Source organism: Poeciliopsis prolifica, unplaced genomic scaffold (assembly GCF_027474105.1).
Source record: "Poeciliopsis prolifica strain line A6 unplaced genomic scaffold, Auburn_PproV2 SCAFFOLD004, whole genome shotgun sequence".
Lineage (NCBI taxonomy): Eukaryota > Metazoa > Chordata > Actinopteri > Cyprinodontiformes > Poeciliidae > Poeciliopsis > Poeciliopsis prolifica.
This window is the reverse complement of record NW_026562379.1, coordinates 10430267-10485916: the sequence shown is the minus strand read 5'-3', so window position 1 is coordinate 10485916 and position 55650 is coordinate 10430267. Positions and strand designations below refer to the sequence as shown.

Here is a 55650-nt window from a genome sequence, read left to right as displayed (position 1 = left end):
TTTTAATGCCTGGAGTAATGACCACCTTATCATGCGGCTTTAGAGTCACGTTTTCAAAAAAATCAACTTTCCATAAATAGATCAAATTTTCTTTGCAGCGAGCTATTTAGATAAGCTTCCTATCTTCCTGTCTACCACTTATCCAAATCAGGACCCAGTGCACTTTCAGGTGATAAGCTGATTACAGAGATGATAACCTCATACAACCTCACAGACAGACACACAGCAGGAGATCTGATGAAGCTGAGCCAAATGCATGTTAAAAATATTGATTGATTTGGCTGCAGGGTGTACGTCTGAGAGTTTGGCTGAAGATTATCGTACTTACAGGTTCACCTCCAAAAGAAAAAAAAAGTTATGTCTGTATTTTGACATGTATTGACATATGGTCAGAATATGGTGGTTCTGTTTGCAAAGCACATCAAACATCTGTTGCATGTATTAAATTCAGACGTGGTTCACTCTGTTTTATACCATAGTGTATCGTTAAGTTTGCTGAACATTTAAAATGGTATAGAATTATTTTTTTACCCCTATGTGACCCAGACAGGCCTTCATAGATTATGCATTATAACAGCTTAAGATGTCTCATCTGTACCTACCTATCACATCCCTCCTCTTAAAAATTCCCAAAATAGACAGCAAGAGGCAGCACAGTCATCTGTCACTGACTGGAAATGACATCAATAACACCCCTGTGAGACAAACCTGTGATGCGGGGTTTTATAAATAACAATGACTTGATTTGTTGGTACACTTCTGCACTGCCTGGAGGGAGCAGTGTGTTTTTATATGGCATACAAACCAGACACTCAACTGTGGAGCATCAAGTGCTGATGCTGACTTTTTGTACAGAATTTATTTAAAATGTTTCATGTATGCATCTGGATTGGGTTTGAGACGATAGCCATTTTAACCAATTCACTAAAGCTGCAGTATATGTAACTTTTTAAAAAAATATCTCGTTTACATGTTTGAATTTTAATTTGCATCATTTGAACATCATTTTGAAGATGCAGGTTGAACAAATACATGCCAGAATTTGAACTCCAGACCTTCTTGCTGTACAGCGGTGGTGCTATATTCTCTCCTGATGATGCTGTATATTTTGTGAAGTGAACCAGTCTACCCTCCATGTAGGGATGTTGTTCTCAAACATGCAACCCACCAATGTCTATTATGAAAAATGCGGTTTGAAATGAGACCTGTTTTGTTTTGTGAGTGTTACGATTCAGAGAAAAGCTGCAGAATATGTGCAGTAATGGAAACTGAAGAAAAATGAGCCAACAGGAAAGCAATCTATTTTTTTTTTACTCTTCAGGAAGTGCTGTGTGTCATTCCTGTGATTCACTGATCCTGTATGTGACAGCTGGAAGAACTCCACACAAATCCTAATGTATCAAAGTAATGGTTTTATATTGTTCCTCATACATCATGGCAGAAGAAACAACTCTGTGCTGCAGCATTACTCATAATGATGATTGTGTGATGCGATTGGCCTCACTGGATACAAATAGGCATGTAAACAAAGCCCACCATACCATCAGCGTTCTCTTTCCCCTTTTGATTCTTCACTACCATTATTTTTCTGTCTTTGTCTTTCAGAGGTCTTCTTTACATCCTTATAGATTTCCTTCCATGTCAAAATGACTCCTAAATGTTTGATTTCACTCTTCATCTGAACATTCACTCATCCATCCTTAAAACTCCACCTTAAGTCATGTGAATCACCCTCCTTTCTTCATCATCACTCAATAAAGCGATTACATCATTAGAACCAGATTCACTTTCAAATTTGCTGATTTTTAACGACCACAACTCTGTCGCAAAAAACAGTCTTCTGCTCTCATGTTTAAAGTCACTATCAGAATACCATTAAGTGCAGCGCTGTCGTTCTCATCTTCATCAGTCAGCTTCCTGCTTCGTCCATCCATACAGTCAGTGCCTCTTTCATCATGTTGAAGTACAGAGGTTGAAAGCTAATTAATGAGGCTCAAACTTAAGGGTTCTGCCATGATTATCATGTCATGCGACCACCAGCCTGTGGTTTCACATTAGAGGAAGCGAATATTACAGCGTAGAGCTTTTCTCATCTCCATCTACTCATCCTCTGCGCCTCATGGTCTTATGTCACCTCCATCTGTCCCTCCTGACTTGTCTTCTCTCATTAGCCCTGTGCATATTTATTCCACTCCATCCATTAGTTAGCATGAAAAGGCTAAATTTGGACCACTCTACAGCAACATATATCAGTCTTAGAAGGGTCTGAAGATGTTGCCTTAAAAATTAATGGCAGTGCTGGAATGTTTGTTTGGTTGGTTGTTTTTAATAAACAGGAAAATGAAAATGTCCAGCAAACGACAAAATGATTCTGAAGCACATGAATGATGCAAACTTCAAAACATGAAAACACAAAACGTAAGCAAAATTAAGGTCAGTGTTTATGATTTAGACATAAGAAAGATGGGCAGGGCAGAGCAGTTTCTGATTGAAAACCTCAGCTGAACAAGTTTGAACACAAGTTATCTGGGGCTGTTTCAGGATCTGAACGACTTGCTGTACCATAGAGTCTTGAAGGAGACTGTGTCACATTAAACTTTATTACTTTTGGATTGTACAGCAAAATAATTATCTAAATCACATCAGCAACCTCTGAATATCTTTCATGCAGCATAAAGCAAAAAACTGCATAAAAGTTGTGGAGTGACCTCCTGAGACAACCACCTTCAGTCCAGGATGTTTGGATTGTCAAAGGGGAAAAGGAAAAAGAAAAGCAACAAGCCCAAAAACAATCTATACATGCAAAGCAAACAAAAAGGCAACAACGTTGCAGAAGTGTATAACCCAGAGCTGTGGCCAGAGGGTGCGGTGGTGCGCCGCTACTATGAGCCACGGAATAAACCTACAACGTCTGAAGGACCTGGGGTGAGCACCTCTAGTGATTCCAGAAGGATCGATGGGATGGCTGCAGTTACTTTCTCATAGACCAATTCATGCGTGTTATTTCTTACAATTGCCGGGGACTGCGTGTCGGTAATACAGCTGGAGATAAAGCACGACGTCTGGTTGTGGATAAACTGTTGCAAGAATGTGACGTTCTTTGTTTACAAGAAACTTTTTTATCAAAACAAGACTTGGGAAGTTTGAACTGTATTAATGATTGTTTCTGTGGAGCTGGTGAATCTACTGTGGATCTTTCTATGGGTATAGTGAGGGGTCGAATCGCAGGAGGAGTAGCCATTCTATGGCACAAAAAGCTGGATCCAGTTTTAAATGTCATCAGAACCGGTGTTGACTGGTGTATTGCTGTTCATTTTAAAATCGAAAACAAAGAATTTATCATTATTAATGTTTATACACCATATGAGTGTCCTCAGAATGAAGACATTTATTTGAATAGACTTGCTTTCTTGAGCTCTTTTATTGATGACCATTGTTTTACCTCTGTGTATGTAGTAGGTGATATGAATGCAGATATATCTGATGAACATTCCTCATTTGCCAAACATATGCATCAGTTTTGTGATGATAATAGTTTATTATTGTCCAGTCAGCTCCTGCTACCTGCAGAAAGCTATACATATATAAGTGAAGCTTGGCATACAACGTCATGGCTTGACCATTGCATTAGCTCTGCTGATGCCCATGCTGTTGTAAAATCATTAGAAATCCTATATGAGTATTCAATGTCGGATCATGTCCCATTTTTAATGATGTTGGATATTAAAAATCTCCCAGAGTTTATACGGGGGGCAAATAGTGCTCCTACATTTAAAATTAACTGGTCCACACTTTCTAAAGATGATTTGCTCGTATATAGTATGAAAACTGATCTTCTTTTGAGTAAAATAAATCTTCCTCTTCCAGCTATTATGTGCTCAGATGTTAATTGCAGTGATATTTCTCACTGTACTGACCTCCATACTATGTATGATGGCATTGTGGATGCTTTGTACCAGAGCACAAGATCATACCTTACATACAGAAGAACTAATAGCATCAGGCCAGGCTGGAATAAACATGTGTCAGGATGCTGTGCAGAAGCTAAACAGGCATATAAAATGTGGGTACAGGCAGGTAAACCAAGACATGGGACTATCTTAGATTATAAAAAACTCACCAGTGCAAAGTTTAAATATGCCATTCGATACATCTTCAAATGTGAACAGAATATGAGAGCAGACTCCATGGCTGAAAAACTGCTTTGTAATAACACCACTGGCTTTTGGAATGATGTTAGAGCCTTAAACAGGTCTGCTGCATTACTCCCCAATACCATAGAGGGCATATCTGGGGCTCATAATATAGTTGATTTATGGAGACAGCACTATTCTGCCTTATTTAACTGTGTACAAAATGAACCCTATGGACTGGGAAACATTGCTAAGAATGATGTGGTTATAATAACCCCTAGTGAAATTCAGCAGGCTATAGTAAATTTGTGTGAGAATAAAGCAACAGGTTCTGATGGCATTCCAGCAGAACATTTGAAATATGCTAGCCAAAAAGTGTCTGTGCTGCTTGCAATGTGTTTTTTGGGTTTATGACCCATGGGCAGTTGCCTGATTCCTTACTATCTGTTACCCTTGTGCCAGTAATTAAGGACAAAACTAATAAGGTTGGCAGCCTTGATAACTACAGACCCATAGCTTTGGCTAGTGTGTTATCTAAAGTATTAGAAAAAAATTTGCTTGGTCGGCTTAATCAGTTTATTAGTACAACAGATAATCAATTTGGTTTTAAAGCCAAGCTGGGAACGGATTTCTGTATTTACGGCCTGAAAGAAGCTGTAAGAACATACTTAAGGAAAAATTCATCTGTGTTACTTGGGTTTATTGATGCCTCTAAGGCCTTTGATCGTGTTAATCACAATAAGTTATTTGACAAATTAAAAAAAAGAGGTGTTTCAGATATTATTATACGAATTTTAGTTTACTGGTACTCTAACCAGAAAATGCATGTAAAATGGGGAGATAACATCTCTGCTTCCTTTGGTGTTAGTAATGGTGTGCGGCAGGGTGGGCTTCTTTCACCTGCCTTGTTTAACTTGTATATGGATGACCTATCAAAAGAAATGAACCTCTGTAAAACCGGGTGTATGATTGGTGATACTTTGGTCAATCACTTTATGTATGCTGATGACCTGGTTGTTCTCTCACCCAGTAGTGCTGGTTTTCAGCAGTTATTGAATATCTGCTCTGATTATGGGTTGAGATTTGATGTGCAGTATAATGCTAAGAAAACTGTTGTACTAGTTTGTAGAACTAAAGCTGACAAACAACTCTGTTTCCCTGATTTTTTTTCTATCAGGGCAAAAGTTAGATGTTTGTTCCAAAACTAAGTATCTGGGTCACTACATCACAGACCAGCTCTCTGATGATGATGACATCTATAGGCAGTGTCGCATGTTATACGCCCAGGCAAACGTTTTGGGGAGGAAATTTCATATGTGCTCTGATGAGGTAAAAATAAGCCTGTTTAAAGCTTACTGTACATCCTTGTATACAGCTCCTTTGTGGTGCAAATTTTAAAAAACTAGTATGCAGAAGCTTAAGGTTGCTTATAATGACTCTTTGAGAATTTTGATCAAGAAACCCAGGTTCAGCAGTGCAAGTCAAATGTTCTGTAACGCACATGTCAGAACATTTCAGGCCCTTTTGAGAAATCTGATATACAAGTTTATGTGTCGTTTGGGTAACTCACCGAACAATCTTCTTGTAATGTTCTCACAGCCTTCTGTTAGTGCGCTAAGATACCAGTCGGCTCTTTGGAAACATTGGTATACAAGTCTTCTATAAGATTTATATTTATATTTTTTATGACTACTTATTGTATTTTATTTTTCATTTTCTCTTGGTTTTTTTTATGTCGTGTTGTTGTGTATCTTGTGGACCATGAGTCTGTTGAATAAAGTAAATTCAATAATTAACCATGAAAGAAAATCATTTTCCCCTGTACAACATGTGTTTATGCCAAATTTCCTTTCCAGTGAAACAGAACACTGGCAGTTCTGTGACCAAGAGTGGCACAGAAAGATAAATAATGAAATTAAAAATTTTATAGTGTTTATGATTATATTTGCATTTACCAATATGTAGCATCCAAAGGTGGAGCACTTTGGATGGAGTAGGTGTCAGCATATTATTCTATTCTATTCTATTCTATTCTATTCTATTCTATTCTATTCTGCTATTAGGAACCTTGTCATCATTTGACAACAAATTTCATATCTATTCAAGATTCAATTGTATTAAAGTTGTAACAAAACAGCTAAATCATGAGAAATATGTAAGAATTCAGGTCCTTTTTCACAGCAATGTGTTTAACATTAAAACTGGCCTCCATTAGGTAAAGCAACAGCTGACGGAAGCTCAATTATTAAGGGGTTGTTAATTTTGTAGCAGTCAGTGGGATGCTGGTGCAACTAATTCAAAACACAGCCAGAAGCTGAATTACCTCTTCCCATCTAAAATAACAGAAAATTTAACACAGAGAGGTTTGTGTTTGGTTTAAGTTGGAGAACATATACATGATTTATTTACGTCGTTTCTATCTTTTTTTAAATTTTGCCGCCGTTTCATGCAGATGTGAATTTATAAAGCAATGTATCCATTGCTTTACAAATGGGAAACTCTTAACAGTTTCCCATTTAGTTATGTTATAAACTGACACATCAACATTTTTCATTGGGATTTTATGTGATAAACCAATGTAAAGAAAATATAGCATAAGCATGAATTGTTTATGATGTTTGCTTAAAAATGGAGAAAGCTATGTCACAAACAACAGAATTAATAGTAGCTTCCTTAATTTTAGCATTAACAGAGCGCTTAGCTTTCCGATTATCAGCAAGGTCCATTGCTGGAGAGTTTCTGTTCTGCAACTTATAGTTGCAACCTTTCTTCAACACGGCTGAGTCAAATTAATGGCTCGTTCCCTGGCCTGCAGAGCTGCATGATGACAATGAGGGACTTCCGGTGAACTACATATAGCAAACATTGTATTGCTTTCTAAATTATGAGTTATGCAGTGTACAGACCAATAGATCAAGATAAATATAAACTGAGCTGACTAACTGGATCATTTCTTTTTACTTTTTTAATTGTTGTATATTATCAAACACCGTAATTTAAAAAAAATATTCATTCAAATGCTGTTTTTCAAAACCCTGCGAACTTGGAATATGTGATCAATAATTACTGGAAACATGTGCAGCCTCGGACAGCCGGCTGCAGTCTGTTTTATCCATTTGTTCCCACAACTTTCCACATAACTGATCACACAACAGGAGGATTGTTTAAGCTGCGAGGATGATCTGATTTATTTATCCTGTGTTAATTCTCCCTAAAGGTTAAACACAAACCAGATATGTCCGCAGAGCACCACAAACTACTTCATTTTGTTAAACTGTCCTTTAATTCACCCCACTCTGCACCTCCTCACATTTCTTTCCCACGTTTCTTCTGCAGCCACCTTCACTGTGAGGCTGCATTGGTCCACTGTGCACTTTCACTTCCTTTGCATCATCCATTCAACCTTAAAGGAAAGATTTATAATAATAAAACTGTGGATGTAAAAAGTAATTTGGAGAACATGGAGTAGGCTTACAGTAAATTATTCTTGTTGTTTTCCACAGTGGCTATTAGGAAAGTCATTACAGCAAGCAGAAACGACTAATGTGTGACTGGAGAGAGATGGAAAAATGAAATTAAATCACCATGCTAATTCAAAACTGGGCTTTGAAATTCATTTTGGTTTGAAATAAATTGACATATTTTCTCAAAGGCAGCTCATTCTTTTGAGGCTGCACTGCTTTCACCATCTGTGTTGAGTAATAGAGTCCTTCTTTAATTAGATTCAGCATTTTTAGACATTAAAAATAATGTGAGTTCAGAATTTTTTTTAGCCAATGGACATGTTTGTACTCATGTTCCTTTCCTGGAATTTTTTATTCATGTCAGCTGCTGCAAAGGAAATATTTTGTATCAGTCACATCTATTTGTTTTGTGAATGGTAGAAAATACTAAATATAGCAGAGAAGTTTCCTTGTGCAAATATGAATCATACAGTCTACGCAAAAAAAAAAAAGATCTGGGCTGCCAAATGATACTATTCATTTACGCTCCCTGCTGGGTTCTTATATAAAAGAGGCATAAGTTTAGGTTCAGGGTCTAAAAATAATGGCTGGACATTTCCTATCAGTATTTTCCAGGAGAAGACAAAACCCATAGCTCACTGTTTACAGCAAAGATTCAAATTTTGGAAACTGAATTTATTTTGCTTTTACTCAGGTTGTATTTGTCTGAAATTATAATCTGAGGTTTGCAAATAAATCTGGTCAATTAAGTTCTCATATCTCTCTATTGGGAAATCATGCATATTGTAAGGAAACAATAAGCTACATGTCAATACTTGTAGTGGCATCATTATGAGAGGGTGGCTGAGAAAGCAGTAGGAAAACAATCTCCCAGGCAAATAGAGTATGGAAACATCAATTGCCCTTTCAGTGTATTCACTTATTTTGTGGAATGTTTTTACAAGTTATTTGCAGATATTTTCAAGATCATATCTAAAACATTCCAAAGAAAATGCAGCTTCACTGAAATTCCTAAGCACAGTGTTACTTGACAAGCTACTGGCTGGCATTACAAACAAGGTGTGACCTGTTTTTCTTTGCATTGATTGATTGTACCCCAAGGAGTAGAGGAAACTGTATTAGCTCTTTTGGTAGAGCTAAGCTGCTTTCCACAGTACATATCATTCTATATTAATGTATATTTGGTGTTTGAACTATTATAACAGAATGTTGGAGGCATTTTTAGATTGGTTTTCAAGTATTTGCTGATTTCAGATATTCTACAGCTGTGGTCCCTAACTTCTGCAAATTGCACACTAAAGTGAGGTTTTCAAAACATGCCATATTTTGAAAATACAATCACGTTTCGATGTGTCAGTCAATCACAGTATTGGAGGTTTTAAAGACAGTAGGCAGTCTTATTTCAGTGTCCTAGCTGCTAAGTAAAATAACTAAAAACAGCAAGGTATTGATATCTTTTAGAAGCATCCATGCACATAAATGAATTATCTATCCAGATTATCACTAGTGGGGTCAGACTGTGGTGCCTCCAGCTGGGGATTTCCTCTCTGATACAGAGGAGACTGGAAGGCTTTCATATGTTCAGTAAAACCTAGAAAAAGTCATCTGCAGAGGGAAATTTAAAACCTGCATATTGTTTTTTTGGCCTTCTTGATAACAGCGTTGCTCAATGTTGTGGTCTGTGCTCTGTAAATGAGCCATATTAATTCCCCCCTGAGCACAGGTCAATAACATGTAAATCTCCTAAATATTTATTGCAGTTCTTCCTGATGGTTAGTTTTTCATTTTTCCTCCAGCTGACTCATCTGTTCGCATGTCCACAGATCCAACGTCTGTCACCCTGAAGGAGAAGAATTATTGATGGCACTTTGGCTCATGGCTCCATCCAGTCAGATGACTATCTGCTGATGCTGACAGAGTTACTGTGACATAACAGAGAGGAAAAGTGACAGCAAAAACTTACACCACCCTGGAAGCTTCAACAATTTCAGCAAAATCTTTATCCTTATTGATCCAAACATTGACATTGACAGTAACAAAGACTAGAGTTTTATGCTCCACTCATAAAATACAAAAGTATTTTATGAACTTCCATAAAATACCTCATCTTGGAACTTTCATCTTCCAAGAAGATCCCATTATCTTATCCCTTACCCCATTGGGGTTGGGAGGGGCGCTGGTACCTAGAGGCAGGGTACAGCCTGGACAGGTTGCCAGTCCGTCATAGTAGCGGCATCACCCCACACGCGTGTTTTTACAGGTACGAAGAAGTTAGACTGGACCACATTTCAGCTGAAACTTGGTGGCATGCTACTTGTCAAATCAGGGCTCTGACAGTAAAGAAACATTTTCAGAGGAAAAAGTCATATAGTTAAAACCTTCTGCTGAAGAGCAATGAAGCGCTGCTAACCAAGTAGTTCTGGTCTGGTTTCTAGGACAGAAGCAACATACAAGTAACTTTTCAGCAAGGTGTAGGAGCTTGTTTTAAGTCAATAATTCCTTAATATTCACATATTGTTTCACTTAGAACATGTAAAAACATGTCTTGGTAATGATCCACAGGAACTGAGGTTATTTTTTTTTTAATTCTGATGAATGACTTTAAACCATGGATGGACAATTTACAGAAAAGATGACAACATACATCAAAATTTAAATTGTCAAGGAGTTTGAACTGTACATTATTTTAATAATTACAATAAAACAACCAAATAGAAACTTCTTTGGACATATTTTTTTTTATATTTTTCTACAGTATGTTTGTAAAGTGGGGCTTTGTTTTCACCCTCGTATGGAGGAAAACCTGGGATGTAATAATGGACTCTATCTGAACTGACTCCTGGATAAGGTTCATATAGTGAAAACAAACTTTTTGATGAAACTGAGAGTATTTTTCCACGTGACTGTTACTCTGAATGGACCAGAGAAAAGCAGACATGTTTACATACGGTGTTTAAAAAAGTAAAAGAAATTCCAGCACAAATGCTATTAAAAAAAGAAAAAAAAAATTTAACCACAATCTTGTTTGGATTAACTGGCTATTTTAAAATACTGTAAGAGCACTGAACTTGTATATAGAGCAGCCAGAGTGACTTATTAAAAGCTGCATATTCAACACACACACACATTTCTGCATCGACCTCAGATTACCTATCGTTACAAAGACCGGTGGTTTGGCTTGGCAGGTAGCAGAAATATCTGACATGCAGCAAAAGAATCTGACTGATTCATGACAGTCAGATGAGAACTGTCCAATCTGTCACATAGCTAAAGTCATGCGACACAAAAACAATCCCTGATTGTTCCGGTGTGATGCTGCCTGAATGTTCCACTCACATGTGATAAACCATCAGGCTTTAGTACCTTTGTTCCTGCACTGGATCAACGTCCACACAATGGCACCATAATAATAACACTACGACAAGTCGTCTCCTGGCATCAGTCACAGCACCAGCTTCCAAGTTTCTTCCTTTCCTGGTGCTGCATCCATCAGGTTGTCCCAAACAAAGTACCCATGCTTGGAGAGGCAGTTAAAGTGAGTGATTTCTTTCCGAAAGCACCGGTAATGATCTTCAATGGTGGATATTACAGAGAAGGCGCTTTCCAGACAGATGGATGGTGTCCTCTGGTTTCTGTATACAGGTAGGTACAAACAGATTATGTTCAACGAGAACAAGTAAGCATGTATGAAACTTTAATTTGTACTTGTCTTAACAGTATATCAACACATTAAAGATAATATAAATATGCATAAAGTAGCAGTCACAAGATTGGAAAAACACTTTCGACTTCATCATCCAATCTCCTGTCATTTTAGCTTTTGCCCATAATTGTGTATTAGACTAAACATAAAATCCAAAGCTATTAAATGGAGAGGAAAATATAGTTTCAATGTTGCTGTATTTCAGTTGCTTCTATGCTTCTCCACCACTTTAAAAGGTGCCTGGCAATTACTTTAATGACTTCGCCCATTTTGGACTTAAACGCTGGGGGAAACATCGGCACAATCTCTGACTTAATCAGATTTTAAAAGTATGTAGAAATTATGCCTTTTGATGTCATTTAAAAACAGCTTTAAAGGGCAGCCTGGGTGAACAGGGCATTTACACTTTGTCCCTCAAATCCTACTTAACAGCAACATCCATGATACACATGAACATGAATAATAATTGATCAGTTACTACTGATTTAAATATATGAACTTAAGTCTATGTTTAAAAAATGGAGGCATGATTCTTTTTGTTCACATCTGGAGGAAGTTTGTTTCCCTGTGTGCAGCTCTGCTCACATTAATGAACTGTTTGCTTAATCCTGGAAGACACCAATATGTGTTTTTTTTTGCATATTTGCAGAGTAGATCCTTCTTTGTGTTATTTTTGCCACATGTTTTGTCTTCGTATTTTGTCAAAAATACAAGACAAAAAAAAAAAAAAAAAAACGGTATCCAATAGTAGGCCATCCCACTTCTGTCACCAAATGTAAAAGACCAAGACATAAATGAACAATTTCCAGCCATTATTATGAAAATGTTCCACTGTAAGATAGAGCTCCTCACTTCAGGACCTCGCTGGGCTTCACTACATTCTGCTGATCATACTCTCCTGTTTCTCATGTCATTCAGTCACCTCCCCTGCAGTGAAAAGGTGGTCAAGGTTAGTACTTTGTCACATCCTGTCACACCCTTCATGCAGGTTCGCCTGTCCTCCTTCTGGCATTTGTTAGTTCCCGTCAGACGCACCTCAGTTCCTCTTGTGCCAGTTCCTCACACTCTCTCAAACAAGCCTTCATCCCAACATTCAGCATCTGCTTTTGGATTCAGTTCCTCCTCAAGAAATGACAGTAATTTGTGTTTACTTGGCAGCAAATGTCAGCACTTGGCTGAGCTGATAAAAGGTTGAGAGCAGTGGGACTACAAATTGGCTTTTGCAACCAGATACTGTTTGTTAAATAATCACACTGTCCCCTCATCCCGTATACACCCAATTCTTCGTACTCCTATGTCACACCCTTATGTTGCTAGTTTCTCCAAACCCACTTCTATTTTGTTTCCATGAACAAATTATTTTATACCCATCATGTACCCATTGCATTTCAGTTTATTTTCTTTAATAGTAAGGACTTCAGTGATTTATGGAGATAAATGTTCATAAAGATGTTCAGATCTCACAAAAATTTTTAAATAATATTAATTTATTATTTAAATATTTTTGTTAAACCAACCACTCATGGAAACAACACAAACATTTCTAAACAAGACATTGAACGCAACTATTCTGTCTTTGGCAGAGCCATTTCTCCCACATTTGTTTTTGTTGTATTTATCCAGAATGCTCTGCTCTGCACTACAGTCCTCTTCCTGCTTTTGGAGCGGTCTCAGGCCCGCTTGGGGTTCACATTTGCATTTGAACCACACCAGAGTTCACGTCAGCTGAACCGAGACCATGTTTGCAGGCAAACCAGATTTCACTATTTTGGTTCGTAGCAAAATGCAATGACCGTACACATTCACACCTTCCCAAACAAACCAGACTTTTTAGGTTAATGAACTAGAATTCAAATAAAGTGGACTAAACAGGGCTGATGTAAATGTATCCTAAATCCTCATCTCCACAACATTTCACCTGCTTTTCTAATTTGGTGGCTGGGTTGTCATTTAAATTGACATTTAAGTTTCAGATGTGTCAGATGACAGGAAACGTGCTTCGGGAAACAGACAAGATCTTGACTCTGTGTTAAATCAGTAATCTTTCTGTCTGACCAATGGATATTTGTGTGTGTGAGTGCATGGCCTCTTCATTTAATGAACTTAGATGTTCTTCTTCTTCCAGTTCTTAATTCATGTCAGTTTAATTGGCAAAGTGCATCCCCTCCAAACCTTTTTAATGAGTATGAGTTTCTGTGTGTGTTCCCATGCCGGTAGTATCTTTGCGTTCATGCTGGCGGTCAAGAAGGGCGCCTGGGAGAACCGGACTGGTGTTTGATTGGCGCATGCCGCTGAGATCTGCTCCTTCCTGTTAGAGTACGCATCACTTCCTCTCACCCTGCCCAAAGCTACTGCCTTGCCATCTCACAATCACTCTGACACCATTCCATCCCTTCTCCTTATTTCTTCTTCTCCCCTCTTTTCTCGTGACTTAGTGTCCCTCTTACCCACAGTCTCAATGTTCAACTTTTCTTCAGATTCCTCCTGATTCCGCTCACATTTTACTGTATTTTCTCCTTTTTTAAAACTCCTTTTTGGTTTTATTTGGTTCATTCAAATGGTTATTTCACCCACATCTTTCTCAATTTGTCCATCTCTAAGGTCCGTTCCAGGTTTCCTAAGGCCACTTTTGTTTTAACAACATGACAGCCAGTTCTTCATCCGCATTGAAGCATCACTTTGCCTTTTACTCCATTTCTTTCCCCTTATCTACCATCCAATTTCTCCCTCTCCTCTTCTGACCTCTTTCTCTCCCTCCATTTCTGCTCTGCATTCAAACTTCCTACTCCTCATCTTCCTCGCTCCTTCCTCTCCCCCTCCTCCTCAGCTGCTCTCCCTGAAGACAGAGCAGAGTCAGCCAGGCAGAACAGCCAGCATGTTCCCCTATTCTCTTACTCCATCTCTGCTGCAGAGCGCTCTGTTTCTCACACATACATCCTTTCCTCAGCCTCAGCACACATTATGTTAACATGCACTTTCAATGTTTTTGCTACTTTTTAATTTATCTCCTTACTGTCCATTCATCGTTTGCTGCTTCATCTGTCATCTCTTCTCTCCCTCCTTTCTTTTCCCTTTAAGGCATTTCTGTTTTCCCACTTTGCTAAAGGATCCTTCAGGGATTGTTCAGAATTTTAAAGAGAGGTTCTGTTAAAGGTTTTTAAGAAGTAAATATCTTTCTTTGAGCGGTTAACTCTTTCGCCGTTTTCCTCTCGATCATCTTTAAGGTGGCTGAACTAAGACTGAAAATCAATTAAACTCATGCAACATGTGGTGAACCCTCTACAAAATAAAATGTCAGAAATCATTTTTCTCTAACAAAATTGTTTTGTTTTGATAAAATTAACTAAATACTGGCATGTGGTTCAGAGGTTTCATAGAAGGTGTTATTTTATAGAACAAAGTAATAGTGAATATATTAAATTTGACTTAAAAGAAATCTAACTTCATAATTTGATGACTTGTAATTGGCCTTTGTCTCTTTAAGAAGCTCCTGCTTTTTCTGACACTTAGCCTTAAAGATGTCACCACAACAATGCTTCTTCATGTCATTTACTTCTGTTCTTAGGAGCACTGGACTGAGAAGTAGTTTGTATGATGAGCTCAGCAAACGTGCCGTTCCACCAGGTGTTTACTAATTGCTGCTGGCTAGTCTGGAGGAACTGGATTGGGAAGGCATGGGGTGGGGCTGCTTTGTAAGGCAGAAGCTCCTCTTTGGTGAGAGAATAACATTATAACATGATAAGTAGAGCTAGAAATGTTGATTTAATATAATGCCTCCTTTCCTGTCATGAGTATGACTGTAACTACTTTACTGGTCATATTAATCAGGAGTCACCAGCAGAACAGAGCACTTAGAACATAAAGTAATCAAATGAAAACCATCAAATTGGAATATGAATAGATTTCCTTTCAGTTCTGAAAACATTCATTGTCCTTTTCCCCTTCATGACCATGTGACTGTCTTTTGTGGCTCATCAGAGAAGCATTGTATGTTTCTGGTCCAAACATACAATGCTAAACTCTTTACAGCATGAATGCTTCCTCTGTTGTTTTACTGGGAAAGTTTGGAGCCCTGCAGGAGAAGTTGCCCATATGACTAGTCTTAACTAAAGCCATGAAATCAGTCTACTACCAGACCTTATGACCCACTTTAACGACAAGTGACCCAAATGTTCTATATGCAGAAAATCTAGGTTTCTTCAGTGTGCTTTTTTAAAAGTTTGATTGGAATTTCATAATTTTGTGTCCTGTTGCGATGTCCATTATAAATTTATGCTTGAAATGTAACTCTCCAGATTTACTTAATGCAACTCCAACCTCAAAAACTTCTGTTCTATTTATGGGAATGCTATTTTAAACCACAGATGTCAAACACCAACCCTCAAGGGCCACTGTCCTTCAACGTTTTGATGCTTCAGCTTTAACTTACCTGAATCAAATATTTAAATCAGCATTTGGGTTATGTAGAACACAGTTATATGAGGAGGTAATTCACCTTTTTAGTTCATCTATGTTGCACCCCAGTCCACTTCTATAAGTAGTTACAAACTCTTAACCAGTATGAACTGCAAGGCCTAATCCTGGATGTAGTGGGATACGATGCATAATGATGCAAACATAATAAGAGTCGCAACTGTGATCTGGGAAATATGTTTCCCCCATCTGATGAAGAAAAATGTGCCTTCAGCCAGCTTTCATCATCAGCTTCTTTCTTAGATAACTACAGGCAAAAGCTGGCATATTAATTCCCGTGCATCTAATCCTCTTTGATGAGATGGCTAATACCGCTGTTTTGCAGTAGAGCCGTGAAAAAAGAGAATTAGACATGAGTGGTTAAATGAAATATGATAAGAGATATATTTATTCATGTCAAACATGCAACATTTTTGCTTGCTGGAACTTTCAAAGTTTTTTGAGGGGCTTAGACGTCGCCCTTAGACACTGCATTTATAGTGTAGTTCACTACACGTCTAAGCAGGGAGGCTGCAATCTGATGTTGTATATACCTTTGGGTTAAATTTATTATACTGGGTTATGAAATTAAAATTTATCTCATTATCAAATCAAGAAAAATTTAACTAAAGCCTAGATAAAAGGAAAATATCTTCTTTTTAGAAACTGCAATTTTCCTGTCTAAAGAGTCAAATTTCAGCTGAGGTCTTTCTCTTTACGATATGATTGTCTGTACATCAGTGTCTTTAATCTCCTATTTTCCAGTAGAGATGATACTGTTTCTTTCCGTTTTGCTGGTATTTAGCTGCACATCTTTTGTCATTTTGTCTGCTAGCAGCAGAAGTGGCCACAATGTTCTCTTGTGACCCTGAATAGGACGAAGATCAATCAAATGAGATGCACAAAAGTGGCATAAAAAAAGTTTTAACAGTTCAGTGTTAAGATGTTAGAAATGTTGATACTACTTTATTTGGCGGGTTGTGAATAAGACTATCATGACACCATGACATGATACCTAGTCATGAATATTTATAACAGTTGTCATAAAGTGTCATTCGGTAAATCATGACACTTTTTATGCAAAGTGGACATTATTCAAAATGTCTTTGTTATGACAACTTGTCATTAACCAAGAAACCACGATCTCACATAAAAAATTTTTATGAAAGTATTACTGATTTAACTTTAACTTAAATTTCATAAAGCTACATAATTTTTAAAATTTAATCAGAATACGATTATGAATATGAATAAGTCTTCATGAAAACTTACTCATAGCAGGTGTTATGTCATGTTTATGACGATGTCATGACAGTTTTATCCATCAAATAAAGTGTTGCTGAAATTTTTAACCAAGATCTCAAACTTCACAAAAAAAAAAACCTTCAGAAACGTCCCCTCTTCACAATCATTTGACTTCTCTAAACTGTTTATCTTAGTTTAGCTTAATTAGGTTCTACATGTAGCTTTAGCTTACCTCTTGACTGTTTCTCCCATGAATGCTCTTCTTCTTCCAGTTCGTCAGTTTAGGTCGGTGGCCATGTTTTGTTGGGATTATAGCCGTACTGTATTTTTCCATTTCCAGATAATGAACTGAACATTGTTGCATTAGATGATCAAAACTGTTGGGTTAGGGTTTAACCTGCTCAGCAACTTTATCTGTAAAACTATCTAATGTGTTGCTTGGTGTTTATGACACTGTTTGTTCCTTAATGTTCTCTAATAAACCTCTGAAGCCTTCACGGGATTATAGATTAGATGAAATTACTCACAGATACTCTGTTTACTTTCTTCTTTCCAATTAAGTGACTTTTGAAGGCAATTGGTTGCACTGGATGTTATTTAGGGGTTATAGATTAAAGGTGTGTGACTACACATTTTTCTGATTTTTATTTGTGAAATATTTTGAAGATGTTGAAAATCACATACCCATCATCCTTAGCTGACATTTCTAAATGTTTTGCAGCTGCAACGTGACAAAACAAAAATACATTTAAGAGATATCAATGCTGGAAATGCACTTTGCATTAAAAAGATAGTTGCATTATTTGTTCTAATGTAGAAAAGTAAAGACTGTCTCCTCAAAAACAAGCTTGCAGCCGGTTAAGCAGGATTCTGCTAAAATCTCTGCATTCTGTTCTACTTTTAGAAACTCTTGGAACCACAAGTAAGCCTGCACTCTCAGAGCAAAGCACTCTGTTAGGATTATATGTCAATATAAGGTCTTTAAGATACAATACAGTTTGGTCATTAAGAGCTTTATATCTAGTCCTGGATTTTACAGGGAACTAGGAACATCCTGAATTACAATAAAACAACATTCGCATGAACTACTTTTTGCTGCTCTGCTCTCAGACAGAAAGCCCATTGGTGTTCACTCTATGCTAGTCAGGTTTCCTTAAGGTTATAAGAAGGCAAAATGATGTAAATTTATTGTGGCATTGTGGATTTCAATTTGTCTAAAATCAAAATGAGAAAGCTTTATGCCAATAATTTTTAAAACTGTACCAAACGACATGGCCTGTGGAGATACGAAGGAAACTCAAACCAAAAGTATTCATTATGTTAAATAACAGTGAAAGACATTCTGTGACCACTTTACACCTGTTTAAAAATGTCTTCTGTATCTTGATCAATTCTTGCAGTTACAATAGAGAAGATGAGAATCACAGTGGCAACAATTTAGAACACCATAAAGTACATTTATGAGCCACAATAGGAAGAATGGTTCTAATGTACACGCACTAAAATATCAATCTTATCTCTCTGAATTTCTGCACAAGTGAAGTGCCCTGGTTGACAGAAACATGGAGGTGACTGTGAAATCAGCATAAGAAAATAATTACTGCATGTGTGATGCATAGGTATATGGAAATATAAACCTACTACCAAGTTGAAAAAGTTGTATCACTTCTTTCTATTCCTACAACTTAAGACATGACATAAAGTCAGATGTTGTAATAATTTGTGATATGGGATGGTTTCTAACCCGCATCATAAACTCAGGATGTTTGATGATAGTTTGGTCTACAGTTATTAAGATCCAAGTTTTTCTTTAAGAAGCTTTGCTCTTTCTGACACTCCACCTTCATTACTTCATTACAACAACACCACTCCTCCATTATGCCATTTTCAACTGTTCTTTGGAGCGTTGGTCTGAGAAGCAGTTTCTATGATAAGTAGATGCAGATGTATAGTTCCACCAGGTGGCTGCTGCTGGTAGTCTGAAGGAGCTGAGGGGGGAGGGTGCTCTATGAGGCAGAAGCTCAGCTGGAGACTGCAGCTCCTCAGAAGAGCGTTGTGGAAATAGGCAGCGTTTTTTTAGCGCAAGCGTTTAGACTTCCCTGAATGGCTCCCACAGGCAATTAAAGGATTTCTTTAACATGGATCCAGGCATGAATTTTTACATAATACCCCCCTTTAAATTCAAATCCATACCTATTCTTCTGGGTGCTTGACTATTTTTGACAGTGACTCTAAAAAAAAAACTCCGAAAGCATCCAGAGATAACTTTGAAGCGCAAAAAATAACCCTATTTTTAGCAGGTACTTGAAAAGCGTAACTCTTCAGATCTGAGTGCAGCACATGAAATCTTAAAGGTGAGTGTGTTTCTGGACGTCATGCTCACTTCTAAATATCTGTAAATTGTCTAGTGAGTAAAACCAGAACTCCTGCTGTGGATGATATGTAAAGCCTCTGACCCATGAAATAATGTTCTCTCTTTTTTATTATCATTATGTTGTAGTGATGAATACTAACCCCACTGATTTAACCATGGTGTCATGGATTTGACAACTGGAGGGAACAGACCAAGGTCAGCCATGATGGTTGTGATGATAATGAGACCGACTAAAACTTCATGTTTATGAAGGAGGCAGATGATGACGCGCGTGTGTGTGTGTGTGTGTGTGTGTGGGTGTGTGTGTGTGTGTGTTGGTGTGTGTGTGCGTGTGTGTGTGTGTGTGCGTGTGTGTGTGTGTGTGTGTGTGTGTGTGTGGGTGTGTGTGTGTGTGTGTGTGTGTGTGTGTTTGTGTGTGTGTGTTTCCACAGCAGTGGAGGAAATGTGAAATGTGAAGATAAAAGGGGACAATGGTGATGGAGGAGAATATGAATCCCATGCATGTGCCTGTTTCAGGAAGTGACACCGTGCAGCCAGCCATCTGTCCGCAGATTAATCCTGGCTGTGCTTAGAGATATTACCAGCTGGCTTATCGCCGTGGCAACAAGCCTTCAATCCTAGTCGAGCGGAGCCACCATGTGACCTCACATGAGAGGGGGTGGACGGGGTTTGGACACTCGCAGGTTTCGAAATGGGAAACACCTACATGCCGTGTGTTTTGTGGATGCACTCACATCGTAGCAGCTGTGTGTGAACTGTGTGTTCCTAAAAACAGGAGGTCATAAAAAGCAGGCGATTGCACACCCAGATATGGTTCCTGTCCTCCCATCAGTGGCACGGTGGAAAGGTTTTAATCCCGCTGAAACGTTTCAGAGTCACCTACTGAGTTCAGAAATGTCATTACGCCAACCAGCTGTGCTGCACACATCTCCCTGCAAGTACTGCTTTCTGTCTGCTATATTTAGACCTGTATCAATACCAGCTGATGTCACCTGACTCTGTTTCCTTTTACAGCACTGAATCTTTTTATTCTCTTTTTTTTTTATACTTTTCTCAATCACATCACTCCCACACACTCACGTTCTCTCCGTAATCGTTAGCATTGTGCAGGAATTACCATGAACGTTATTTTACCACTCTCAAACATTCACTGGTATAAAAATAATACATACAGTACCAGCTTAGCTCACTGAATTCCTTAAATAAATGTAATTGTATTGCAGCTGCATAATCTCACACTGAAAATTAAGAAAAATACAATCTTTAACTTGAGTACATGTCTTCAGTAAATGTTTTCAACAGAATTACAGCTGGAATCAGTGCTTTGCTGGGAGAGAACCTAATCTTCTTCTTCAACATTTCACAAGGTTTGGACATTGCCTAAAAGCAGGAGCATCACTAGCATTAGTGATGCTCCTGCAGGCACCATTACTGTGAGCTATTGAGTCATGTCCACAAAACCATACTGTTCCAATGCGGGATGAGCAGGAATCTGTCACAAAAATGATTGTAGTGCCCTTATTTCTTACTCGATTTCTATTAATATAGCTTAAATTACAGCTTTGCTAATATACATTATATCAACATAGAGTAATATATTGACCAGAATGCCCATTCAAACTGCCTTCACATCACCTCATTGTTCACTTCAACCTGACCAAGACATTGGTTTATAGGCGGGTCAGAGTTCACGTTTTCAGTCCGCATTAGAATTTAAATTTTCATTTGCACTCCCCAAACAAATCGGACTTTCTAGATAAAAGAATTAGATTAAAGTAGAATAAACATTCATGTTGTGAATGCCCTCTAAAAGTCTATCTAATTTTCAGTTTACAGTTCCAGTTTTCAACAAATCCTTGATGCCATGCAGGGACTCGCACGGAAAGACCCAGGCAATATTTTACCACTTCATAAACAAATTTAAATTGTGCTGCTGTAAGAAAACATGCATTTGTTTCAATCATTTTGGAGCATTTTTACATTAAATACTGATAAAAATGGTTGTTTCTTAAAAGGTCATAAATCAGTAGACACAAGTTCACCTCTGGCTTGAAATAACATTCAAGGTTTTATTGAGACTTTCCATACGTACACCAGTAAGAAATATACAGTGGACCTTTAACAAAGGTCTGTTGCTTACATTATCTAATCTGCAGTCATGAACGTTAATTCTTTTTAATGAAGGTCACGAAGCGTGAGCATGTTTGAGAGTGCAGTACATTGTTTGTGTGTTCAGTCCAAGTTTTACATCCAAGCAGATGTCGCAGATAAATGTAATTTCCAAGGGTTGAAATCTATCTCTTCTTTCACATATCCTAAATATTCATCTGTCAGGATGCCAAATATTGGCCACATTTCACTTTGCTCCCCGGCTTCCCTCACATGTAACCATTCAGGTCTTCATCCCGTCGATATTCACAGTGTGACACAAAGGTACCGTGTTCTGGGGTTTGTGATGCCATGGTCAAAAAAGGTGAGATTTGACCTGAGGAATATTTAGGATCAATGTCTCAAAAACTCTAACCATTTGATTTCACAGAGGGTAAAAGCTGCATGGTGAGATCTGGGCAGTGATTTGAAGTGCGCTCTCACAGCCTCTGCAGTTACTGTAAAAAAAGACAAAGTAATCACAACTGATGTCATGGCAGATTAGCTCAGAGGGTGGGTTCCTGAATCCTGAAAGGGTTACAATTGAGCCTGTGAGCATCAGTATGCAGCGCCTTGCAAATATATTCGTATCCAAGTAACCTATTTGACCATTTGACACGCTGAACATTTGACGTGAGTGTGCTAAAAAAGTAGCACATACAAGTTAAGTGGAAGGAGAATGATTGGCGGTTTCTTAAAACTTCTTAATCACAACTGAAAATGTAAAAATTGTGGCATAGAGAAGATTCACGAAACTGAACAAGCGATTCAACTTAAATATGTTGCATTATTATTAAGTTTTCAAGTTGAACTAATGCAATTACCGTACATTTGACAAACTTCATCCAATTACTTATGGCGAATTATCAAAAAATTTTAAGTTGGAGCTCCATTCTAATTTTTCAATGCAGATGGAAGCATCCTGTTGATGGATGATTATTGGTTTTGCACGTTTGTCAAGTAGAGATAAAACACAGTTGAAAGAAAACTTGAAGAAAGCAGCAAACAGAAGGTTTTTTTCAGAGGAGAAAAAACAAACAATACTCTGAAGACACCATCCCCACACTGAAACATGGTGGCAGCAGCATCATGGCGTGGTTGGTGGGGGGAAACATGAGGAGTTACTAGACTGTTTCTAGCAAGAAAAGTGACCTCAACTCTGCAATGGGACGCTTCAGATCACAGCATATTATTATGTTTAAATTGAAACTGATTTTTCTTTGCAAAAAGCTGTTAAAACCATACTCTACTCCTTCCATTTGACAAATATGCTCTACTTTTGTTGGTCCATTACATAAAATTCCAATGAAATGCACTGATGTTTGCAGTTTAACATGATAAAATGTGGAAAAGTTCGAGAGGTAAGAGTAGTTGTGCAAGGCGCTGCATGTTAGGGCTGTAGAGCAGGGAAGGGAGCTTTTTGTTTGACAGTATGATGAAATATAAAGCTCAATGTTTGTATATAGAAGTTTTTTAAATGACTTTTTTTCCCATTAATAAAAGCACATAAAGTTTTTCACATTAAACAAGATATCTAATTTCCCGTTTAAAATACGAAGAAACTTTCAATGTCTGACCACAAATGATTGTGATTAATCTTGACTCATATTGTGCTCTTTCAAAATAACGTGGCGAGTCAAGTTTGATTTAAATTTTTTTAATATGGCTTTTTAGTTTGGAATGAATAAGAAGCCCTTTGACGTTTAATGAAGGGCGTTTTTTTTTTTAAACTTGCTGAGAGCCCTTGGGATTGGCTACATAATGTGATTACTAAGTTAATCTAAGGTCCTACTGGCAGCAGTTTAAAGAGTAACATAGAGGGAGCAGTACAATCCGTGTTAATGAATGAGACAGCTCATTATGTCGCATTCCTGAGGATTCAAATGGTTTGCTACTGTGCTGCAGTATAAATTAACCGAAGAGATGGATGAAAATTACATTACCTGCTGCAGGCTATAATGCAATAAGCCCACTGGTTAGTAACAGTCAAAATGAAAAAGCCTGATTGCTTTGTGTTTTTTTAAGGAGGCTTCCATTGCTACATGGCCTGTATATTTGGGCAGTACTTAGCTGGACTGAAGGAAATGTGTCTCAGTGGGTCCAAGGTCAAAAAAAGCACCAGTGAGCAAAAACTCAGGCTAGAGGACTGTTTACATGTGTGGGCTTAGTGCAAGACATCGTGAGAAGTGGAAACAGCATTTTGACAGATTAATACTGTTTTTGTTCCTGAGTCTGCTGTATGTGAACAGTACTCTAACAATTTGTCCGTAGGATACTTCACTGAGTATTTATTATTTAACTGAAACTCTACAAACTGTAGGTAAAAATGCCGATTGTGCTCAAAGCGAAACCTTGGAATGTTCTCGTGTCTGACATCTACCAGTGCCAGTCGTTTACTTTTATACTGACTATATATATTGGTATGCACCCTGTGTTTTTACAGTAAATAATTTCAGCGACTGGCTTATAAATATACAACATCTTCTACTACTCTTTTAAAGTTATATATATATAACTATATATATATTATATATATATATATATATATATTTATGTGCAAATTCCACAAAGTAGAACATTAACTGTATGAATAAGTTATCTATGTTTTGTGAGAAAGGTAGCTTTAACATCACTGTTTTGGTATAATCTGCCTGACTCTGAACAATCAGATGTTTAAAGTACAGCTCAGAGTCAGTTCATCCCCTCACCTGTTTGCACCCACATGTTGCCATTTCATACCCACAACAGATGTTTATATTTATTTATACTGAAGTAATTAAAGAATTTAGAACCAGTCATAAAATCCTTCAATCTCATATATAATTGAACTAATTTGCATATTATTTTCAGAAAACTTTGTATTTGCATTTGTTCTGATCACTGGTCCCAAATCAAACCAAAATATTTTCTGAGTGACCTGAGTAAATGATAGTGACTGGATTCATATAATCTCTTACTCAGAAGACTATGAGTTTAATCTTAAAAATTAGACAGCAACACTTTGAACCTGGAAAAGTTGGGTATGAAATGAACAAAATAGAGAAGGGATCAAATGACCTGTAGCCTTAAAATATGCACTTGGCATCAAGACATAACAGCCTCGCTCCATAACTTGGACTATAAAAGTTTTTTCCTTAAAGGTTCTGTAGAAGAAAACATAGAAACATGCTTACAATAGCCTTCACACATGCAGTCAAAAACAGATCTTTGTAAATGAACTAAACTTTGCATATCATTTTGGCAAGGGAGGAAATAGAACATCTTTTTCTGCTATTATATTTTAACTCTCTACCCTTGATTTTACACAATTAAAAAAAAATTGTTCATTTACATAGATAAAAAATATCTTTTTTTGTTTTATATATGCCACCGCACAAAAAGAGCTACAGACAACAAAATGAACCCACAAATCAAAAAAGAGAAGCAAATAAGAATAAAAAGGTTGCATAATTGAATTCACATTGACAAATAGAAAAGCAGAGTGTTGGAGAGTAGTAGACTGTTGACAGGGAACTGCTTTTACAGTGAGAGTGACAAACTCCACGGCTGTGTAACCACAGGAGGCTCGAGTCAGTAATGAACGCTGGATAAACGTAAACCGAAGAAAAGCAGGACACATTTATGGCCCTCTGTCTCCTCACTCTAAGGATATGTTTGTGTTTCGGACCTGAATGAAACCAGACATAACCACAGAGCCCAAAGAGCACAAGTGAACTCTGTCTGCCAGCTCTCACATTCATATATACATGCATTTCTCCCAGGAGAAATGCATGTTGAACATGTGCATGTGTGCCATTCAGTAAAAAATAGTACTCAGACTAGCTCTGACCCAGAGTCTGTGGAGATTAGATCAGGGTTGTACTATGAAGAGACTCTGCATATAGCACAGGACATTGGCTAGGCTTTTAAGCTTGAGGTCACGACTTAGGCTTTCGTTAGAAGCACTGTAAGTAATAGGTAACCCAACATCTATTATTAGACATTCCAGCATGTCATATCAGAGAAATCGTCCTTTCCTATCGTACACAGAGAGGATTGTACCGATGGCACTGAGCCCCATAAACATCCTCGGAGGAAACAAAATCTGGAGATAATCACCTGTAAGAATCCAGGAGATTATGACAGTGGTGAGGAATGGAGAATAGAGTCAGTGGGGGATATCTGCAGCTGAATATTAGCAGAAACCAACTGTTGTCTTTTGGATACATGTAGAGCTAATTTGTTAGCAGCATGAAAGAGTGGATCCTGATAAGGACCTGTGTGCATCTGCACAGTTTTTAGCTTTAGCATAAAATATATACTTCAAATTTTAATTGTTTACTTAAATGTGTGCTTTATATAAAGTGTGCTTTGTTGCTTGATAAATGTAAAGCAGTGGTCCCTCTTTGAGTTTTAGCAAAAAACAAAAACAAAAAAAAAAAACACTGTGATTTAGAAATGCTACAATTCAGGCTTTATGGTGCTTTTTTCCTGTTTGTACATAAATCCCACAGGCACTACTCTGCAGCATTTTATCTTCATAACATCAGATATATTTCTGTTTACATTAATAATTATCAGATTTCTCATTTCCTGCCCATATTAATACACTTATGGTGCAGCTAATTCTGCAATTTGGACTGAAAGGATAGGAGCACATATCAGCACTCAATATACTTTAGAACTGAATTAGCTGTTCCTGTTGACTCTGCGGCTTTTTGAGGGACAAAGTTACTTTAAAAAAATATTTACAAAACAGTCTGTGTCTAAATAATACAATTAATACAAGAGTTTAGTATTTTAGTGAAAATTTTAGTGAAAAGAAATTAAGAACATTTAACTTTTTAAAAATCATTTTAGGAACTTTTATGAGCAGTTAGCATCATTAGACATTAACTAAATGTCACAGCAGTATTTTTTTCATGTGATCATGCCAATTTTTACATCTTTTGATATAAATGAAACATATTTTTAACATAGAAATATTATAACATTTAAGAAATTGTTTTACTTAGTACAGTTTTAATTTTAAAATTTTAAAATCTGCAAAAACAAACCAAAAAACAAAACAAAACCAAGATCATGAAATGGTGGTTTCAAGTCGCAATCACTTCCGAAATTATCGGACATGACTACTTATTTAAGTATTCATTTTAACATTTTGTTTTAAGATTTAGTTGATAACATCTGATATCACTCACTTTCATTTCAACATAATGACTTCATTATTAATTTATATTATATCATAAAAAATTTATGTTATCCTGTCCTTGCTTGAAAAAAGTCTCTGACATGTGTGGAACATATTTAAATTGTGTATTTTAAAACAGGATGTAATGTATCAAGTAAGCAGGGGAAAGCAACATTAAAATGTGTCAATATAAACCTCAACTACTTTAAAACCCAATATTTTATTATCATTGTACATTTCTAGTATCTTACATTTCTAAAGCGTTTGTTGGACATTAGATGCACCGCCGTTTGAAGGATGTAGGTCACATTACATGTGGAAATGTGAGGCTAAAGGGTATCCGCTGTGTTAAAATAGGATGCCAAAGCTCCGAGGGGAGAAGGTGATGATTTGAGCATTTGATTGTCTCAGTCAGCGAAGGCTCGACCCTGACGAGTGACAGAAGCACACCGTCCTGGCTGAAAACTTCTTTAGAATATAAACTGTAAGGTTCACTGAACTGTCTCTATATCTGGTTTCTTCAGCTCCCGCAATGTTTGCTCTGCACTCTAAATTATGCATTTGTGCATATCTGTGAGGGCCCAGAAACACAATCATCATCCCAACAGGGGGTTCCCACAGTCTGCCACTCTTCCTCCTGTCTGCATTAAACAAGGTGCACCACTCTCTGTCATCTTTTTTCTTGTCTTTCATATCATCCCCTTAATTTTCTTTAATTCTGCAAGCATGCTGAAATCCAGTCAGGGAAAACAAACAAACAAACAAAAAAAACTAAATTAAATCCACTGAGACTGAAAAACATCACGGCCCTTAGAGAGAAGCTACATGACTGTTACACAGCTTGATCATTCAAGAAACATTGCTTTATGTAAACATGCCTTTATCAAATGGCTCACAGGCCTTAAGTACCCTGAAGGTGGGCAGCTGATTTTAAGGAAGAAAAACAAAAGTCAAGGCTCTGTGTCGGAAAGATACAAGTGCTGTAGGTCTGCACTTACTTCAGATTAAGTCTAAAGAGTAGCAAAAAAAAAAAAAAAAAAAAGTAAAAATCAGCTGCACATCCTCAAAGCATTTAATAACAAAAATTGCCAACTTGTCCTGTCTCACCCCCCCATACGATTCATAAATCAACCAGACCAGTGAGAAACGCTTCACATGGAAAAAAAAATTAAGAGACAAACAGTTTGTAGTTTTGAAATAAACTTCTCATCCAAACCGTGGCCAAAGATAAATAAATCTATTTGGATATACGATGAATGAATAAATAATATGACCAGGTCGTACTCTATGTAATTGTTAGAGAATACTGAAGTAACTGGATGGCACCATTGTTTTTGAAAGCAAAAAAGTAATCTTAAGTGTTGTGTTTTAAAAAAAATGTTTGAAGTTATAAGAAGGTGATGAATTTCTCTTCCCCAATTAGTTCTCCTTCTGCTCTCCTTCTTCTTCTCCTTTTTTTTCTCCCAGCACACCAAAGTGCTGGAGGGAAGATTGTATGGTTTGTGCTTTAGGAGAGACTTAAACTAACCATCCATCTGTCCATTTGTTCACTCTTCAAAGTTTATGCAGCAGGAGAGCAGCAGGGGTTATTTCTGTCACTCGAGTCCCTCCCTGCCCCCTGTCTCCACAGCTGCCAGCTGAGAGGGAGGAAGGGAGGTGGAGGGGAGGTGAAGAAAAGAGTGTTTATGGTAGCTAGTCACTGTGTTTGTGTTGAAATCATCTTTTGCCAAGAGACAAAGCAAAAACATCGTCAGTCTTTCTCTCTCGGTTTGGCCTGTGTCGATGTTCCAGCAGAGGCGAGACATAATGTTCGGAGGCAGCTCCGTTTCTCCTGGCTTCAGTCTGGCTCTGACGGAGAGAGGATCGGAAAGGAAAAATGTTTCCTCTCTTCACTCCTCACTTTTGTATTATATGTTTCTCACACAGCTTGGTGATCCCCCCTCCCCTTGAGCAGCTTTAGGGTTTGTCAAGACCCTGACAGTTCTTCCGTTCCTCTTTTAATGATGTTGTCGTTCCTCCTCCTCGTCCCCCATCCTGCCCCCCCTTCCCTCAATTCTTTCAAGGGAAGCTGATGAAGTCCAGATGAAACGCACCATCAGATGCATCACACAGCTCAGTCATTTTCCAATTTCCCAAGAGAACATCTTCACCATCTTCTTTCGAACTCTTTTTTTCCCCCTCATTCTTCTCTCTCCGGCCCCATGTGGGTTGGATTTTTCTCATTACAGAGGACAGAAAGTAATTAGTTATAAAAGACAGACATATAAAATGGTAGGAATATCTTCTCATGAGACCGTTGTGTTAATTAAGTCCATTCTGTGGAAAAAAACCTTTTTGTCCTGGTTTAGACTTTCATGTTCTTAGTCCTCTGCCTCCTTCTCTTGATTTTCAAAGTTGCAGAGCCAGACGTTTGGTCATTTTACATTCTGTTTTCTTCCACCATAACAGAAAACTGATTGCCTTGCTTTACACTAAATGCGTTACTCATTTTTCCTCTTGAAAAGCCATCCCAACCCCCTCTCATTTTCCTTTAATTTTCAATGTTTTTGTCAGACATAGGCGGATTCGCTGGACTGAGTGCGTCCCAGGTTGGGCGGCTGGGACAGATGCGCCATGTCCTTCTTCCGGATCTCGCAGATAGACTTCCTGCGGGCCTGGACTCCCCTGATGGCAGCCTTAATCTTGCGCCAGCCCAGGTGGTTGAGCTCGGCTAAGTTGAGCACCACGCAGATGCCGCTCACAGCGAACATGAAGACCAGGAACACCGTCTTTTCTGTGGGCCGGGACACGTAGCACTCCACCTCCTTGAGGCAGGGGTAACGGTCGCACTCGAAAATCCCAGGCACACTGAAGCCATAAAGGAAGTACTGGCCTGCTAGGAAGCCAATTTCCAGTGCATTTCGAAACACGACTTGAATGATGTAAAAGCGAGAGATTCCTTCCTGTCGCCGAACTTTGGAGCTCTTGCCATGGGTGAGACCCCGAGGAGCGTTGGGGATCTCTTTCACCTCCAAGCAGTCAGGTTCCTCCTTCCCTCCCCCTCCATCTCCACCATGCTGGACAAGAATACCATTGATGTTGCGCAGCTTTCGCGCCCCGTCCCGTCCCCCGTAGTCCTTCTCCATTATGGGATAGAGGAAAGAGTAACGCCGGTCTCTTTGCTTGGCTGACTGGTGGACGGAGTAGGTGATGAAGCACAAGCTGGGAGTGCATACCAGTATGATCTGAAAGACCCAGTAGCGGATGTGGGAGATTGGGAAGGCTTTATCATAGCAGGCTTGGTTGCAGCCCGGCTGCAGCGTGTTACATATGAACATGGTCTGTTCATCCTCGTACACCGTCTCTCCAACAATGGCCACAATCAGGATACGGAAGATCACCACAACCGTCAGCAAGATCCTACAGAGAAACACAGACAGAGGAAGTTGTTGCAGTCAGATACGTTCACTTCATTAGGAAGGAATGTTTTCATCCGAGGATCTACACTTGGGAGTCTGCAACCTGAAGGTCCGGAACTGCAAGTGGCGCATTGGACCTTTCAGTGAGTCTTAAAAACTGTGGGTAAAATCGGCTAATGATTTTAAATGCAGATATATGTGTAATATTGTTTCTGCGAGCTAATGCAATGTAACAACATTTATTTCCATTAAAATTTGCATTAATTGCTCTTTAGGGTGTCGAATGTCAGGTTGTTTTGTGTCAACTAGTCTTTTACTTTATGAAGGCAATTCAATCGAGGCTGCAGAACGGCAGATACATTCAAATTAAAGACGAAATGCATTTTGTTGTCATCAGCATAATAATTAAATGAAATGCTGTACTTCCGGAATATTGACCGCAAATGCTAACGATGAAATAGGACCTAAGACCAACTTCTGGGTTACACCAGGACAGGCAGGACCTGAAGAAGATGTAGTCTACTTTAGATTTTTAGACTACTGCACAAATTCTTTTCCAGCATACCTCAAAGAGTCTCAGTGGAGTTAAGGTCTGGACTCTTTGGTGGCCAATTCATGTGTGAAAATTGTGTCTTATGCTCCTCGAGGCACACTTGCACAATTTGAGCCAGATGAATTCTGGCATTGTTTTCTTAGAATATGCCTCTTCAGGGAAGAAGAAATTCCTTGACTGAGTAACCTGGTTATTCAGTGTCTTCAGGTGGTCAGCTGACCTCATTCTTTGGGCACACAATGTTGCTTAACCTATCCGGATGAACTGCCTCCCCAGATCATAGCATTGCACCCACAGGCTCTATAAGCACAAGGCATGATGGTAGCATCACTTCCTGTGTGCAGTATCAAGACTTGTTGAATCTGTATGTTCTCTAGCTGAATGAGTCCTTTTTTTCAGAGAATTGTTTCCTAAGGCTGCCCAGCTGTTTAGTCACAGTTCCTTACTGTAACACTTTTTGTATTTTTTTTTTATTTTATTTCTTTCATTCACATTTCTACTGCAAAGATAAAACTTTCTCATTATCCTTCCAGTTTTTATTAATGTATTGAGTCATTCCTTTTATGTTTTCTTTGCTTGATACATGCCCATAAATTGACCTGTCTGAAACAGACCATCATCTTTCCAATGATCACAACATGTGTCTTTGGTTGTTTAGAAAATTACAGGCTGTTCAGTGCAGCAGTTAGGGTTAAATAACAATAAATAATCACACCTTCAGTCGAGGTCATTTAAAGTATTTTACCTGCATGCCATTTAGGTAGAATTTGAAAACAGTCGTGTGCCATAGTCAGACCTGTTAAGTGTGTTATTCCCCATTTATATACGTTTTTCCCATAATGTCATAGAAACAAAGAATAAAGTATAGTTCATTCCATTTCTAATATGAGAATTTAAGGTACAAATTGCAAAACAGCAAAAGTTCAAAATCCATAAAATATATAATCATACATGGTGACAAGAAACTATAAGCAGAGCGTTGTACACTGCAGTCAAGAATTAGTTGATTTGATTACGTTTTCTTAGAACAAATAATATGGTATTTTTCAAATGGACTTTTAATTAAAACTTGTAACAAGTGACAAGACCAAATCAAATCCAAACTCAAAATGTTATTTATGCTAATGATAAATAACACCAGCATAAATAACAACATTAGCATTATTTATTTATGTTATTTATGCTAATGTGTGATCCTTAATTCATTGCACGGAGCTAATTATTTACATAAGAAATGCAGGTTGCAGGCTATGTACCATCTATAATCAAACACTTAGTGTTGCTCTTGGATTCTGTTTCTTATCTTTTTATTCTTCATAAACATTAAAGATTTGTTGTTGTATCAACTTTCCCAACCACTCAGATCTTCTGCTTCTGGTCGGCTCTGTATCCACAGAACCAGAACCAAACATGGAGAAGCAGCATTTGGGTTTTATACTCAACTCATCTGAAACAAACTTCCAGAAAATTTGAAAACAGTCAAAACACTGAATTCCTTTATATCAAGGATAGAAACCTATTTCAAAGTTGCCTTTTATTCATTATAACTGGAACATTGATCAATAGATTTGATGTATATTTTATGATAATTTCTTCTTGATTATTTCAAGTTTTATTTTACGAAATGTATCATGTTTATGCTAGTATCAAAGGTTGCAGTTTTATGATTTTATAGTGTAAAACACTTTGAACAGCCTACTTATACTGAAATGTGTAATACAAACAAACTTGACTTGACTTCATAAAAAAAAAACATTTGCATGGATCTGTTAAGAAATATCAGAATAAACTGCTACATGGTGAGAACAGCCATTGTTACCTATTGGTAGAGGCCTACCTGTAGATTTACTGTAAAATTTCACGGAAAAATAAAAATATTCGCAAAGCAAACACAGGAAAACAAGGAGCATAAAGCTCCTCTGTATTTGGAAGAGAAGGAGACATCCTCGAAGAAGACGAAACAAATAAAACCCAAACTAATTAGATTGAGGGTCATTGTGTGACTCTGAACCTACTTTTCCTGATAGGAATCAGCAGAGCTTCAAATCTCATTTATCAGTCTGAGAAAACACTCCAAATGTATTTCAGCTTGTGTCATCTGTCCTCATAACTCTGTTATCTGACAAAGGAAAAGTGTTTACAGGTAACAAGGGACGATAGCGTATCTCTTTTTCTAATTTTAGGGTTTTGAGCAGCATTTAGCCCAGTTTTCATAGCAACCACAGTTTGGATTCATTAAGGTTGGAGCTTTAATTGACTACAACAACACACTGCATGTGCAAATACAGCACCGCTTGTTGACTGTTAGTTTTGCTGTGAAGTGACTCTGCCTGCAGTCTCATAGCAACAAGTGAGTCTGAGGTGACTTGTTTGCAGATTAGTTACTATTTCTGTTGGGTTGTGGGAAGACAAAGAGATTATTGATGCCAAAATGGTTCACTTCAGTTCAGCCTGTGTGCATGTGTGCATTTTGATCTCAGTCAACCCAAGCATAACCTGACATGTTCTGCACAATTATGCTGCAAAACTCTATAATGTTGGTAGGTGGGATACAGTTTTATCTTCCTTCTTTATTCTGTTACCTTTATGGCAGACAACTTTCTCTTTGTTCTTTCCTTACTTTATTCATTTCTCATTCATTTTTCAAGTCTTATGCTGAGAAAGCACTTCAGATAGCAGGCTTTTAGCAGTCCAATGAGCTTTCTGTCTGTCTAACAATGTGACCAAGGATAGTGCAAGACTGCACACTGTACAACAACTCACATTTACTTTTAAGCTTTTTTGTTGGCACGTATCTTTTAGCTGAGTCTTAAAGAAATATGAAGTTCTTTATAAGATTCTCTTTAACTAGTCCCCACAATTAACACAAATGTATAGTTTGATAAGTTTAAATAATTAAAACCGATCAACTTGGACTTGGCTTTTTAAAATGTCACATAAACCTCTATGAGGTACAGCAATTGTTATCTCAAATAGCTAATTAGTCAATCACAAAACAGCTTTGAAGTGAGTTAAAAACGTTTAGACTGGGTGAAAACGACCTGAAATCCAGAAGAATTACTAGGACTGGGCGACGAATCGATAATAATATATATCTTAATGTGATCAATATCAACAGAAAATACATTAGATAGAATGTTCAAACATTTCCCTGAACTGCAATCCAAAACTGCAAAGCATTCTGGGAGATGTAGGCAGAGGAAAGACTTTAGCCACTCAGATTCTTCCAGGCCAGCTAAGCCAGGTTGGTGGCATCAACTCACTCACTCTTTGGTTACTAAGCAACAATTAGCTCACTCACTCTTTGGTTACTAAGCAACAATTAGCTCACTCACTCTTTGGTTACTAAGCAACAATTAGCTCACTCACTCTTTGGTTACCTAGCAACAAGCAACCAGTAGTTTGCTCAAGCAGCAGTTTCAGGTTTTGCTGACGTTCCTCTTAACTGTTTAAAAGTAAAAACCACAAGCTGTGGACGACACAGGAATGGCAACAGTGGCATTTAAGATATTAAAAAACTGATCAATAATTATTGATATCGACTGATATAACAATTATCAGTGGTAATTTTATGACACATTTTTCAATCATATCAACCAGGACTTAAACTGAAAACTGAATGCTTGTAGCTGCCAGGTGGGTTGGTCCCAGTATTTCACAAACTGGTGATCTACTGGGATTTCCATCCACTACGTTCTCTAAGATCTAAAGTGTTGTTTTTTAAAAAAAATCTGATATCCATTAAAATGTAGAAATTGCCTTCAATCAGTGGTTCAGGTAGGATGTGGTAGTGTAACTATGTAAGCATTATTTCCTACCCTGTCCCCATGAGTATTGTTGCTGCCCATCTCTCGCTGTTCGTTAACATAGCACCCATCTTATGATTGCTACCCTCCGCAGGGTAATGCACCAATAAACTCCAACATTCTCCACAGTCACCGATTTTAATCCAGTGAAGCATCTCTGTGATTGTGGTGGAGCGGGAGACTGACACAGATTCAAGGCAGAGAAATCTGCAGCAAAAGCAAGATGCTATCCTGACAGCAAGAAGCAAAACCTCTAAGAAATGTTTGTGACATCTGGCTGAATCTACCGCAGAGAAAAATTACAGCAGTTCTGACAGTAAAAAAGGGTAGAAAAGGAAAACAAAGTGAAAATTGGAAATGAATAATGGTAGGGACCAATTAAATTTCAGTGAAAATCCCACAGGAACTAGTCTGAGATGGAGGTGGAGTGCAACTCTGCTGCACCTCAGACATTGCCAGATAATCATTAGATGGCATTTGGCTGTTTGAAGGGTAATCTACCAACAGCGCAGTAGCTTTGCCAGACTTGTGCAGCACAGATGTAAAGTCGAAGGGCAGAGTTAATCCGGTGGCGTGCAGCTCACATGTAACTCATCAAAAGCGGCAGCTCACCAGTGGCGGCTGCCGAAATGAAAAACAAAAACTTGCCATCATCAATCTGCCCACCTGTAATCACGGCGTGGGGACTGTGGGGGCTGGAGGGATGAAAGAATAAATGCAAAAAAAAAAAAATTTAAAAGGCTTTTGCCCTTGTTGTGACATCGTTAAGGAGCTTAGTGTGCAGAGAATTGACAATACAGAACTCAGAGTGTATTGCTATAAAAGAGCACATGTGCATAGAACCTACAGTACTGTATGGCCAGACACAAATCATAGAAACAAACCATCAGTCCTAAGTGCAAACCTCAAAAAAAATAAAAAATAAAAAAAGAAGTTCCAAACTGGGATAAAAAGATTAAAACGTTAACCACCAGTGTTGCTCAGACATCCTGTCCTTAAATTAAAAAGAGAAACCTGCCAGCACTGGGAAGAGTGTGAGGGTCAGACAGAAAAACCAGCAATGTAAGAAAATCTCATCTCAGGGAATGGATTATATAATAGTTTCCCCATGCTTATGATTATCGTCCCGTCTCCGCGTACACTGTTTGTCTCTCCAGTCTTTTTCCATTTGTTTTTCAAAGAATATCCTGATGCATCTCAGTAAAAAAGAATATAAACAAAAAGTTTACTTATTTCAGTAATTTGACTACTTTCAAAGTAAGTAAATTAAAAAATGGGGTTGATGTATTACATAGAATAATTGCTTCCAAATTAGCTGTTTTTGCTCGGAGCATATCTTTAACTGGAAAGTTTGTAGCCAGCTGCGTCCCCTGCTCATATAATGAACACAATGTACTGGCATAGTGATTTCTAACAAAACATGCACCGATCCTTGTTGTTGTGTTACTATCAAATTTTTTGTGTTGCTTATCTTATCTACCCCTTATAAATTTCTTTCATTGTTGATATTTTGTCACTCATATCTCAGATGATCAAACAAATTCAAATTTCTCTAAAAGAAAAAAAGTCTTTCAAACCTCCATGATTCTTTGTGGAAAAAATAAACCCCATGGAGGTTAAATCAAGATTTACCAGTAATTAACTGCATTATTTAGCTTAGTCAATAATGACCAAGAAATTCCCTCAATAGAACCCGTCTGACAACATGAAGCAGGTTATAAGATCTTCAGCAACACACTGTCCCTGGGAAAATTTAGGAAAAGATGTGAAACATTTATTTGTCTGAAATGGCCCAATGTAACTCGGGTTATACAGCAAGTTAAATGACTCAAATGAAACAAAATGACGGTTTGGGAGAGGCCAAGCCAAAGTTCGTACTAAAATCCAGTTGAGATGGTGACTCAAGATCTGTTAATGTTTGAAAACTCTCCAAAGTGTCTGAAATAAAATTATTCTACAAAGTAAAGTGAGCCAGTTATTTTTCAAGACTCAGATTTCACAAGCATGTAATGGCAATTGTTGACATATGAGTGGCCGCAGCAGTAATTAGGTTTAGACTGACTGCACTTTTCACAAAGAGCCAGGCGGGTTTGGAAAACTTCAATCCATTATAAATCAATCCATAAATAGAAATTTGCATTCTGTATCTACTCAGCTTATCTTAGTTTGATATTAAAATGTGTGTAATGATATAAAATATGAAAAAAACACATTTATAAGGAGGGAAATACTTGTCACTTAACTGTATTTATTGCTGGCATCCTTATGTTAAATGATCCTAAATCATGTGAAAAAAAACTGATTTAGGATCAAAAAGTAATGTTAAAAATCTATTTAAAAATCCTAAATGTGGTAGTGAAGTCTGATCCATTTTTATAAATATACTTGAAAGGAGTGACATACAATTTATATTTAGCACACGTCTTCACTCCCTTACACGCTCCGTTCACAGAAGACAGCGTTTGTTGTTCCCACTCACTAATGTGTTGCCTTTGTTAGCACACAAGCGGCGGTGATTATGCGGAAACATTATGCCAACTCGAAAAACGCCTCCGCTCCTCCAACTGACCCGCCAGCTTTTGTCTTCCTCATTATCCGACGACAAAGATCCTGCCCCACCGTGCTCAAAGCTGGTATTACGGACACACGAGCCATTGTGGAAGAATTAAACGAGGACAGTGATGTGAAGAGATAATGATCGCTGTGGAATCTGTCAGGAGAAATCCCCCAGTGTTTCCCTAATATTTGCCTGCATGCCTAAAACATTACCTTACTTAGTTCCTGGAAAAAAGTTTAGATGCAATTCACAGATCTATCACCTGAACCATACTTTATTTTTTTAACAAAGAAGCCTTGCAGTTGGCTTAGCAGTTAGCGAGAAAAAGGTGAAGCAAAACGTGTGGTGTTTTCTCAGCATGTCGAGATGCAACCAAATGTTTATGGTTTAATGAGGCAAAACATATTGAAAAGGTACACGCTTATTGTGGTCGTGTTCTCAAGAGACACATTGTGTCCACACGGAAGAAGCTCAGTGTGCTTTAGAGCGCAGAGACAAGGGTTGAGACGGTCATCAGGAGCCCAAATACAATAATCAATGAAGAAATCACACCCAGATCGGCTGGAGAAATTGAATAATAAAGAGGAGGCAAAGGGCGCAGATGCACGGCGTGCAGAATGAGGTTGAAGAGTGAAGGATGCGAGAGTGTGGAGATTATAACAAATAAGAGAGCGAATGAAAAAGATGGGTGATGGAAGAGCTGCTATCCTCCCCCCTTTTCACTTCAATCCCCTCCACTCAGCTCCCTTCTGCTAGTCGCCACGGCAACAGGCAAGGGGCAGAAGACGAAAACGAGGAGAGCGAAGTGTGCCGACGAGGAGCTAAGTCAACTAAAGAGCAGCGCTCGGCGGGTTTGTTGCAGCAGTCACAGCGTGGCAGAGGTGTCTCAGAGAGGGTCATGCTAATTTGTTTCAAAAGCCCAAAGAGTTTGATGAAATCACACGGGCTAATCGATCAGCTCTGAAGATGGGGTTTAGTTTGTAGGAACCAGAACACACTCACCCCCTTTTGAGTGATCCACTAAAAAGCAATATTTCTTTCTTTTTTTTTTTTATCTTCAGTGTCAAAGACATTTTTTTTTTTGAAAAGATCAACTTTAAATGTCTGTTCCACCAACAAACGTTTTTTCACATGAAGTGAGTTTTGTGCAGCCGAAAGAGTCGCTCCAGGTTCTGCACATAAACAAGCTCTGTGTTATCAGTAACCTGCTAATCCATTTTAGAACCTCAGCTTTTGTTGCTGTCACTTTCCATTCCATCACCGCCTCATTGCTGGCGGTCTCTGCCATTAAATAATTAAAGCTCTTTCATTCAGCCTCTACTTTCCGTCTCTGTGATAATTACCAAGTGAGCCTCTCATGTTGCATCTCTTTTACAGCCACACTTGTGTATCTTCCTCACTTAGCCTCACTTAATCAAGCTGAATTAACAGTTCACTGTTAATTCAGCTAGTTATATATAGTTATGTGTAACTATTAAACATTTTGTTATACCAATAAAACACGTTTCACAGAAAAAGACTAGGGTTATTTTGGCTTTCTGAGTTATTTTCAGTAAGTTGGATAAGTGAAATGTTAATTGGGGAATCAACTCACTTTAAAAAAAAAACACACATTTTTATGCTCTTCCAAATTAGCATTAAATAAATATGTTTTAGCCACCTGGCATTTTTTTCATGCCATTGCTTAAAGACACAGCAGTGAAATGTTACACCTTAACCCATAAACAGACTGAGACGTTTGTTGTAATGTGAGAAAATACTCTAACATAAATCGATACAAATCTATTTCCAAACTAAGAAAGATTAATTAAGGCCTTTGTTCATCCATTTCGAGCTACTTATGTTACAATATTAATACACCAAAGAGTAATTAGATATTTCAACATTTCATCTAAGATAAAACTCAGCCTTGTTGGATCCTGTTCATCCATATTTAATTTTTTTTCTACTCACTTTTCCATTCGGTTTTAGCTGTTGGATCAGGAATGATTTACTGTAGGACATAACAATCAAATATTTTGTGATTTATCACACCACTATGAACCTCTTCTCAATATTTGGCAAATATTTAACATTTGAACTTTCCACTTTATGAGTAAATGTCAGGAATGGGCAGAGTGGATATTGTCATTTATAGTACAATGTAGTATAAACATGAGTAGTCGGTTGGAATCAAATCCTCTGAAAATAATTTAAAAACCTCATGTTGACTTTTACTTCACAGATCATTTGGAAAACTTAAACCACTCTTCCTTCAGTTTGAAAATGGTTCTAAAGAGAACATTAAAGCCCAAAATTATTCATCCACCAGGCTAAATTTTAATTTGCCAACTTTAGCGTTTTTACATAGCTGCTTTTTATACCATCATTAGATTTTTTTAATCTCCATATTTAGCTAACCCAACCTTCACAGGCTTTAGTCTCTTTCCTTCTGTTTTTTCTCTCTCTCACTGTTTTCCCCCTCAACCCTTCATCTGTTCCAACTTCAACACACCAACAGTGCTGACATATCTAATCCTGTCAGATCAAATATGGAGTGACACTTGTCATTCCCTCTCTTTATCTGTCAGTCTGTGTGTTCCTTTGCCAAGATTTATCAATAGCTCGTTTCTTGCAGGGCACTGGGGATCAAACTGAATCAAGCCTTGCACAGGAGGTGACTCTCTCTCTCCCACACACACACACGCCTGCACACACACGCAACCTGAAGGGGTGTTCCGGTGCTTCAGGCCAGTGACAGAAGGAGTGAGGAGGCTGCACTCTTCCCTGCTGAAAGACCTTTATCCATCTCCCAACTCACATACTGACCGTCATAATCATGCCCAAACAAAACAAAAAAACATTATTCCATTTTTTTAAGAGGTTTACAATGCCAAAGGTGACTAAATCTGAAGAAACCTTTCCTTTAAGATGATAAAATGAACAGACCAGCCATTGTTAATAGATTTAATTGGGAATATAAAGGCTTAAATTGCAATTTTTTTCCCTGTTTGCTAATCTTTTAAGAGACAATGTATGCAAAATTCCTTCAATAATGAGCAGCTACACATTCACTGTCAGTCTGGTGCTTAAGCTAACAGGCAATTTTTGGTGACGGAAAGTTCCTTTGGGTCCAAACCGGTGCTTATGCAGCTGAAGAGTGCTTAAAGCTACAGAATAAAAATGGATGCATTTTCAACTCAACAGTAACCCAATAACAAGTTGTAAATCTTCTCCTTGCTGCTGTCTTCATTATTATTATCCTCAACAAGAAGAACAACGAACTTCTCTGTATTTTGTACAGAGATTTGTATATTTAACAATATACAAATGGTGAGAACTGCAAATTATTAATTTCTGGCATGTCCATTTTTTATTGAACTTGAAAAATTCCACTTCCAAATTTAAATAGAATTTCAACTACAAACCTTGTTGTTGCTTTGATTTTACTATGACAAATTAAAAACAATATAAATTTCTTTTTAAATAAAAAACACAATCTAGATTATACGCATTTTAACATAACTGACATGTATGATGGTGCCGTCGTTCCAGCCACGGGTTTTTTTACTTTCAGTCTGTCTGTTCTCCCCATGCATCTCTCCAGGTACTCTTGAGTTATTCCCACTGTGCAAAAAATCATCCATGTTACCCTGAACTGTTCTGATGTAGTATGGCAATGTGTAAAAAATAACCAGGAACCATTTTAAAAATATATTGCCGGTAGTAGTTCGTGCAGCAGGATGTTGGTCTTGATTACTTCATTCTGTTCTTTGATTTAGTGCGGCTAAAAAAAACATATCTATAAATAAAACACTATTTCATAAATGGAGCTGCACACTGAATGGAAAAGAAAAGATTAATTAAATTTCAAGGCTACTTTCTCCACGCTCTCATCAATGCACTGAAATATTGGTTGTTTTTATAGGTGCAGGAATATAAATCTCCCTTATGCCAACAAGCACATTTGTAAAAACTACTACAATTTATGCAGTGAGCTAAATATAAATCTGTGTAGGAACAAGATACTTTTTTCTGGATACTGTGATTTATCCTTCAATTTTTCCAGCGCAGTCAAAAAGACGTCAGCTTTTGAATCATGCTGGTGTTGGTAGCTTAAACGTTTTACCGTTTCTGTAATGTACATCTTTTTTTTTGCTTGTTTGTTTGTTACATCAACAAGTGAAATTGGAAACAGACAATTTCTTTTTCTTTTTCACGACAGAACGATTTGGCCTCATTTTATTTTTCCTTTCAACACAAAAGCAAAAGTGCACAAAGGTCTCCATGACAATCACAGAAACTGCAGCTACCTTGGCAACATACATGGCAGTAAAGTAACAGGAAATATAAAATTAAATCTGGATTTTATGCATGCTTTCTAAAGGACTGTTCCCTGCATATTGATAGAAATAGTGAATTGCAGGTAATTGCAGCATCGGCTGGACCTGCCTTTAGGAGCACTGGCTTTCTGGGTGAAAGGAAAGATTTGTGGAAGAAGAAAGAGCAGCAGGGGGTACGGACAGGGTGCATTCCTCCAGCAGGAGGGGGAGAGGATTGGTCAAAGGAGGGAACTACAGAAAGAGAAAAAAAGATGGCTGTAATCCGGATTAAATCAGCGGGTTTTGGACGATCCCGAGCTTGGGTCGGCACGCCCGTGCCAGCTCCCCACCCACACACCCACTACAGCTTTCCTGTGCCAAGCTCCAGCCCAAATCAGCTGCTCTGGCACATGCGGGGAGCTTCCATGACACACAAGCCACACAGGGAACATCCCAGACACACTCAATCCAAAGAAAAATCCTTCTTTTATTTGCTTTAAAATGTTAAGTCCCAGTCACAGTGAATATCGCATGTAATTTATTCTATTCTGTTCAGATTTTGACTATCTGCACTCGTCTGTCTCTGCTGTGTAACTGGATTCTCAATCCATCAGAGTCAGATTTATATACGCGTAATTTGTTGTATTTGTAATGCAGGGACTGAATAAATTAAAAATCTAATTTTTAGATGAGCAGTAAGCACCATCTACTGCTTACTGCTCATCTTTGTTCCTGGTTTTCACATTTCAGTCAATGCAGAATGGTCAAAAAGACTTCAAACACTTTAAATGAGATAGAAAACCCTGTGTTTGCTGACAGTTTTGGTGTTACGCAACAGAAATGTGCAGGATGGTTATTTTTATTCAACGTCACGATCATGTTGTTTGTGCCAGCTAATTAGAGGTAATGTTTTAGGTAGACCAAACATTTAACTGACAAGACAGATGGCTTGTTACAGAAAACCATCTGGGGAACCATTGATGGGAACTCTTATTCCCAAAAGGAAAAATATACTTTTTTGTGAAACAAAGATCTGTTAAGAGCATCACCTAAAAAAAAAGGAAAGAGTAAAAAAAACAAACATGGCATATGTATCTCCCTAACCTAGCTGGATGGTCACAGAGAGCAGAGAACGGTAGCTATGGAGGAGCTGCAGAGAACAACACTGATCTGTTGGCTGGACAACAATTAGTTGAGCATATCAGATTTTTATAGAGAATTAGCAAGAAGAAATCCAGAAAATGTCATTGTAACCGACCAAAAGCATCAGAATGCTGACATTAGATAACAACCAATCTCCAATATAAAACATAGGGTGGCATCATCATGCTGTGGGGAAACAGGAACAGGGAAGATGAAGGCTTAAAAAGTCTTGAAACTGGGGCAGAGCTTCACCTTCCGATCCTAAATATGCAGCCGAAGCGTTGGTAAAAGCATGTTCATGTGCTAGAATGGCCCAGTCAAAGTCTAGATTTGAATACAGTTGAATTTCTAAAGGGCTGACATATCAGAAAAAGGTGTTCCAACAAGGTGTGATTCCTTTCCCTTCCTTTTAATAAAATATTAAGTTTCTGGTTTAACATGAAAGAATGTCAAGCAGTTCAAGGAGCCTAAATATCTCTGCTCAGTACTACATGCATTTGAAATATCTGACAGAAATGTCTGCTTTCTGTAGTAAATAGCATCCAGTCCTACTGCTGTCATTCTACAGGTTGTGAAATCTAAATTTATCCTTTTTACATCACTGATCTGTCTACCAACCATAGTCCTTTTGTTATAATTGGCTGCGATAGGAGTGTGAATGCAGCATATTGCTGAGAGCAAGTGTCTTCCCAGAAGCTTGGCTTCACTTGGCTTAATTGAAGAATCTGCAAAAGAGGCTGTGTGGGGAGTGTGCGCGCGCTGAAAAGTGTGAACGCATTGTCAGCGTCGGCTCTGGTTGCTCATGTGATCTGCCGTGAACAACGGCGACTGTGACAGTTTTGGCAACACATCTTCGTACGCGAAGAAAAGCGTCTGTGTGTGCGTCCCGGCCCTTTGAGATGTGTGCGTATATATAGTAACCGTGCTACACGCTTGCTTACGCACATGTTTTTATATTTGGGCGACCATCTGGTCATGAGATGCCCTGTGTGTGTGTGTGTGTGTGTGTGTGTGTGTGTGTGTGTGTGTGTGTGTGTGTGTGTGTGTGTGTGTGTGTGTGTGTGCATATGTGTGAGAAGGCAGTGAGTCAGAAGGCTTTGTACAGTATTTCAACCCTGCTGGCGATGGTGTGCGCAGTCCTGGCTTCTTCTTTAAGTTGAGTCAATCTCACTGTGCAGAAGTTGATACTGCCACTGAGGAGCTGCGGACCACAAACTGAGCCCCTCTCACATTCTGCCCCTGTTCATTAGAGACCTCTCAGCTAAGTGTTTAGATGGCAAGATGGGATTTGCGGGGGAACAGAGAGAATAAATCAGCAGCAGACAAGCATCCTTTTAATCTTCAAAGTGAAAGATGGAGCGAGATAAAGTGGTGAGGAGGCAGTACAATAAAAAAACAAAACAAAAGAGGAGGTAATTTATCTGAACACCAGCAGACAAACAAGATGATCAGTCAGACAAAACAAGGAGCATCACCATTATGAAGCCTGCATGGAAATGCTGTAAGTCATGTGTAATAAAAGCAAATTGTCTAAATAAAGCTCACTGCCACGAGCGCATACAAACGGACCCAAGTGAGAAAAACTTCAAAAGCCACAGCTTTGCTTTCTTGTCCTCCCCCCAAATTAAGATCAAAGGAGGCTATTTGTTTTTATTTTAGGCTTCATATTTTATGTAACTTCATTTGCTTCTCCTTTTTTTTGTACATTTTAAGCTCAGCTTGACTGTAAAGTATTCTCTCATCATTAAAATATGGCCTCACAGTGTTTTGTTGGAATTGCGTGCTTTTAAACTCTAAAAATGATTTTGGCACAGCCCTGCGGGAGTCTTTGTTCCACTGGTATGTAATGCTGAAGCACTTTAAACATGAAAAGAACTGTTAGCATGGATGGTGCTTCACTTGGAAAAACACAGCCTGTTAGAGGTCAGTCGGGGTGAAAGTTGTCAAACTTCCTTCCTGCAACAGGAACTGTACAATTAAATATGGATGAAGTTTCTCAATCCTGTTTCACTTGACAGAGTAAAAGTTTTCATCTGCAAGAAGAAGGGCCACTTTTTGTATCGCTAACCTTAAGTGTATGCTGAAGCATGGTGGCGGTGGCAGCATGCTATGGGAAAGACAAAGAGCAGCAGTGAAAATAGACTTGTCACAGTGCTGATCACTTGTATGTGCAACCCTGTGAAGATGTGTAAATAGTCTTAAAACTGAACCAGAAAGGAATGATTGCTTTAAACAAAATGACCAGTGACACAATTATTGTCATGCCTGTTACTAATACTTTCTACAACCCCTGTTTGCCAAATGAACAGTGCTTAGTTTGTAACTATAAGCAAAATCTGACTACAGACACAGCTTGAAAGCAAAACTTTACTGCTGATGAAAGACGAGCTTACGGATAACCGCTGACTTTCCATAATTGTGTCTGAAAAACACATTTGTGCAAATATTATCTCAAGTTTAAGCTCGTAATGGCCAAGATGGAAGTAAAGAAGATAAGCGTATGCGGAAAGAAATTAGAGTGCTAGCTGAATAATTATTTGAGTTTGCTCTCTTTCTCCTCCTGAGTTACAGCTTCTCTAACAGTCCCCATGGATGCCGACTGTAATACTTCAGTCATAAAAAGCTACACAGCAACTCCTTCCTGCTCCCGGGACTCATTTCCTGGATCTTTGTATGTCTAGCATCGGAGCCAGAGAGGATCAATCCCACTCTGAGCAGCGACATAAGCACTACAGCACATTTATAAGGCAGCTTTAATAAAACACTCATCCTTAGTTTTAGAATTAATTTGCCAGATCCTGTGCATAATTTAAGTTTTAATAGCTGTTGTCATCTGCATGGTAGTTTTAAAATCTGAGAAGCTGCAGGAGCAACGTGCATCTACCTCCCATCGGTGACTCATAATCTCCCAGTGGAACATGTGAGGTCATTTTAATAACAGCAGCACTGAGAAAGCAGTGACTTTACAGCCGGCAGCATATAGAGAATCGCCACAATATGAACGGAGGAAGTGTGAAAACAGAGGTAGGGAGGGATAGAGTGAGCTGATGTTGGATGTTTCACTTAGAGTGTCTTCTGAACAAGCTCTCCAGGGGGGGGGTGAGGAGGGTCTGCCTGAAGAGAGGAGATATGACGTCTCCTTTCTTCTTTTCCTGAAATCTAACAAACACTCACAAGATGAGGTCAACCTCAGGATGAACGCAGTCACCCATCATTGCTGTGCAGGGTTAGGAGGGGTGTCACAAGGGACAGCTAAATAAAAGCTTGATGAGCTAAAGGTCACATAATGTCAGAGATGTAACCTGCCACCAAACACAGGCTCAATGAGCAGCATGTAAACACCACAGCGACTGGTGAACATCCGCTTTAGCTTCAACTGAAATTCTGTAGAAAAGGCATTTTTCCAGAAACATTATGTCATGGAATCTAACATGACAGAATAACACAAATCACTGCTCAAATGTATATTTTTATATAACAGAAAAATCTGAAAAGTGTGAAAAGATGTGTGAAAGATTACATCTGGAATAAAAATAACACTGCATTTCAGAAAAAGAACATTAAGCCAGCAGTAAAATATGCAGTGGTGAGATGGTCTGGGGTTGCTTTGTAGCTTGCTGTAACAAATAGAAACATGAATTCTGCTATTGACTGAAAAATCCTCAAGGAAGATGACCAGCCATCTGTTTGTGACCTCAAGCTGAAAACAAGTTCACTTCTGAATGGCAAAAGAAAAACAAACTTTGGAGTGGCCTAGTCAAAGTCCTGACCTAGATTTTGCGACATGACCTTTAAAAGCCATTTATGATTACAAACCCTCCAATTTAAGTTTTAATAGCAGGTGTCATCTGCATGGTAGTTTTAAAATCTGAGAAGCTGTAGGAGCAACATGCATCTACCTCCCATCGGCAGCTGAATTAGAAAAATTCTGACATTTAACTGACTTGATGTTCTGAAAGTGTGACAAACATGCCAAAAAAAATCAAGAGGTGGGGGAGAGAGGGGGCTAAAAACTTTCTAATTACATTGCATATACCAAGCTTTGAGAGTTTCACAACCTATCATCTTAAAGTGAAAAAAAAAAAAGATCATGGTTCAATATGAACTTTATCGAGCCTTAAACAAATAAGCAACTCAGAGGCCCATGGTTATTCTGGAGGAGCTGCAGCAATCCAAGTGAATTCAACTTAATTAAGTTCAAATTATTTTTAAAGCTCCAGTTTATGAGGAGCATGGAATCTGTTGACAGAACAACTTTTACTTGTACATACATATGAAAGAAATGGCTTTGGTCAGATGGGACCTAACTATACACACTGTGACACATGATAGATCCGCACAAGACCTGCAGCTGTAATTGCAGTGATAGGTGGCTTTACAGTATATTGACTCAAGGGCACCGAATCCACACCAAGCCTTTCAAATTTCTATCATTTTCCACTTCACAAATACACCCCATGTTTGTGTGTGAAGTTAAAACTTGATCAAGTGTGAATTTATTTTATTATAGTGAATATTTTGTAAGGAATTATTGAGAGACATCATCAAAACAAACTGTGAAATGAAACCATTTGGATTTTATTAGCAAACGATGACAACCTTCTACTATCTGTTCTATTTTAGTAACTCTAAATTTACTGCTTTAAATGAAGTGAAGCTGCACAAACTATTTTCAATGCACACCCAGCCCTCATGAGCCGTTTTAGGGCTTCAGTGCACATCAAACAAAGTCTTTGTCAGATCATGTAAGAGTGCCTGAAAACCCTGTTCATCAGTGCACTTTGAGCAGTACATTTTCTGATTCTTATAAATATAAGATGAACTCAGTGGCTTGAATCCTCAAAACTAAAAACAAAAAAAGAAGAGCCTCGAAAATATCTCACTCTTACTGAGAGTGAAACAAGGCAGAAGTGCTTTCAACTGCCTTTTTTATAATAAACACCCAAATATGCAAACCTTTTTTTAGAATCCATACTTGACTAACTGGGGAATTATTTTGGATTTTCTTTCAATGAAAACATGTCCCTGTAGTCATATCATATGTTGAGGCAAGTTGAGCAGTCATAGTCTCGCATAACTGTGAATTATCAGTAGCAACAATATGCCAGAGCCAAAATAACTTTGGTTTTCTGCCATGGAGGATCCACCACGCTCCTGCGAGTTCTCTGTTCCTGCTCCACAGAAATCCACAAGAGAACAAAGATGTGTCAGGCAGCCAAAAATAAGTGGAGTCAGAAAAGGCAAACAAACACTGAGGCTCAGCCTCTAAGAGAGAAACAGAGTCAGAGCTTGTGATTATTAGACAAATAAAAAAATTGAGACGTTGTACTGTAAAGGGTTGAATTTCTAATATGGAGATAAATGTAGGATGTAAAAGCTGGTTGATTATAATTGGTGGGTTATAAATAGAAACGTTCTGGTCCACCTCAATTTCTGGTATTTGTCCATGTATCACACATTTGTCAGGCTGGAAATAAAATATCTGTGTGGGCCAGTGTAGTATATATTAAATGATATTAATTTTATTAACTTTTATGGGTTTATGCAGATTCATAAATTAATAAGATCAGGATCAAAGGAAGAAAATCTTTATAAAATAATCTCTAGATGTTTTATCGACTTGAAGTCTGTAGTAGAGTAGCATCCAAAAATATCAGCGTGGGGTCCTTCCAGAGTCTTGCACCATTTCCTTGATAAGAAACAATGCAAGAACATTTTTCACTGACAACTTCTTTCAAGAATTATGGCCAGTTTTGTATTTTTGCAAAACAGTATTTTAGCACTTAACTTTATTGTTGTATTGAATCAATACTTTCATACTCACCATAGTGTTCACATTGAAAGACTGTCACTTTCAAGAAAAATAAATATTGTTAAATGGCAGGATTCAAATAGGACCCAGTCAGAAAATAAACTTACACTGTGCAGGCATCTATCTATCCATGCAGGGCTACTCAGGCTAGGTCCCTATCTGCAGCATTCCTAGGGCCTATGACAAATAAACACTCACACTCCTAATCAAAGTTTATAGAAATCAATTAACTAAGTATGCATGTTTCTGGACTGCAGCAGGAAGTCAGAGTACCCTGAGAGAAGCTACAAATGGATATGGAGTACATGCCAGATCCAAACAGAAAGAGAATTAAAACCCATGACCTTTTTGTTCTGTCAACTGTCAGACAACAATCCCTAGTTTTATCTCATCTATTTCAGTAGTCTGAAACTCCAGTCCTTAAAAGTGACTCTCCTGAAACATTTGGATGCAATTCCGCTCAAATACACCTGAATCAGCAAAGACCTGGTCATTAACCATTCATTTGATTCAGATTTTTTGAGAGGGAATGCCTCTAAATATTGCAGGACAGTGGCACTCGAGGACTGAACCTTGATTTATTTAATAAATACTATTTAAATGTAGTAATTCTGATTGTGAATCAGATTTTATAGTGCTAAGAGTGTTGAAACATTGGACCTCTCAATGAGAAAGCTATAGTGAGAGTAATGATTCAGGCTGCTGTTACAAGCAGGTTTTATTTTAACAGAAGTCAATCAGGTACTGTGAGATTTAATCACTTATTTAACATTCAAGATAGTGCGCCCCAAGAGCTCATCTGTTGTACTTTTGGACGGGTTTAGAAACTGTGTCATTAAGTCTTGTGGCCATCTTCTATCAAACTTATCTTTCCGTCCCATTACTGGAGATCAATATGAGGGAGTAGGAGGTTAGGCTTGCCTGTTTTTATGGCCCCTGTTTAAACACTGGCATCACATAAATAGGAATTTGGCCAGGGAAGCTGAGCTGCAGAGGCGGCACTGAATAATGTGTTGGTAGTAGTTTAGGGCAGAGTTCTTTATCACCGGCTGTCTGGACCAACCACCTCAGCTGTGCTACAACTCACCAGAGTCCATCAGCTCACCCACTGCTTGTAATAGCAAAGGATACACCTCAGATGGCAGACAGTGCAACCTATCCACATTTCTATGAAAGTCTTTGGAAAGCTCCAAAGACTCTATGAGGAAGTCTTTGGAGCCCTTTGCCATTGCACACAAAGGAGTTTTACCTTTACAATAATGTGTGCGTGTGTGTGTGTGTGTGTGTGGAGGGGAATGAATGCTTGTGTGCATGTGTAGGCATGTGCGTGTGTGTGAGAGACTTGCGTGTGATGAATGACTGAGATACACAGGTTGTGCTGTGTTTTGCTCATGAGAACACACACTGGCATCGCTTCGGGAACAACAACCTGTTCAGCGCCTTCCAGAATGGGACGACACCCTTGCTGACCAATCACGCGCCTGAAAGTCACAGCAGACGGCGATCCAATGAGTTTTCGTCTTTTAAATGTGTATTTATGGAAATCCTCGTCAGTGATAGCAGCCCAGATTAGAGGTCAGATACCGGGAAGGCATGCTACTGCAGGATAAGAATATTCACTCAAAAATAACAGCAACCGAAAGCAAAAAAATAAAAAATAACATTTTCATATTTCCACTCCAAGTGATCAAAGTGTATCAAATAATCAAATTTTAATAAATAAAGCCACATGTCTCCTTCTATCCAGCTCTTAAGGGAGAAAATCTTTAACCCCAAAAAATGTTCAAGAAATGATGTCACTCGGAGAAGCACAAAAATAAGCTAAGTAAGTTTATATTTAAAAAAAGGAGCTAAGTCTTGAGTAGAGTGAGAAAATTCTCCTGTCTGCCATGTGATCTTACAAAATTAAAATACAGAAATGTTTCTAATTGACATAAAAACCATCTCGGGAAGATTTTGTTAGTTTGTTGGTGTCCAACAAAATAAATCTAAGCTGTGATTACGACTTCAAACCATGAAGGTGTGCTCTGTATAGTCTCACTGTGTTTGAAATGTTAAATTTTTCAACAAAAACTACAAAACAACTACAAAAAAAGGAAGTAGTTGTTGAATTGTCATGCTGTTTATAATTGACTAATAAAGTCTTCTGAAGAGGCTTTCTAACAGCACTCTAGATGGTAGAGAGAAGAAACGATGAAATGACAGAAAGAACAGAAATCATTTATAAATTCTGTGAAAGGCGAAGCACAAAGGCGGCATCAGACTTTCGATGAACCCACACTGACCGCATCTGGTTGGCGGCCAATAGAACATCAATAGAAAATCCAGAATTGTAGCTGTAGTTGTTTTCATAGTTATTCTTCAATGAAAAAGAAAGATTAATTTTTGACGCTGAAAAATAAATATATATAAAAAATGATACCTAGTCATATAAATATTTTAGGTTTTGAAATATAGATGAGTGAATGTAGTCCAGATTTCTTCAAGAACGACAATTTAACCTTTTATTTAGACAGCTCAGTCAGAGATTCTTGCTCTTGTAACATTCACTTTGCTTAAAATGTACACAAAACATCAGTGACGCCCACATTGCAATGACCTCCCATGACTAAAAGCAAGATAAAAGTTATTTAGGACACAGTTTTACAGCCATAACTTTTCACAGTTAGAAATATCATTTTGCCGCTCCACATGCCATGCCACCCTGAGTGGGAAACCATGTCACCCCTATGAAAAAACATTTCCAGCAATTTTTATCCCTGCATGTGATCCTCAACCCAAAGCTGCTGTAAAATTAGACGCTTGGTTAATGTTGGGTGTTTATTACAATCTGTCTGAATACCTGGAGTTTAAGTGACCATTTATTTTTTTTTAATTGACAAATTTCATTCTTCTGAAGATCACGAATAATCAAAATTTGATGGCAACTCAGGGTTCCTCTCTTAAAAACTTGTGTGAAGATGTAAAAAGCTTCCGACCGATAAGGAAGATCATCAAATTATGTAACAAATAGGACCAATGAAAGGTATATTTGATGGAAAATAAATAGTTTTATCATAGAACAAAACAAGCCAACACTTCAGAGGAAACAGATGCTACAGGAAAGTCTTGGTGACAGTATTACTGTAATTCTATCCAAGTATTTCCCGTCTGTGCACAGCAAACTGAATCTGTATGAAAAAGATTGTTTGTGGCAGCAGATGCCCTGCTCAGGTCGTGACACCCGGCACTTTCTCGTGATGAGACGGCCCTATTGGTTTCTCACCATTGGGGCGACTAACGCGTGTGTCTGCTTACTTCACTTCACTTCACTCTGAGTAACCGCTCTTTTCTGCTGTCTGGCATCTGCTCCTTATTCTCCTGTTTCTTGCTCGTCTCGTCCTTTTTACCTTTCAGCTGAACATCTCTGCTAAATCCTTCACAGATATCAACATTTTCAGAAGCTTCTTGACCTTGGCAGCCTCCCTTCTCTGTCTCTCCTCTTTCTCACTCTCACTCTGACCCTGCAGCAATTATGACTATCCAGGTTGATGAGCAACAGTGCATTTCTAGAGTGCCGTGAATGAGTGGAAGTAAATGCTGACCATTTATTTATCATAACAGGACTAGAAACATCTCTGACAAGCTGCTGCCGACTTGGCATTGGGTGGAAAAACTTGAGCAAAAACTGCTCCCCTTTATGGTTTCACTGCTCTGACTTTAAAGTCAAATAAAAATACAGAACAACATCTAACTGAATTTAGTAAAGAAATAAAGAAAAGCTGGTTATTCTTATCAATTCGAGATGATCATCATTTTTATAGTAATGTTATTAAGTACACCAAATCATCTCAAGCTTATTTAATCAAGGACAGCACAGTAAACAAGGTTACATGATAAAAACAAAGCAAGCGTTGTTTTGTACGAAGGTTTTCTAGCTGCAGGCTCATTTGTAAACTCAGTCCTTGGCTGGCTTTTTAAAAGAAAGATTCCTGTCACACACGTGCATGGACACACACCACGCACACACACACACACACACACACACACACACCCACACACACACACACACACACACACACACACACACACACACACGCACACACACACACCCAAACACACACACATTTGCGTGGCTATCTTTGTGGGGACTTTCCATTGATTTTCATTCATTTATAAACAGCCTAAACCTTTAACTGAACCTCGAGATTCAACACCTGCTTGATTTAATATTAGTGTTTAACTAAATGATTGTTAAGCCTTTGCTGCAGCTTTACTACACTGTTAAATTGATCAGGAGCTCTCCTTTGGAGGTATTTTCAGTCAACAGAGTTGTCAGAATTGTTTGTGAAGAACACCATAATCTTCTTAAAGCCAGCTGACTGGCAGAGTGCAACAACAGGTGACATATTGCTCAGTTTCTTGGCTAGAGAAAGCTGGTCAATGTGACACCCTGGCTATGGTCTGGTGTCTCTGGCCTCCTATCAAACAGATCTGAGCCACAGAAACAATGAGTCGGTAGATCCACCTGGCAACAGCCTCATGCCCATTGGTTTAATAATCTTTCATGAACTCTCAAAGTCACTTTAGGTTCATAACATGCCTCAAAATTCACATAGAGGATGAATATAATCCTGTATATTTGAAAACTCCCATAACCAGAGGAAATCAGTGACTTTTGGGAACTGATTTAAACTACAAAGTCAGCTTCTTGTGAACTTTAGCTGAACCTGTGGTGTCATAGACGTCCTTAAAATACCTTCTGCAATAAGTCATTTGCTCAGTGTAACAGTTTCATTATATTTACTGGGTGGATTTTCCTCTGAAGCTAAAACGTTCATGAATAATTGCCGAACGATTTATACGGACTAAAATACAAGACATCTTTGCATGTAGCAGGATGCATAAATCATAACTGCAGTGACCGTGCATTGACTCATTTTTTTAGCTCCAGAAACTGACTTCATTTGATACACTGGGGAGAGAAGGTGGGGGTTGGGACGAATGCTCTAATAAACTGTGACAAGATGCATGTTGAACACAGAGGCTTTGAAAGCTGCTGAGGAACCAGATAGAAAACATACAGAGCTTTCGCTATGAGAAATGAAACGTGTGAATGCAGGCGCGCTGAGCGTATCAGAGGAGATGTCTTCACACTGCTCTATGTCCCCTGACATTCAGAGCCTGTCTGTGGACCAATACTGTCTCTCACGGATGCATAAACATCCCATCAAGTCACTTGGGGGATTTAACGAGGCTAAAGCAACAATCAGAGACTCTGAACCAGAAATCACTGACCAGCACCAATAAATGACTTGTTCTTCTATAACAATGATTTCACATTGTGATAGAAATCAGACTGGTTCATTTTGAAAGCCATACTCATACCTGGTGCTCTGCTAATCACTCACCTTCCAATCATAGTAGAGTGCTGCTGCACGGCAGCCTCCAGGAGGCGCTCTAGGATGGTCCATTCTCCCATGGTCAGAGCTAGAAGGCATCCACTGGGTCGAGGAAATCAGGAATGACACCCCAGTGGGCTTCCCAGCCAGCAGGAGAACAAGCAGCGCTGGTGATAAAGTGCTCAAAGTCCACTTGTTGTGCAGAGATGAGGTAGCGAGTGGCTTCCGGTGGATCTCCAGGTGTGAAGGAGCCTGAAAAGTCAGCGACACATCACTTGTGTTCTGCCTTTCTTCAAAGACACACACTCTTACAGCTCGTCCCCGCTCCTAGATGGCAGGACTGTGCGCGTCGCACACAAACACACACAGTCCTAATATCTATGCAATCCGCTGCCAACTCACTTTGCACGTGAGTGTGTTTCCCCCCCTTTCCTCCCTGCTTCTGCTCTGGCGACTCCTGGTCTCCGTTCACTTCCCAAACATCTGCCTGGCCATATGTTCCCTCACACACACCTGGATAAGAGGAGAGCGCGGCTTTCATCTACTCCTGCTCAGTTTGCAGAAGCAGCGGTGCGTGCAGGCGGACATCCATCACCAACACTCCGCGCTTTCACGCTGGTTCTTTGACAGCATCTTGAAGTAGTAAGTTTGGTCAGGCTCGGCTCCACGCGTTCACGCGAGCTGGGCTGCTGGAGGATCTGCTTGATTGCCTGTGATTCTCTCCTCCATTCTCTTCGTCGCTCTTCTTCTCCAGGGCTTCTCTCGATCTGCTCTTTTTATTATTATTCTACTTTCTTCTCTCGAGGGTTTCCCTTCCGTTCGCGCTCCCTCCTGTTGCGCCTTCGCACTCTCCTGGTTTGGTTCAGGGACAGCAGGACTGAAGCATCGTGCTCCTCCTCAGGCTCCTTCCTCCCGCTCAGAGACTTGCATGCCTCTCTGGCTCTCCCCCTCCGTCTCAGCGTGCAGCATGCAGGGAGGCAGTGCTGCTTTCTTCTCTTTCCTTCATCTCGCTTTTTCTCCCCCTCCTTGTCCCCTCTTGGTTTCTCTCCGTTTGCCTTCACCTGCCTCCGTCCCCCTCTTCCTCTCTGAGCCAGGAGGCAGCCAGACCGAGCGTGTGTCTAGAGGATTAGAGGGGAATCATCTCTCTGCTCCTCCCCCCCTCTCGCTCCCTCTCACTCGCTCTCCATCACCGTGTTTATCCCCCCTCCTCTTCCCCTCTCTATCCTCTTTATCTGTCTGTGCTCCACCACCGTCTACAGCACAAAAAAAAATTTTTTTTGCTCCTCTCTCTCATAGCAAACAGTTCCCTGCTCCCTCCATCTATGGGTTTGTCATCCTCTTTGCTTTGCACACCGAGCACCTGCTGGAAGTGACAGGCCGATCGTTGCTGCTTACTCACACACTCTCATTCACACCGAGCCGTGAGAGGCAGCGCTGTGTCGAGGCTCTGCAAGGATACTGAGCTTACACTGGGGAGTGTGTGTGTGACAGTCAGAACGTGAAGGAATCGGTGTTTGCGTGTGTGTGTGTGTGTGTGTGTGTGTGTGTGTGTGTGTGTGTGTGTGTGTGTGTGTGTGTGTGTGTGTGTGTGTGTGTGTGTGTGTGTGCACGATGGAAAGTTAGTTAATGCCAGTCATTAAAATGAGCGTAAATTCTGCAAGAAAAAACAATCATGCATGAATCCACTTCGAGGTATCATTAATTCAGTCTGCCAATATAACAATGTAATGACTCTTTAGTCAATAAAAAGTCATTGCATAGGGAGCACTTTGCACAAAGTCACACTATTCACCTCAGTTGAGGCCATAATGCGCGTTTCTGTCCTTTTCTGTTCAAAACAGATGTTTCCAGCTTCTGCAGAAAAACAATGCTTAGGTTCCTACTGCAATGTTCTTTATAGATATAACCAGACCCGACAAAAACCGAGTTTAGCTAGAATACATTTGATTAATAACAACTTCATCACACAAATTGTAAGAAAATACAACATTTTTGGCCTCAGAACTTTCT

At 38.7% G+C, this 55650-nt stretch overlaps 1 protein-coding gene and 1 long non-coding RNA gene across 2 annotated transcripts in view; one reads left to right on the top strand and one right to left on the bottom strand.

The window, feature by feature from the left end:
* Window positions 1-10202, top strand: part of LOC129359208 (uncharacterized) — a 15021-nt gene extending 4819 nt beyond the window's left edge. Inside the window, exon 3 of the long non-coding RNA XR_008605878.1 lies at window positions 9421-10202. This is a non-coding gene — a long non-coding RNA (uncharacterized LOC129359208). The remainder of the gene's footprint in view (window positions 1-9420) is intronic.
* Window positions 10203-24015: 13813 nt separating this feature from the next.
* LOC129359154 (gap junction delta-2 protein) lies at window positions 24016-54745 on the bottom strand. Its single transcript, XM_055028580.1, has 2 exons — window positions 53650-54745; window positions 24016-30088 (listed from the first exon to the last, which is right to left on the bottom strand). The coding sequence occupies exons 1-2, from the start codon at window positions 53718-53720 to the stop codon at window positions 29239-29241; spliced, it is 921 nt and encodes a 306-aa protein (XP_054884555.1). The 5' UTR covers window positions 53721-54745; the 3' UTR covers window positions 24016-29238.
* Window positions 54746-55650: the final 905 nt, after the last annotated feature.

Coding starts and splice junctions, on each gene's coding strand:
- LOC129359154 (XM_055028580.1), bottom strand. CDS start 53,720: ATGGGAGAATGGACCATCCTAGAGCGCCTCCTGGAGGCTGCCGTGCAG. Junction 30,089..53,649: donor CACTCTACTATGATTGGAAG/GTGAGTGATTAG, acceptor GTTTCTCTGTAG/GATCTTGCTGACGGTTGTGG.